At 45.0% G+C, this 72089-nt stretch overlaps 1 long non-coding RNA gene, 3 other non-coding genes and 1 pseudogene across 4 annotated transcripts; 3 read left to right on the forward strand and 2 right to left on the reverse strand.

Annotated features, from left to right (window-relative positions):
* Nucleotides 1-6034: 6034 nt before the first annotated feature.
* On the reverse strand, nucleotides 6035-6106 carry trnag-ucc (transfer RNA glycine (anticodon UCC)). Its single transcript has one exon. It is a non-coding gene; the product is annotated as a tRNA-Gly (tRNA).
* Nucleotides 6107-14765: 8659 nt separating this feature from the next.
* On the forward strand, nucleotides 14766-14837 carry trnad-guc (transfer RNA aspartic acid (anticodon GUC)). Its single transcript has one exon. It is a non-coding gene; the product is annotated as a tRNA-Asp (tRNA).
* A 7422-nt stretch (nucleotides 14838-22259) lies between these two features.
* LOC133473365 (5S ribosomal RNA) lies at nucleotides 22260-22368 on the forward strand (annotated as a pseudogene).
* A 30248-nt stretch (nucleotides 22369-52616) lies between these two features.
* On the forward strand, nucleotides 52617-52688 carry trnae-cuc (transfer RNA glutamic acid (anticodon CUC)). The gene has a single exon. It is a non-coding gene; the product is annotated as a tRNA-Glu (tRNA).
* Nucleotides 52689-69964: 17276 nt separating this feature from the next.
* Nucleotides 69965-70952, reverse strand: LOC133473262 (uncharacterized). Its single transcript, XR_009787014.1, has 3 exons — nucleotides 70537-70952; nucleotides 70300-70423; nucleotides 69965-70155 (listed from the first exon to the last, which is right to left on the reverse strand). It is a non-coding gene; the product is annotated as an uncharacterized LOC133473262 (long non-coding RNA).
* Between the last annotated feature and the right edge of the window lie 1137 nt (nucleotides 70953-72089).

The raw sequence follows: 72089 nt of genomic DNA on the forward strand, positions 1-72089 counted from the left end.
GTGATTACTCCAGATTCTTTGAACCTTTTGATGATATTATGGACCGTAGATGATGAAATTCCTAAATTCCTTGCAATTGTACATTGAGGAACATTGTCCTTAAACTGTTCGACTATTTTCTCATGCACTTGTTCACAAAGAGGTGAACCTCGCCCCATCTTTGCTTGTGAACGACTGAGCAAATCAGGGAAGCTCCTTTTATACCCAATCATCAGAATCAGTATGCCAAGTATGTCCAAAAACACACAAGGAATTTGTCTCCGGTAGTTGGAGCCGGCGGCACGGTGGCCGACTGGTTAGAGCGTCAGCCTCACAGTTCTGAGGACCCGGGTTCAATCCCCGGCCCCGACTGTGTGGAGTTTGCATGTTTTCCCCGTGCCTGCGTGGGTTTTCTCCGGGCACTCCGGTTTCCTCCCACATCCCAAAAACATGCATTAATTGGGGACTCTAAATTGCCCGTAGGCATGACTGTGAGTGCGAATGGTTGTTTGTTCCTATGTGCCCTGCGATTGGCTGGCAACCAGTTCAGGGTGTACCCCGCCTCCTGCCCGATGACAGCTGGGATAGGCTCCAGCACGCCCGCGACCCTAGTGAGGACAAGCGGCTCAGAAAATGGATGGATGGATAGTTGGAGCCGTTCTAGTACGACAAAAGACAGTCAATTTACAGAACACTTTGGAGACAGAAAGACATTGACAAAAAAAACAGTCACTGAGCAGTAAAGGGTTGCTTGTTATCTGGTAATCCCGGTAGTCTTTTTTTTTGACAATTGTGCAAAAAGATGCAGAGTCCTCTAGCACTTAGAGCAGTTCGAATGACTAATATTGCAATAGTCCGGTGTAATGACCATTGTGCAAAGGGCGCCGAGACTTCAAGGAGTGTATGCGGTTTAAAGTGACGAGTAGTGCGATAATCTGGGACAATGTTGGTTGTGCAAATGTTGCAGATACTCCTCAATCAGTGTGCAAATGGAGCAGATGCTACTCTGGCATGAGTGGCCAGTATATGCATATAGTGCAGCATGGCGAGACAACTACAGTGAGTGCACGAGTAATACATAATTGGCCCCACAGAAATGAATTCAAGTCAAAAAATTGCCAGCTTGTTGTAAAGGAATTATAGGTTAGCTGTTTAAGAAGTTGATTGCAAGAGGGAAGAAGCTGTTGGAATGGCTACTAGTTCCAGTTTGCATTGATCGGTAGCGCCTACCTGAGGGAAGGAGCTGGAAAAGATCTGGCCCGGAGGACACGATCTGGCCCGGAGGACACGGCGTCCATAGTTTCCAAAAACAATTTGAAATGTGGACTCGTCGGACCACAGAACACTTTTCCACTTTGCATCAGTCCATCTTAGATGAGCTCGGGCCCAGAGAAGCCGGCGGCGTTTCTGGGTGTTGTTGATAAATGGCTTTTCCAAAAACAATTTGAAATGTGGACTCGTCGGACCACAGAACAATTTGAAATGTGACCGGGGTGCGGAGGGTCCGAGAGGATTTTGCACGCCCTTGTCTTAGTTCTGGCAGCATGCAAGTCCTCAAGGGTGGGTAGGGGGGTACCGACAATCCTTTCAGCAGTTTTGATTGTCCGTTGCAGTCGGAGTTTGTCCTTTTTTGTAGCAGCACCAAACCAGACTGTGATGGAAGAGCACAGGACTGATTCGATGACCGCTGTGTAGAACTGTCTCAGCAGCTCCGGTGGCAGGCCATGCTTTCTCAGAAGCCGCAGGAAGTACATCCTCTGCTGGGCCTTTTTGAGGACGGAGTTGATGTTGGTCGCCCACTTCAGGTCCTGGGAGATTGTAATTCCCAGGAACTTGAAGGTCTCGACGGTTGACACAAGGCAGCTGGACAACGTGAGGGGCAGCTGTGGCGAAGGATGCCTCCTGAAGTCCACGATCATCTCTACAGTCTTGAGCGTGTTCAGCTCCAGGTTGTGTCGGTCGCACCACAGCTCCAGCCGCTCCGCTTCCTGTCGATATGCAGACTCGTCACCGTCCTTGATGAGGCCGATGACAGTGGTGTCATCTGCAGTAAAAGGTATTCTAGTCGTTTCGTGTGCCCATGAAGCATCAAGACATGGACCATGACTCGAACAGATGACCGAAGCCTTACGATGTTATGAAGCTTCATCTTGTCATTACTAACTGGTTCTACTAATCAGAGCAAACCCATGTATGCTAGAAATTACATCATACTGCAGTACCATAGCGTCATATGATGCACACTCCAGCTTTAACAATGAGCAACATTCTCATTATTTTGAAACAATGACCAGGAGAGTGCTCGAACGCAGTCCCCCACTCCCAGAAATTATGCATGAGGATGGAGCTGCCAGGCAAGAGATATAGAGGAAGACCAAAGAGAAGGATGATGGATGTCGTGAGGGAAGACGAGGGCAGTTGGTGTTCGAGAGGAGGATGCAGGAGATAGGCTTACATGGAAAAGGATGACGCGCTGTGGCAACCCCTAAAGGGACAAGCCCAAAGGAAAAGAAGAAGAAGAAAAGAAGAATTCTTCTTTTCTTCTTCTTTTCTCGTGTTTTTGGTCAAGTGATCCACATCGATACAATAGAATGCGGAAATAAACGAATATATTTTTAGCCGTGTATGAACAGTCTTAAACATCCAATGAATGATGAGTTATTTGTAATAACAATCGTTTGTTGGTAACATTTTGTGGCCACAAGGAGAATAGCTGTTTGCTCCCTTGCCTCGATCAACTACTTCCTGTTTCCTGCTTTGGTAACTAACAGTAGGACTCTAGCGCCATCGTCGTAGAGGAGGCAAATTACAACCCTTCCACTAATTTGGTGACACAACGTTCCAGTTTGTCGTGTGGTGTGTTAATAATCGAAAAAAAACATGCCATCAAAAGACATGCATCTTCTTCTTCTTTTCCTTTGGGCTTGTCCCGTTAGGGGTCGCCATAGTGTGTCATCCTTTTCCATGTAAGTCTATCTCCTGCAGCCTCCTCTCGAACACCAACTGCCGTCATGTCTTCCCTCACGACATCCATCAACCTTCTCTTTGGTCTTCCTCTAGCTCTTTTGCCTGGCAGCTCCATCCTCATCATCCTTCTACCAATATACTCACTATTTCTCCTCTGGACGTGTCCAAACCATTGAAGTTTGCTCTCTCTAACTTTGTCTCCAAAACATCGAACCTTGGCTGTCCCTCTGATGAGCTCATTTCTAATTTTATCCAACCGAGTCAAACCGAGAGCGAACCTCAAAATCTTCATTTCCGCCACCTCCAGCTCTGCTTCCTGTTGTCTCTTCAGTGCCACTGTCTCTAATCCGTACATCATGGCTGGCCTCACCACTGTTTTATAAACTTTGCCCTTCATCCTAGCAGAGACTCTTCTGTCACATAACACACCTGACACCTTCCTCCACCCGTTCCAACCTGCTTGGACCCGTTTCTTCACTTCCTGACCACACTCACCATTGCTCTGGACGGTTGACCCCAAGTATTTAAAGTCCTCCACCCTTGCTATCTCTTCTCCCTGTAGCCTCATTCTTCCCCCACCACTCCTCTCATTCATGCACATAGATTCTGTCTTACTTCGGCTAATCTTCATTCCTCTTCTTTCCAGTGCATGCCTCCATCTTTCTAACTGTTCCTCCAGCTGATCCCTGCTTTCACTGCAGATCACAATGTCATCTGCAAACATCATGGTCCACGGGGATTCCAGTCTAACCTCATCTGTCAGCCTATCCATCACCACTGCAAAAAGGAAGGGGCTCAGGGCTGATCCCTGATGCAGTCCCACGTCCACCTTAAATTCTTCTGTCACACCGACAGCACACCTCACCGCTGTTCTGCTGCCCTCGTACATGTCCTGTATTATTCTAACATACTTCTCTGCCACTCCAGACTTCCGCATGCAGTACCACAGTTCCTCTCTGGGTACTCTGTCATAGGCTTTCTCTAGATCTACAAAGACACAATGTAGCTCCTTCTGACCTTCTCTGTACTTTTCCATCAACATCCTCAAGGCAAATAATGCATCTGTGGTACTCTTTCTAGGCATGAAACCATACTGTTGCTCGCAAATACTCACTTCTGTCCTGAGTCTAGCCTCCACTACTCTTTCCCATAACTTCATTGTGTGGCTCATCAACTTTATTCCTCTATAGTTGCCACAGCTCTGCACATCACCTTTGTTCTTAAAAATGGGCACCATTACACTTTTCCTCCATTCCTCAGGCATCTTCTCACTCACTAGAATTCTATTGAACATGCTGGTCAAAAACTCCACAGCCACCTCTCCGAAATGCTTCCATACCTCCACAGGAATGTCATCAGGACCAACTGCCTTTCCATTTTTCATCCTCTTTAATGCCTTTCCAACTTCCCCCTTACTAATCATTGCCACTTCCTGGTCCACCACACTTGCCTCTTCTACTCTCCCTTCTCTCTCATTTTCCTCATTCATCAACTCCTCGAAGTATTCTTTCCATCTAGCTAGCACACTGCTGGCACCAGTTAACATATTTCCATCTCTATCCTTAATAACCTTAACCTGCTGCACATCCTTCCCATCTCTATCCCTCTGTCTGGCCAGCCTGTATAGATCCTTTTCTCCTTCTTTAGTGTCCAACCTGCCATACATGTCATCATATGCCTCTTGTTTTGCCTTTGCCACCTCTACCTTTGCCCTGTGTCGGATCTCAATGTATTCCTTTCGCCTCTCCTCGGTCCTCTCAGTGTCCCACTTCTTCTTAGCTAACCGTTTTCCTTGTATGATTTCCTGTACTGTGAGGTTCCACCACCAAGTCTCCTTCTCTCCTTTCATGTCAGAAGATACACCAAGTACTCTCCTGCCTGCCTCTCTGATCACCTTGGCTGCAGTGGTCCATTCTTCTGGAAGCTCCTCCCGTCCACTGAGAGCCTGTCTCAACTCTTCCCGAAAAGCTGCACAACACTCGTCTTGTCTCAGCTTCCACCACATGGTTCTCTTCTCTGCCTTTGTCTTCCTAATCTTCCTCCCCACCACCAGAGTCATCTTACACACCACCATCCTATGCTGTCTAGCCACACTCTCCCCTACCACAACCTTACAGTTGGTAACCTCCTTCAGATTACATCGTCTGCACAAGATGTAATCCACCTGCGTGCTTCGACCTCCGCTCTTGTAGGTCACCCGATGTTCGTGCCTCTTCTGGAAAAAAGTGTTCACTACAGCCATTTGCATCCTTGTTGCAAAGTCTACCACCATCTGTCCCTCCAAGTTCCTCTCCTGGATGCCGTAATTATCCATCACTTCTTTATCACCCCTATTTCCTTCACCGACATATCCATTACAATCTGCACCAATCACGACTCTCTCGCTGTCTGGGATGCTCAGAACTACTTCGTCTAGCTCCTTCCAGAATTTCTCTTTCACCTCTCGGTCATAGGTCATAGTGGTCTTTCACCACTTATCACATTATACATAACACCCTCAATTTCAGGTTTCAGCCTCATCACTCGATCTGATACTCTTTTCACCTCCAAGACATTCTGAGCCAACTCTTCTTTTAAAATAACCCCGACTCCATTTCTCTTCCCATCTACACCATGGTAAAATAATTTAAACCCTGCCCCTAAACGTTGAGGCTTACTGCCTTTCCACCTGGTCTCCTGGACACACAATATATCAACCTTTCTCCAAATCATCATGTCAACCAACTCCCGAGATTTTCTGTCATAGTCCCAACATTCAAAGTCCCCACATTCAGTTCTAGGTTCTGTGCTTTCCTCTTCTCTCTCTGCCGAAGAACCCGCTTTCCACCTCATCTTCTTCTTTGACTTCGACCCACAGTAGCTGAATTTTCAACGGTGCCCTGCAGGTTGACGCCGCCGGTGGCGGATGTTTTTAAACCGGGCCACGACCGATCCAGTATGGAATTCTTTGGATGAACGCTCATATTTGTTTGGCAAAGTTTTAAGCCGGATGCCCTTCCTGACGTAACCCTCTGCATTTATCCGTGCTTGGGACCGGCCTACAGTTTGCACTGACTTGTGCCCCGCATAGGGCTGCATCCAAAAATCTTGCGTTGGCTGGGAATCGAACCCAGGTCAACTGCTTGGAAGGCAGCTATGCTCACCACTATACCACCAACGCCTGCTTCTATACCACCAACACATGCATCCTATATATGTGGCTGATATAACCACTGACTTCCATCATGGAGTGAGATTTTTTGAAACTGAAACAATGTCCAAGCATAAACCCAATAAAAAGATATTACAAACAAATGAGCTTCACAAAACATGTGGAAGTATAGTCTCAATATTAGATACAGTGTCAAAACAAATTTCAAAAATTAAAATCGCAAAATATGAATATGAAAATATGAAATATAAAAATGACTAATGGCGGCACGGTGGCCGACTGGTTAGAGCGTCAACCTCACAGTTCTGAGGACCCGGGTTCAATCCCCAGTCCCGCCTGTGTGGAGTTTGCATGTTCTCCCTGTGCCTGTGTGGGTTTTCTCCGGGCACTCTGGTTTCCTCCCACATCCCAAAAAACATGCATTAATTGGAGACTCTAAATTGCTGGTTACATTTAAAAAAAATTACTGAATCTATTTCCAAATACTGGTTTTGGATCGTATCGTTCTCGATAAAACATTGTCCTTGAATCAAATCATCCACCACGAATTGTGATACAAATCGAATCACTGCCGAAATTAGTCGTTACACCCCTAGTGGTTAGTCCTCTGCGTTGTGGCCCCAGCAACCCCGGTTGAAATCTTGGTTACGGTAGGTACAAAGTCCTCCAATGACTTTTTTTATTTTATTTTTTTTATTTTATTTTTTTTTATTGTTTATTTTTTAAATATATATTTTTTAATTATCTTTAGTGCTGCTGCCGCTGCTGGTGGCATACTAACAATCCTCCATTGGGGCTTGCAGAGGAGGTGGTGTCTACATCGGGCTCGTGGGGCAATGGAAAATGTGTCTGACTTCAGATCAGAAGATTCTAGGTTCGACTTCTGGCTAGCTCGGTCGTAGTTTAGCATGTGGTGGTCAACCCGAGCCAAAATTGTTGTGTTGGACACGTTCACCTGAAACATCTGGGTTACGCTAACTCACGCAACACTGTCAACATGGTGAGTTCTTTCCATGACAATATCTAACATAATGGAAACCCCTAAAGTTAAGAACTCATTGAAGTCCTACATCATATTAGTTATTTTCAAAGTTCATAATTTGCAATATAGGAAATAAAAGGCCAACTTTACATCTAATAAGGACTACTGGGGGGGACATAGAATTTCCACATTCTAAGTTTTGCCTTCTCAGTGATTCTCACTGTCGGTGATACCCTGATTGAGATAAATAGAAGCACAAATGGAATCATGAGTGATTTTGGTGGTCTATCTCCAGAAAACAAGTGTAGCGGACATGCACACCGCAACCTTCTTTTTATTTTTGTGCTTCTGGTTTTTCTTCAACCGAACCTGCTTCTTTCCCACTTGAGGTCCGGAGGAAGACCACCCCAAGGATCAGCTGATCTGCGTTCGTGAGTTCACACTGTAATCCTTACGATGATGTACGTCAATGCGTAATAATTGTGGGGAAATTACGAGCTTCCTACAAAATCCCAAATTTGCCTTCTGTTGCTCTGACTCAACGCATTAAACCCTCACACGCTCATTTAGTTTAGTCAAGCAACTACACACGATGTCCTCTTTTCCAATTTTCGTAGGCTTTATTTTCTTTCTTTCGTTTACCCTTAGTGTTATTTTCTTGTTGTAGTTCGTAGTCGTAGTTTTGTGTTTCATTAAATATAACATAAAATTCCACTCGTGGTCGTATTTTGTGTGTCTTCTCAATTTCAGTCAACCTCTGTAACCTCGGACTCAAAATGTCGTAGTGTGGAGCAACCTTCAGATTCTGAAGGTTTGTCGTCATTTCGCCAAAAGTTAAACTTGAAAAATTTGATGGGGTCCCCTTTTCGAGACATTAGTTTGATTTTTAACAATTCAATCAAAATTACGATAAACCGGAAGTAACGCAAATGTTGCTCCCGGCTTATTACTTTCTCCTAAATTAATTACAATTCTTATTTCATACACAATCGCTACAGTATTGATGCAACCCGCGTGAGGAGATTTCAAGTTTTGAATTTAGAACACAAAGAAATACAAGCTATTTCAGTAAAATCGACACGTCGCCCGCCATTTTGTGTGTGGCATGTCAAACCTAATCTGTGTTGAGCAGCATTCCGTACCGTAGACACAGCGTTGTAATTGCTTGCAAACGTGAGAATAGTAAGATTAGCCTCTCAGTAAAACTAGAGTGTGAAGTCCTTTATGTTGGGAGACAACACTTGGCATCTGCGGCGGCCGCCATTTTGTCTCTGCTTTGTGTATTGCAACCACCAGGCTTCGCCATGTGGTCGTTCGCGTCACACTTAGAGGCCTCCGTAGTCCGCCATCTTTGGCGTCCACGTGACATCATGTGGCTCTTCTTCGGTTGGTCTTTGCGTCATGACGTAACCTGTGACCTCCCCCCTCTCGAAGTTAGCCGTTAGCCACCTAACCGCTAGCAAGCTACTGACGATCGCCAACAAAGACGCCCGACCGATCGATGATTGTTACTTTGGGGAACAATAAACTTAGCTTGTCTGTTGCACCACATTATGATTTTCTGCTGTTTTGCGAGTGCTTTTTTGACTAGTTTTAACCACGCTGCGCGCCGCGATTGCTTTTATTAATTTAAAAGCTTCAGTTTGTGATCGCTTTCAAAACGCCAAGAGCCGCGATTGGTTTCATTAAGTTAAAGGTTTATTTTTTCTTTTTCTCTTGTTTGCAAAACGGCTAAAGCCATTCAATTCAACCGCGCAACGATTGCGATTGTGATGAATTGAAACGTTTCCGTTGTCGCTCGTTTGCTTCAACACAACTGCAACAATTGTACGATTGAAGCGTTGTGCCTCTTTTATTTTGAACCAATTTTGAGACTTACAATGTGAGAGTATGACAAGCTTTAGCAACGAAGGCCCTGCATCACCCAAGCGATAAACGCCATCTTCCGTTCGCGTACATGCACTGCACATTACAGTAACCACATTTAGTGGTTTAATTAGTTGCTTGTCTATTTTTAATCACTTTGGGTGACACGTGCCAAAACTTTGAACATTTGCTGGAAAAAACTGACACCTGGTCTGGTTCGCTCGACCACGACAAGCCCAAAAGTCAGGTATCCTCCTTCGCGACCCCACAAGGGGTCGTTAACAAAGAATTGGGTACGACTGCACATGCTATCCTTGAGATCATCCGCAGCTTGGCGAATAATGTGAAGCAAGACCCACAACAGCCCCTGCTTGGAGGCCACGTCCCTGAGCTCGGCCAGCCCGCCGTGATGGTCTGTTCTGACTCTGAGGTCTCCAAATAGCGATGGCAAGCGTCCCGTCCAACTGACTGGGCAAGCACATAACTGACCACTGCGATGACCAGGGAACACCCATTACTAAAATCAAAATTCGCGGACCAAAACCCAGTTCGACAATCCGACCTCGACAGTCTCCGACCGTGCCCTGTGACTCACTGAATGACTTCAGCTACCTCCATCCATCCATCCATTTTTTGAAATGCTTCTCTTCACCTGGGTCGCGGGCGTGCTGGAGCCTATCCCAGCTATCTTCGGGCAGGAGGTGGGGTACACCCTGAACTGGTTGCCAGCCAATCGCAGGGCACACATAAACAAACAACCATTCGCACTCACATTCACACCTACGGGCAATTCAGAGTTGTCAATTAACCGACCATGCATGTTTTTTGGGAAAAAAGACAAGCAGCCATTTCGGCGTCTTCAAGGTAAACTCACTGCTAATAGCTCATCAGGGAAATTTTACTTGACGACCACACTTGAACGTACGTTCCAATATGACGGACTCGTGGATACTGCAGCTGACATCACTGTCATTTCCGAGGACGTGTTTGACCTACTGCGTGACAAAGTACAGCAAGACAGCCGTACACTTAACCTTCAACACTGTGAAATGACAATTCGCCCCCTTGCTTTGGTGAACAGCCACTTAAGCTCGCAAGTGTGGTTGCACTGGACAATAAGGCCACATTCCATAATTCATCCGGTGTTCGTGTCACCTGTCAAGTCAGCACCTTTGGTCATTGGACAAGATCTGCTAATTCGTTTCATGCCATTAATTGACTACACTTGACGCGAGATTTATGCACAGGTGCGCCGGCCCCTGAAGCGGCCAGAACACAATAGAGAATCCTCCCAGTGCTACGCTCTGAGCCTCCTGAATGCGTCGCCACAAACAAAATCGCAGCCAGATGACAGCTTGACAAAAGGGATGTGCCCACAAGAAACGCTGAAGATGTCCACCAGTGGGCGCTCTCCCGACCATTCTTCCAAGTTTCGAGACCACAAGACTCCTCGGTGAGATGGAAAACTGCGCCCTATGAGTCGCATATTACGGGCCCCGGCCCTCATCATTGGTCCATCCATTTGGCTGTCACTCTAACCTTGATTGTGTCTTTCTTGATTAGCTGGCCGTCACGCTCGGTGGCCGCTAAGTCATTGTACTTCTTTCGTGATTCTCACACACGCATGGCTTCAACAGCACAGGACATGTGGGCATCGTCTCTTATTAGAGACCTCAGACTTCCTGTGCACTTGTTCTGAACACCTTGCAAAGCGCACCTCGGTGCCATCTTTTTTCCCACCCTGCCCACCCTGTCGTTTCCAAGGCAACGCCGAGAATCCAACTCTTCTGGTGCATCTACAACGACCACTTGGGTTGTGCAATTCCTTCTATGGTGGTTACCAGCCTTCCTCTGCTGCTCTAAGTGGTTGGAGTTGTCGAAGTTGCCTGCTTTACATTGATTCTTTCGGGGCTCGCCTTGGCGGCCACCCTCTCAATACTTCAACGCAGACGTCGCTTCCAGCTCATTCTGCAGAATCACAGTCAGAATCATCTTTATTTGCCAAGTATGTCCAAAAACACACAAGGAATTTGTCTCCGGTAGTTGGAGCCGCTCTAGTACGACAACAGACAGTCAATTGACAGAGAACAATTTAGAGACACAAAGACATTGACAAAAAAAATAGTCACTGAGCAGTAAAGGGTTGCTTGTTATCTGGTAATGCCGGTACATTTTATTATTTTTTTTAAATTGTGCAAAAAGATGCAGAGTCCTCTAGCAGTTCGAATGACTAATATTGCAATAGTCCGGTGATATGACCATTGGGCAAAGGGCGCTGAGACTTCAAGGAGTGTATGCGGTTTAAAGTGACGAGTAGTGCGATAATCTGGGACAATGTTGGTTGTGCAAATGTTGCAGATACTCCTCAATCAGTGTGCAAATGGAGCAGATGCTACTCTGGCATGAGTGGCCAGTATTGGTCAACAACAGATATGCAAACAGTGCAGCGTGGCGAGACAACTACAGTGAGTGCACGAGTAAAATAAACAACGAATTCAAGTCAAAAAATTGCCAGCATGTTGTAATGGACTTGTAGGTTAGGTGTTTAAGAAGTTGATCGCAAGAGGGAAGAAGCTGTTGGAATGTTTGCTAGTTCTAGTTTGCATTGATCGGTAGCGTCTCCCTGAGGGAAGGAGCTGGAAGAGCTGGTGACCGGGGTGCGGAGGGTCTGAGAGGATTTTGCAGACTCTTGTCTTAGTTCTGGCAGCGTGCAAGTTTGTGAAACTGTCCTTTTCAAATCTGCAGTCGAAGGTATTCAAGTCGTTGGCTAGTGTACTATTGCTCTCAGCTTGGGGGGGATCGTCGCTTGTAGTTAGTCAGCTATTGGTATGCATGCCAGACTGATTTAGAGTCGTTAGCGCTAAACTGTTTTTCCAACTTTGCTGCATAGTGCCTCTTTGCAATGTTAATTTCTTTAGTCAGCTGGTTTCTAGCTCGATTATACAGCGCCCTGTCCCCGCTCTGATATGCGTCTTCCTTAGCTTGGCGACACTGCTTAAGTTTAGCAGGCTTGTTGTTGTTGAATGTGCGAAATGATTTTGTTGGATCGACAGGAACGCCAATCTGTGTCCTCTCTTGCGCCAATCTGTGTCCTCTCTTGCGCAGTTTCACTTGGACGCTTCCCTCTGTGGCGCCGTTTCCGTCTCCATGCACCGAAAACCGCGGACGCCGCCCCGGTAAGTAACTCGGGGAAAAAACTGACCGGATTTGCGAAAGTTGGTGACAGAAAGTCCGGAGTAGCCTCCTTGATGGTAAGCAAGTCTCCCCTTGTGTAAGTGAATCGTGTAAGGTCTCCAAAGATGAACAAAAAACACAAAAACAAAAACAATACTAGAGAGGGCATTACCGAGGCGACCACACTGGTAGACGCCATCTTGATCGAATGTATCATCATGTACTTTTCTCCTAAATTAATTAATTTTTTATTGAACCCGTATATGCTACACGATCTGACAGTGGAGGCGAAGAGGCCGTCTGCTTGTGATCCTCCACAGTGGTCTTCATCACCTTCTGTTGTCATGCGTTGACTTGAGATGCTGCTTGGAGGCTCCGCCCCTCTACCTTCATCTTCACTCTTCAAAGGGACACCGGTCGATGGAACCTTGATATCCTCCTCCTCTTCCTCTTCGATGTGGGGGGACACTTCTTCCTCCTCTTTTTTAATCAAAATGAGGTCCTTCCTCTTTGATGTGGTGGACCTCTTCGTCCTCCACTTCCTCTCTAATGTGAGGGGGCTCTGGCTCCTGCCGCTCAGTACGAAGATCTTCAGTGATGTCAGCAAGACAGAAGAAGACAAACACATGGTTTGGTATATCTTTTCTCATTTTGTGTTTTTATATTTAAGGTTAATGTGAATGCCAAACGAGTTTGATATATTGGAAAAAATAACATTGGGCAGGTCAACAATAAAATGTGAAAAAATGTAAATGAATAAAGTTAATAAAAACAAGTGCAACAAAACTGTGCACGAGCTCGCCTGGAGTTGAACATAGAATCTTATGATCCAAAGTCAGACACGTTATCCTTTGCACCACTAGCCCCACGAAGGGATTGGGCCCTCTGAAAGCCCCTGTGGAGCATTTTCACTGTCTCCCACAAACCAAACTGCAGCACGAAAATAGCCAATTACAGCCCTTCATTCCTGCGTTGACCCAGAATTGAAAAACGGTTGCTGCGGCCACAACACAGAGCACTAACCACTATACAATCATGGCTTAGTTTGGTGGAACCTGGAACGGAAGTTGTTTGTCTGAAGCTGTTGGCAGCAAGGCTGAGGACAAAACCTGCAAGATCCATAGGCAGCACTTCAGTGAAAGAATGTGAAAGGCATAGGCATTAAACTGTCGATCAAATGAATAATCGCAACATTTTACTGTAATCAACATTTAATACAAATTACCATTTCAACCACTTTTATGCTCACATCTTGTGTGGTGATGAAATGCGACCCTCACGTTACTCTGCAGTTTATCATATTTTTTTTATTTTAGGAAATAAATATTGAAGCCATAATTTATTAACAATTAGACAGAATAGAGTAGTGATTATGTTTTGCAATTTAACATTATGTAGAATCATTTTCATCCCATTAGATAATACAGGTAAACTGCAACAACTGTCCCTTCTAATGTTCTTGACATAATTTTAAATATATAGAAATTCAGACAAAATTGGACAAATTGTTCTGGAAGTGAATTTTTACAAGTTGGCATCTTCCGAGACCCGATTGGTTTGTATGCGATCCATCCAGGGACGTACTCGGCCCAGAATTTAGATGGAGAGGCCCAGGGTGAACACAACCGAAGAACACATTTTTTGTTCTTCCTGTTTCATTCTCTTCCTTCTCGCCCAATAAGACCACCACATCTTCCTCCTCCTTGTTCTCCAAGACCAGCACCACCTCTTCACTGCCACTATGGGGTCACCTTGTCCCTCAATAACCCCTCTGCTTGTGACCTCAACCCCTGATGCTGCTGCTTGTCATAACAAAAAAATAACAACCATAACAAGAGTTATGTTCATAATACACAAAGGCAATCCATGTAAGAAAATGCAATATATTACACACACACACACGGGGAGAGTTTACACTTTCTTTTGTCAAAGTAATTCCGCTCATTTGGTCACATATCAAATAATATGTATCCCTGAATTGCTTAAAGTGTAAATAACAGTCAGGCCACAGACGTCGCTAGCTGGCATTGCTGATACATTCCGGTGAAATGAAGTGGTCAAAAGACTCCTCATTAGTATAGTGGAGAGTATCTTCGCCTGTCATGCGGAAAAATGGGGTTTGATTCCCCGACGGGGAGTTGGTTTCATGTGGTCTTTAGCTTTTGGTGGGGCTCTTCTTTGCAGGAAAACAAAAAAGCTCATCAGCCTTGTTTCCAAAGAGGGACCTTGCGCGTGTTCGGTGAACATAACAACCACTGCACGACTGAAACTGATATGCTCATGCTATCTGTTAGCAGGACCAGCAAACCGCATTGCTCGCTGGCATTGGCGTTCAGGTGCATTGTGATGTGCTTGACACGAGGTGAAGGTAAGGTAAAAGACTCCTCGTTAGTATGGTGGACAGTATCTCTACCTGTCATGTGGAAGACCGGGGGTCGATTACCCGAGAGTTGGTTTCATATCGTGTGGGGCTCTTCTTTGCGGGGAAAACAAAAAATCCCATCAGCCTCGCTTCCAAAGAGGGACCATTCGCGTGTTCGGCGAACATAACAACCACTGCACGACTGAAACTGTTACACTCATGCTGTTAGGACAGCAAACCGCATTGAGGTGTGCTTGACACTCAAAGACCATTGGGCAACAGACTCCTCGTTAGTATAGTGGACAGTATCTCTGCCTGTCACGCGGAAGACCGGGGTTCGATTCCCCGACGGGGAGTTGGTTTCATATGGTCTTTAGCTTTTGGTGGAGCTCTTCTTTGCGGGAAAACAAAAAAGCCCATCAGCCTCGTTTCCAAAGAGGGACCTCACGCGTGTTCGGCGAACATAACAACCACTGCACGACTGAAACTATTACACTCATGCTATCTGTTAGCAGGACAGCAAACTGCATTGCTTGCTGGCATTGGCGTTCAGGTGCATTGAGGTGTGCTTGACACTCAGTGACCACTGGGCAACAGACTCCTCGTTAGTATAGTGGACAGTATCTCTACCTGTCACGCGGAAGACCGGGGTTCGATTCCCCGACGGGGAGTTGGTTTCATATGGTCTTTAGCTTTTGGTGGGGCTCTTCTTTGCGGGAAAACAAAAAAACCCATCAGCCTCGTTTCCAAAGAGGGACCTTTCGCGTGTTCAGCAAACATAACAACCACTGCACGACTGAAACTGTTACGCTCATGCTATATGTCAGCAGAACCAGCCAACTACCTCGCGAGCTGGCATTACCAATGCGTTCAGGTGCATTGACGTCTGCTTGACACAAGGTGAAGGAAAGGTAAAAGACTCATCGTTAGTATAGTGGACAGTATCTCCGCCTGTCAGTGCACAACTGAAACTGTTGCTAACGTGCTATCTGTTAGCAGGACCAGCAAACTGCATTGCTTGCTGGCATTGGCGTTCAGGTGCATTGAGGTGTGCTTGACACTCAGTGACCATTGGGCAACAGACTCCTCGTTAGTATAGTGGACAGTATCTCTGCCTGTCACGCGGAAGACCAGGGTTCGATTCCGCGAAGGGGAGTTGGTTTCATATGGTCTTTAGCTTTTGGTGGGGCTCTTCTTTGCGGGAAAACAAAAAAAACCATCAGCCTCGTTTCCAAAGAGGGACCTTTCGCATGTTCAGCGAGCATAACAACTAATAGTGATTGCACGACTGAAACTGTTACGCTCATGCTATCTGTCAGCAGAACAAGCCAACTGCCTCGCGAGCTGGCATTACCGATGCGTTCAGGTGCATTGATGTGTGCTTGACACTCGGTGAAGGTAAGGTTAAAGACTTCTCGTTAGTATAGTGGACAGTATCTCCTCCTGTCAAGCGGTAGACAGGGGTTCGATTCCCCGACGTGTGTTGAGTTCATTTCGTCTATGGCTTTTCGTGGGGCTCTTCTTTGTGGGAAAACAAAAAATCCCATCATCCTCGTTTCCAAACAGGGACCTTGCACGTGTTCGGCGAACATAACAACTAATAGTGATTAGACACTACCAAAGCATCCCACCGCACCCCTCATCAGTAACTGTTAAATATATTCTAGAAGTTATCATTTATTTGCTTAGCTTGCATTAGTATTATGGACGATTTTAGATGTCTCGCCTTCAAAAAGATGACTCAGCATCATCCGATGGAAGGGCACCTGGACCAAGGACGTGATCGGATGTGGTCGGGGACGTGACAGGTGTTGGTCCAATGTTTTGTGTTGTGTCTTATTGTTTAGAACATTATGTCTGGGAAAAACCCTCCTATTTTCAAATAAATGCAGGAGCGACGGGACAGATTGGTTAGAGCGTGTTGAGAGGCTGTGATCTGAACAATCTCCCATACGCCCTCCTCATGAGAAAAATAAACCAGTGTCTTCATTCCTTTTGTGTCTATTTTTTATAATGTTGGGTAAGATAAATCCAACAGTTATGTTCTTGTTGTAGTTCGTAGTCGTAGTTGTGTGTTTCATGAAATATAACATAAAATTCCACTCGAGGTCGTATTTTGTGTGTGTTCTCAATTTAAGTCAACCTCTGTAACCTCGGACTCAAAATGTCGTAGTGTGAAGCAACCTTCAGATTCTGAAGGTTTGTCGTCATTTCGCCAAAAGTTAAATTGAAAAATTTGATGGGGTCCCCTTTTCGAGACATTAGTTTGATTTTTAACAATTAAATCAAAATTACGATAAACCGGAAGTAACGCAAACATCGCTCCCGGCTTATTACTTTATCCTAAATTAATTACAATTCTTATTTCATCCACAATCGCTACAGTATTGATGCAACCCGCGTGAGGAGATTTCAAGTTTTGAATTTAGAACACACAGAAATACAAGCTATTTCAGTAAAATCGACACGTCGCCCGCCATTTTGTGTGTGGCATGTCAAACCTAATCTGTGTTGAGCAGCATTCCGTACCGTAGACACAGCGTTGTAAATGCTTGCAAACGTGAGAATAGTAAGATTAGCCTCTCAGAAAAAGGTGTGAAATCCTTTGTGTTGGGAGACAACACTTGGCATCTGCGGCGGCCGCCATTTTGTCTCTCTGCTTTGTGTATTGCAACCACCAGGCTTCGCCATGTGGTCGGACGCGTCACTCTTAGAGGCCTCCGTAGTCCGCCATCTTTGGCGTCCACGTGACATCATGTGGCTCTTCTTCGGTTGGTCTTTGCGGTCGACTGCCACCTCATGGACGTTTGCGTCATGACGTAACCTGTGACCTCCCCCCTCTCGAAGTTAGCCGTTAGCCACCTACCCGCTAGCAAGCTACTGACGATCGCCTACAAAGACGCCCGACCGATCGATGATTGTTACTTTGGGAACAATAAACTTAGCTTGTCTGTTGCCCCACATTATGATTTTCTGCTGTTTTGCGAGTGCTTTTTCGACGAGTTTTAACCACGCTGCGCGCCGCAATCCACCGCACTGTCCCAGAGCCTAGCGTTCCTCGTAACCTAGCAACCGCTAGCCCGCTAACTAGCCGCTAAGCTACCGCATACGCCGAACGCGGCGATTGCTTTTATTAATTTAAAAGCTTCTGTTTGTGATCGCTTTCAAAACGCTGAGAGACGCGATTGGTTTCATTAAGTTAAAGGTTTATTTTTTCTTTTTCTCTCGTTTGCAAAACGGCTAAAGCCATTCAATCCAACCGCGCAACGATGGCGATTGTGATGAATTGAAACGTTCCCGTTGTCGCTCGTTTGCTTCAACACAACCGCAACAATTGTACGATTGAAGCGTTGTGCCTTATTTATTTTTAACCAATTTTGAGACTTACAACGTGAGGGTATGACAAGCTTTAGCAACGAAGGCCCTGCATCACCCAAGCGATATGCCATCTTCCATTCGCGTATGTGCACTGCACATTACAGTAACCACATTTAGTGGTTTAATTAGGTGCTTGTCTATTTTTAATCACTTTGGGTGACACGTGCCAAAACTTTGAACATTTGCTGGAAAAAACTGACACCTGGTCCGGTTCCCTCGAACGCGACAAGCCCAAAAGTCAGGTATCCTCCTTCGCAACCCCACAAGGGGTCGCTAACAAAGAATTGGGTACGACTGCACATGCTATCCTTGAGATCATCCGCAGCTTGGCGAATAATGTGAAGCAAGACCCACAACAGCCCCTGCTTGGAGGCCACGTCCCTGAGCTCGGCCAGCCCGCCGTGATGGTCTGTTCTGACTCCGAGGTCTCCAAATAGCGATGACAAGCGTCCCGTCCAACTGACTGGGCAAGCACATAACTGACCACTGCGATGACCAGGGAACACCCGTTACTAAAATCAAAATTCGCGGATCAAAACCCAGTTCGACAATCCGACCTCGACAGTCTCCGACCGTGCCCTGTGACTCACTGAATGACTTCAGCTACCTGTCGAACAAAAAAGACAAGCACCAATTTCGGCGTCTTCTAGGTAAACTCACCGCTAATGACTCATCAGGGAAATTTTACTTGATTACTACACTTGAACGTACGTTCCAACATAACGGACTCGTGGATACTGCAGCAGAAATCACTGTCATTTGCTCATTGGACAAGATCTGCTAAGTCGTTTCATGCCATTAATTGACGACGCTGGACGCGAGATTTATGCACAGGTGCACCGGCCCCTGAAGCGGCCAGAAGACAATAGAGAATCCTCCCATTGCTACGCTCTGAGCCACCTGGATGCGTCGCCGCTACCAAAATCGCAGCCAGATGACAGTTTGACGAAAGGGATGTGCACACCGGAAATGCAGAAGATGTCCACCAGTGGGCGCTCTCGCGACCATTCTTCCAAGCTTTCTTGACCACAAGACCCCTCGGTGAGATGGAAAACTGCGCCCTATGATATATACGCATATTACGGGCCCCGGACCTCATTGGTCCATCCATTCAGCTGTCACTCTAACCTTGATTGTGTCTTTCTTGATTAGCTGGCCGTCACTCTCGGTGCCATCTGTTTTCCCGCCCGGCCCACCCTTTTGTTTCCAAGGCAACGCCTGGAACCCAACTCTTCTGGTGCACCTGCAACGACCACTTGGGTTGTGCAATTCCACAGTGGTCTCCATCACCTTCTGTTGTCATGCGTCGACTTGAGCTGCTTGAAGGCTCCACCCCTCTGCTCTCCTCACTGACCTTCATCTTCACTCTTCAAAGGGACACCGGTCGATGGAACCTTGGTGATATCCTCCTCCTCTTCCTCTTCGATGTGGGGGCACACTTCTTCCTCTTCTTTTTTATCAAAATGGGCTCCTTCCTCTTTGATGTGGTGGACCTCTTTGTCCTCCACTTCTTCTCTAATGTGAGGGGGCTCTGGCTCCTGCCGCTCAGTACGAAGATCTTCAGTGATGGCAGCAAGACAGAAGAAGACAACCCACGTGAGGAGATTTCAAGTTTTGAATTCAGAACACGCGGCCCGGTGGCCGACAGGTTAGAGCGTCAGCCTCACAGTTCTGAGGAACAGGGTTCAATCGCCGGCCCCGCCTGTGTGGAGTTTGCATGTTCTCCCCGTGCCTGCGTGGGTTTTCTCCGGGCACTCTGGTTTCCTCCCACATCCCAAAAACATGCATTAATTGGAGACTCTAACTTGCCCGTAGGTGTGACTGTGAGTCCGAATGGTTGTTTGTTTGTATGTGCCCTGCGATTGGCTGGCAACCAGTTCAGGGTGTACCCCGCCTCCTGCCCGATGACAGCTGGGATAGGCTCCAGCACCCGAGTGAGGAGAAGCGACTCAGAAAATGGATGGATGGATAGATAATACAGGTAGACTGCAACAACCGTCACTTGTAATCTCAATCCATTTGGTCACATATCAAATAATATGTATCCCTGAATTGCTTAAATAACAAATAACAAAGTCAGGCCACAGAGACAACAAGTTGCTAGCTGGCATTGCTGATGCATTCCGGTGAAATGAAGTGGGCAAAAGACTCCTCATTGGTATAGTGGAGAGTATCTCCGCCTGTCATGTGGGTTTGATTACACGAAGGGGAGTTGACTTCATGTGGCCCGCAGCTTTTTGTGGGGGTCTTCTTTGTGGGGAAACAAAAAAGTCCATCAGCCTGGATTCCAGACAGGGACCTTATGCGTGTTTGGCGAACATAACAACCACTGCACGACTGAAACTGTTCCTCTCGTGATATCTGTTAGCAGGACCAGCAAACTGCATCGCGAGCAATGTAGTCTTTAGCTTTTGGTGGGGCTCTTCTTTTCGGGGGAAAAAAAAAGCCCATCATCATCGTTTCCAAACAGGGACCTTACGCGTTTGGTGAACATAACAAAAACTACATGACTCAAACTGTTGCTAACCTGCTATCTGTTAGCATAACCAGCATACTGCCTCGCTTCCTGGAATTGCCAGTGTTCAGGTGCATTGACGTGTGCTTGACACGAGGTGAACATAACAACCACTGCACGACTGAAACTGCTATCTGTTAGCAGGACCAGCAAACCGCATCGCGAGGCGGCATTCGTGTTCAGGTGCATTGAGTTGTGATCGACACTCAGTGATTGTTGGGCAAAAGACTCCTCGTTAAAATAGTGGACAGTATCTCTGCCTGTCACGCGGAAGAACGGGGTTTGATTCCCCGATCGGGAGTTCATATAATGTGGTCTTTAGCTTTTGGTGGGTTTCATCTTTTCGGAAAAACAAAAAAGCCCATCATCCTCGTTTCCAAAGAGGGACCTTATGCGTGTTCGGCGAACATAACAACCACTGCACGACTGAAACTGTTACGCTCATGCTATCTGTCAGCAGAACCAGCCAACTGCCTCGCGAGCTGGCATTACCGATGCGTTCAGGTGCATTGACGTGTGCTTGACACTTGGTGAAGGTAAGGTAAAAGACTCATCGTTAGTATCGTGGACAGTATCTACGCCTGTAACGCGGAAGACCCGATTCCGTGACGGGGAGGTAAGTTCATGTGGTCTTCAGGATTTTGTGGGGCTCTTCTTTGCGGGAAAACAAAAAAGCCCATCATCCTCGTTTCCAAACACGGACATGACGCGTTTGGCAAACAAAATAACGACTGAAACTGTTGCACTCGTGCTATCTGTTAGCAGGACCAGCAAACCGGATCGCTTGCTGGCATTGGCGTTCAGTTACATTGAGGTGTGCTCGACAGTCAGTGACTTGGGCAAAAGACTCCTCATTAGCATAGTGGACAGTATCTTCGCCAGTCAAGCGGAAAACCGGGGTTTGATTCCCCAACGAGGACTTGAGTTCATGTGGTATTGAGCTTTTGGTGGGGCTCTTCTTTGCGGGAAAACAAAAAAGCCCATCAGCCACGTTTCCAAACAGGGACTTTACGCGTTTGGCGAACATAACAACCACGACATGACTCAAACTGTTACTAAAGTGCTATCTGTTAGCAGGCCCAGCAAACCGCCTCGCTTCCTGGAATTGCCGATGCGTTCACAAGGATCGCGGGATTACTGGAGCCTATCCCAGCTATCATCGGGCAGGAGGCGGGGTAAACCCTGAACTGGTTGCCAGCCAATCGCAGGGCACATACAAACATTCACACCTCCAGGCAATTTAGAGTAGTCATTTAACCAACCATGCATGTTTTGGAGATGTGGGAGGAAACCAGAGTGCCCAGAGAAAACCCACGCAGGTACGGGAGAACATGCAAACTCCACACAGGCGGGGCCAGGGATTGAACCCGGGTCCTCAGAACTGTGAGGCTGAAGCTCTAACCAGTCGGCCACCGTGCTGCACTACCAGATAACTAGCAACCCTTAATTGCTCAGTGACTGTTTTTTGTCAACATCTTTATGTCTCAAAAATGTTCTCTGTCAATTGACTGTCTGTTGTCGTACTAGAGCGGCTCCAACTACCAAATTCCTTGTGTTTTTTGGACATACATGGCAAATAATAAAGATGATTGTTTCTGAAGAGTTGGTGACCAGGATGTGAAGGGTCCAAGAGGATTTTGTATTCTCTTGTCTGAGTTTTGGCAGCGTGCAAGTTCTCAAATTCTCTCGTGTGTTAACTTTTCAAAATCTATGATCTGATCACACATTTGTAGTGTTGCGAATGAGTTCACATCATCCACACAAAAAAATCCAAAATAGACCAGCCAACAATTGGAGAATAAAAAATGACGCGATCCGCTCGGGAATTTTAAGCGAAATATAATATTTTTTAAATATAAAATGTTGCTTTTCAGGTAGCCATGTGGCTTATGGCCATACTACCCTGAGATTCCCTGATCTTGGAAGCTAAGCAGGGGTGGTCCTGTTTAGTACTTGGATGGGAGACCGCCTGGGAATACCAGGTGTTGTAAGCTTTTTCACTTGAGATTCTCGTGGAATCGTTTTCTTATCGGTGGTTGACTTAAATTATAATGCAGTCATATATATATATATATATATATATATATATATGTATATTAGTATCACGTGATACGTCACAATTTTATCACATCAGTGCTTTTAATTAGCTCGAGGCTAAGGATACGAAGGTATGGATCTTTAAATGTGTTAGATTTATCTTACCCAACATTATAAAAAATAGACACAAAAGGAATGAAGACGCTTGTTTCTCTTTCTCATGAGGAGGGCGTATGGGAGATTGTTCAGATCACAGCCTCTCAACACGCTCTAAACAATCTCCCCCGTCGCTCCTGCATTTATTTGAAATAGGAGGGATTTACAAGTCATAATGTTCTAAGCAATAAGACACAACACAAAATATTTGAAAATAGGAGGGTTTTTCCCAGGCATCGTGTTCTAAGCAATAAGACACAACACAAAACATTGGACCAACACCTGTCACGACCCGACCACATCCGATCACGTCCTTGCCATGGCACTTTCCTTCAACGCCTTCAAGACAGTTATGGAGATCGACACCATGGGAACGTTCAACACCAGCAAAGTTGTGTATGAGAAGTGGTTCAAGGATCATGGCGGCAACACAAAACATTGGACCAACACCTGTCACATCCGATCACGTCCTTGGTCCAGGCGCCCTTCCATCGGATGATGCTGAGTCTTCTTTTTGAAGGCGAGACATCTAAAATCGTCCATAATACTAATGCAAGCTAAGCAAATAAATGATAACTTCTCTAATATATTTAACATTTCCCTCCTGTTTATCATGTATTTGCACAAATTCTCATATCATCTTACAGTCACTTCATTTCGATTTTTAACTGTAGAATCATTTTTTGAAACAAATACATTTACACTCAGAGTAAACTTGTCATATATGAATGTTGTAGTTTAAACATCGTAATCACCTTGATCAGGAAACAAATCAGTTAAAGCAAAATCATCATTATCATCATTATCATTATCATCATACAGTAATGGATACATCAGCTCCATACGGTTCTCCATGGGGGTTATGGCTGTGGTGATTAATTTACTGATTAATGCCCGAATGCATGGGATACAACAACATCCACACAATGTCAGAATGGCTGCAAAAACAGCAATTGATATCAATATTGGTGAAATTAGGGTTTTATATTTACCAAAAACGTCCATCCAGCTGTCCGACAAGGAGGTGTCCACCCCAGAGTGGTTCTTCATCTTGTGATTGAGGGTCCGTAGACCATCGATGGCTCTGGTCAAGCTGCCATCCGAAGCAGTATTGTTTGGAATGTATGTACATTGTTCTCCAAACATACCGCAAACACCTCCCTCTCTTGCGAGGAGCATGTCGACAGCTATGCGGTTCTGGAACGTCATTAAAGAGGTAGCCTTGAGCTGCTCATGCACAGCTTCCAACCCACTCTGAGTCCAATTTCCTAATCTCTGTACATTGAAGTTGATATAGTTTATCCTATCAACATTTTTATTCATCGTACATCACCAGGATATGAAAGACTCAAATCCTCCTGCAACTTGGTCAGCCAATTTGTATTGATTTGGCACCCCACGAGGAACACCTATGGCGTCGATGTATGTTGGATTATTTTGCCCCTGCCAGGACAAATCTCTTTTTTGTCTATGTTCTAGATTGGACAAAAACATTGGTGCCCTTTCCATTAAATCTTGAACAGGCAAAGGGTATACTGACACATGCAATATCAAAGTGATAATAGCGCACAATCCAGGTATCTTTAGGTAATCTATCAAACAGTCTATCATCTCCGCACCACCACCAGATGTCGCTCCGTGATACTGGCATAAAATTTGGTCCGACTTTTAAGGTTACTTTACACTGTGTGTCGTTCAGTGGTCCTAATTTTTTCCCTTTACTAATCATGTTTATACAAGTGAAATTATTTGGTGCTACTAAATTAGAAAACATCGTTTGTGTTTATCTGCTTCTGTTACGGGATATATAGGATCCCATGATTTACACCTTAGTTGGTACAGTTGCGTTCATTAATGGAATAATACAATCTTGTGATAATTGTGCCGGAACTATGCGCAACAAAGGCCTGGGACCCATGCAAACTACACAATCTTTTCTCTCTACATTTGCTGCTTGTTCCACCAATAGTAACCAATTATTATTTTGTCCTGAAACTCCTGTGACAACAAGGAACCAATCATCAGTAGTTATGTTGTTCACCATTGTATCCACCTTTATTTGAAGTTTTTAATGGCATTTTTGGTTTAATATGGTTCCCATAACACAATGCTTCTTGGAAGTGGGGATCTTTTCCGCCAGTATATGCCCACAAGCTCACCATCAAACACATTGGGTGACTTGATTCGTATTTCAATATTAAACTATGGGCCGTTTTGCTTAGGTTAAATTTCTTTTTATGTTCTTTTGCTGTTCTTTTTGACCAACTGGACCAATCATAACCTGTTTCACCAATGAGGTGTTCCCATCCAAAGCCTATAGTTGCATACCAGTCATATCCAAATCCCCAACTCTGCCCATTCTCTTGAGCATCATTGGTGAGAGCCGCATATGGGATTATGATTAAAGCAGCTTGATTTTGGGGGGCACAAAATATTAAACCGTTTTGCCGCGTTTGGAGGCCATGCCCACAATTTTGATCATCAGCTGTACTCCCTTTGATACGAGTTAATGATTCAAAAATTTTTATTATTGGGTTTGTCATATTGGTCCAGTTGGTAGGTGATTTTCTATCAAAAAAATGGGTTGTATCATTTAGGGTGGGACTTCCATGTACCACAAAAACAAAACCAACACCATAGTAGCCAAAGTTGCTACGTAACCACTTATCGAATCTCGTAACCAACGTGGGTGTGCTATTCTGCTGAGTTCTCACTAAACGGGTTGGTGTCTTTTTTCTTCACTGACCAGCAAGCGTTTTCAGAATCTACACATCTGCTCCCGCTCCGTTATCAGACTTTTGCTCACCTTCCCTATTTGAGTTCTCAGCTGAAATGATTCTTTTACAGTGTGTTAAATTAACCCACGTATTTCTTTCTGCTATTTTTAGGGCTGTTGGAGTTGTCAATAACACTTGATACGGTCCTTCCCACTTTGGTGAATGCCAGTGCTTCTTTTTGATGCTTCGAATTAGGACCCAGTCTCCTGGTCCAACCAACTTGGTTTCCTGCTGGGAAACATGTTTACTTTTAGCAGATTATTTTAAATCATTTTGTTTCTCTAACAACTTTCTCATGTAATCAGCTAAGTTTGTTTCGTCATCAAGTTCCCATTTTTGTTTAAACAACGGAAGTCTCTAAGGTCTTCCAAACAATGTTTTGTAAGGTGTTAAACCTGTGGTGCTTGTAATGTTGATGTACATTTTAACGAGGTCAAGACACTGTGTCCATGACCTTCCTGTCTCTTCCATACATTTTTATCAGTCTATTTTTTATTCTCCCATTCATTCTTTCCACTAGACCTGCACTCTGAGGGTGGTAAGCACAATGGTTTTTTAAATTGATGTGGAACATGGTTCCTATTTTATTGATTATTTGGTTTACAAAATGAGTCCCATTATCGCTGTAAATGGTTTCAGGTATGCCATATCTTGGAATGATGTCTTTACATAGTGCTTTTGCCACCGTCAGAGCATCAGGTGATTTTTTTGGGAATAATTCGATCCATTTAGAAAATATATCTATGATAACCAAACAGTACTTCTTTCCCTCACTTTGACTTAATTCTATGTAATCCATGTGAATGCGTTGGAAGGGGTATGTAGGCACTGGTAATTTACCTCTAGTAGGTCGCAATTGCCCTTACGGATTATGTCGTGCACAGATCATGCATGCTCTACAATAATTCTTTGAATATAAATTGAAACCATAGGTTGTAAAGTGTCGATGTATCTGTGCCACCATCCCTCTGTTTGAGACATGTGACACACCATGGCTCAATATAGCAGCCCATTTGAATAGGTTCTTTGGAAGTATTTGTTTCCCTTCTGTGCTAATGTAAATTTCATTTTGTAGTTTTGCGTTCTTGTTGTGGACTTTGTTGTTGCATGTCTTTTAGTGTTTGGTCATCTAAGGTTTGTTGTTCAATTTGTTTTTTTAAACCTAAAAATGGTTTATTGGCTGCTTCTTTCGAGGCTTTGTCAGCAAATGCGTTTCCTTTAGAAACCTTGTCAGTGCCAGATGTATGTGCAACACATTTACAAATTGCCACTTTTCGTGGATGTTGCACTGCGTGTAATAATTGTTTAAGTAATTCAGCATGTGTTACTGGCTTCCCTGTTGACGTAATCATTCCTCTGTTATCCCAATATTGCGCAAACACATGAACTATGGAATACGCATATTGGCTATCAGTATAGATTGTAACATCTTGTTTTATCATTAGTTTGCATGCCTCGGTTAATGCTACTAATTCAGCAGCTAGGGCAGAATAATGTGACGGTAGTGACTCAGCTTTTAGCACAATAGTATCAGTTACCACCGCGTATCCTGTTTTTATCAGAATCAGAATCAGAATCAGAATCATCTTTATTTGCCAAGTATGTCCAAAACACACAAGGAATTTGTCTCCGGTAGTTGGAGCCGCTCTAGTACAACAGACAGTCAATTTACAGAACACTTTGGAGACATAAAGACATTGACAAAAAACAACAACAAACAACAATTGTGCAAAAAGATGCAGAGTCCTCAGTTGGAATGGCTAATAACGCAATAGTCCGGTGCAATGACCATTGTGCAAAGGGCACTGAGACTTCAAGGAGTGTATGCGGTTTAAAGTGACGAGTACTGCGATAATCTGGGACAATGGTTGTGCAAATGTTACAGATACTCCTCAATCAGTGTGCAAATGGAGCAGATGCTACTCTGGCATGAGTGGCCACTATATGCAAATAGTGCAGCACGGCGAGACAACTACAGTGAGTGCACGAGTAATACATAATACAGAAATGTGACAACGAACTCAAGTCAAAAAATTGCCAGCTTGTTGTAATGGAATTGTAAGTTAGCTGTTCAAGAAGTTGATTGCAAGAGGGAAGAAGCTGTTGGAATGTCTACTAGTTCTAGTTTGCATTGATCGGTAGCGCCTACCTGAGGGAAGGAGCTGGAAGAGCTGGTGACCAGCGTGGGGAGGGTCCGAGAGGATTTTGCAGGATCTTCCCTAGTTCATCTTTTTTCGAAGAACCATCTACATATAGAACCTGTCCGTCACTTAACGGTTGATCTTTCAAATCACCTCTACATTTAGCAGTTTGTTCAGCCAATTCCTGACAATCATGCTGCGTGCCTTCATCAGGTAAGGGTATTAGTGTGGCTGGATTTAAGGTTGTGCATCACTCAACAGTCAAATGTGGTTGTGACAGCAAGATGGCCATGCAAGATAAATGTCTTGCAGGTGATAAATACGCCATATTGGTTTGCAATAGGAGAGCAGACACTGTATGTGGGACTTTAAGAGTTAATGGATGAAATAACACAATCGTGGAACTGCTCTCTACTGCCATCGAAGCTGGCACAACTGCTCTGACACAATGCGGAAATGCACACGTCACGCTGTCCAATTTAATTGAAAAATAAGCCCATGGTCTTAGCTTATCACGGTATTGTTGTGTAAGTACGGAGGTCATGTAATAGCTTTTATAATCTACCATTTGAATGAATGTTTTATCATTAAATTTGGAAGGCCTAGCGCAGCACTGGACACCAAATGTTGTTTAATGTCACAGAAGGCCTTTTCTGCCTCTGTATTCCATTAAACAGGTGATGTCATTTTAAGGTTGTCTTCATACATTAATTTTGACAATGGTGCAACAATTTCTGCATAGTTTGGAATCCATGCTCTACAATAATTTGTCAGACCTAAAAATGATTATTATATGTTTCTTCGTCTGTGGTTTAGGATTTTTTAAGACTATAGCTTTCCTGTCTTCTAATATAGTCCTTCCTCCTACACTTAAATTATGGCCGAGATATTTGACTTGCCTTTTACACCATTGCAATTTATTTTTGTTAACTTTATGTCCCTCTTCTGCTAGATGATGCAGTAATGCCAATGAATCTTTGCATGTCTCTCCATCTGGAGATGCCAGGAGAACATCATCTACATATACTAAAATTTGGCTCCCTCCTGAGGGAGTGAATTTAGACATGCGTGTTGTCATAACTTGTGAATAAATGGTTGGACTTTCACAGTAATCTAGTAAATGTATATTTTTTGTCCTCAAATGTAAATGCAAACAAAAATTGACTGTTCTTTTCTATTGGTACAGAAAAGACTGCATTACTTATGTCCACTACTGTAAACACAGTCGCGTCTGGTCTTAATGAATTTTACAATGTGTGTGGATCTGGTACGCATGCTGCTCTCTGTACTGCAGAATTTACTGCCTGTAAATCTTGCACCATTTGCCAACCGACTGAAAGTGGGGCCTTTTTTACGGGAAAAATTGATGTGTTACATGGTGATTCTGGACACTCCACTATAACTCCTGCCTTAATTAGTGCTTCAATTTCCGGTTTGATTCCTTCATGTGCATCTGGTTTTAATGGATATTGACGAATCCCTGGTCTATATTCTGTTTTGGGTCTAATTTGTACTGGTAAAGCCCCTTTAATAAGGCCTACATCAAATGGTCCTGTGGACCATAATTTTTTTGGAACTTGTTTTAATATTTCTTCATCAATTTCAGTGAGGATCATTTGGTCGAATCAAACAGGATGCATGTGTTTCCCTTCATCACCCTGTATTGTCCAAAACATCGCCTTCCTAATTAGACCAGTTGATGCACTGTATTCCAGTTTGTTTTCTATTTGCTGCAAATCATCTGTCTCCTGTCCTTGTTTTACAAATGTTCCCATATGTTTCCACTGTGACTCAGAATCTTTGCACAATGAAATATGTGGGACACTTGTATTATTATACAGTTCCTTTAATTTGTCTGGTAAAATAATTCCTGCCGCGACTTTTGCTTCATTGTCTGAGAACAGATAATCTACAGTAATTTTATCAGGTTTCGCATGTCGTAACTTTTTTTCATATCCTGGGTCTGGCCCTGGTGCGTTTTTGTACCACAGAGTTATATGCAGCTCATCACCTTTTTTATTATCTTTTACTTCCGTGATAAGCTGCAAGGCTGCCGACAACAGGGCTTTTCCCATGTTTAACGGTGGTTTGTCTGGGATATCGATTGTGTAATAGAATGTAATTTCTCTGCTTTCCAGTGTCACATAGAGGTCCTCTCTTTTTAATTCATGTTTTCGTTTCACTACAATATTTCCATTTGATGATGGAATGAGTACAAGTCCTCGTTGGAATAAGCCATCTCTTCCCAACAAAGTGTCCAAACTCAGAATGTCCTGTAAATTGAAATCCACTTCCTCATTCTCTTTCATGATTACACAAGAGGATTTGTCTAGTTGGGAAGCAGGCTGGCTTAGTCATGCGGTAGTTTGTCCATATTCTCTTTTATTTTTTTTAGGGCAGTCACGTGCAATGTGGCCTTTCTCTCCACAGCACCAACAGCCTGTATTATCATAACTACTTCGACCTCTACCATATCTTCCTCTCCCACGGCCTCTGCCGCGTCCTCTAAAATTTGCTCCCCCTCTGGCTTGATAGTATATTTCTGCTCCTTCGTTGAGGAAGACATCTATCTTCTTTTTTTTTTTGTCCTAACACTCTTTCTGCGTGGAGGGCATGATTAACATATTCCTCCAGAGGGCCAGTTGCTAGGTTTATCCAATGTTTATCTACCCATCTGTTAATGTGTTCTTTCGAATTCGCATGTAAAGCATTTTTTAACTGTTGTTGATAAGGGCCCTGAGGATTGGCATCCTCATTCAAGCCGCTGTTTGCTTTAAAACAAGCGGTCATTCTAACCCTATTTTCTTCAAAAAGTTCATCATCTTTTTGTTTCACCCTACTAATTTCCGTGTAATTTGCCCTTTTGTGGAACCTGGCTATGGTTCTTTCTATTAAAGCCCTAACTCAATGTTGTAATTCTCTGTCATTATGTGGCATTACAACACCATGGTGTTTTGGGTCCCAATCTCCTCGACAAAGGTGCCAATCAGGCCCCATTGCAGTCATCCAAATTTGTTGAGTTTCTGTTCCATTTAAATGATAGGATTGTCTAAGATTTTCCATTTCCTCAACAAACTGGACAATGTCTACTTTGTAGGGTGTGATGCCGACTACGGCCTTTTTCACATCCTCATTAGTCCAGGTCCTATAGACCAAAATAGTTTCTTTGTGGCCCTCTTGTACATTTGGATTTGCCACCTCAATCATTGGATATAAATCCATGTCTCCCTCGTCTGAGGTTATATTTGTTATTTTGGGAATGGGAGACAATGTTCCTCCCATAGTTTTAGACCAATTCATTTGTACCCCTCCTGATCGTAAAACTTGTTGAGGTTCTGACTCATGAGTTGGAGGAAGTTCATGAGGTGGCAAAACCGGGTACAAGGGTGCTGATGCTTTTGTTCCCTCATTCTTTTCACACCTTTTTTCAACCATCTTTCTTACCATTGGTCCTGTCTCGTCATCTTCCTGTCTTTGAAACAACATATTTTTATCCCAACCTGCCTGCTCTTTTTGTTCATTTGTTAAGTCCTTCTTTTTCTCACTTCCTTTTTCTCTTTTAGACACCATGTTTAGCCAGAAGAGTAAGTCGTCATATCCCTCTTTTTCTATTTGTGATATATTATTTTTGTGTCGACACTTTATTTCGTTTCGAAGTTGAACTAATTTTTGCGAATTTAACTGGCCAGCAAACCGTAGTTGGTTATCCACGTGTTTAAATGTTTTATTTTGGAACGGTTTTGGAGTTGAACATATTTCCAATCGTTACACGTTAGGCGTTCTTTTGAATCCGTTTTACTGTTATTTTTTCCCATTTTGTGAATTTGGAAGTCAGTTTATTTGCACCTAGAGTGACCTAAATACTGACTTTATTCAAAAATGACAGGGTGACAATGAATCTCTGAGTTTTGGTAACCCTCAAGCTTCTACCCACACGGGGCGGAGGATTCTTGCATCTGCTTCCAAACCCAGTTGTCACTTACAATCCTGTCTATAGATTCATACTTTTACACATTCACACGATATTAGTAAAAATTTTACAAACACACGAAAACACGGAATTCAAGTACGTACAGGACTCTGCCGTCCTCACGGAATTTGTCGGACTCCGCCGTCCCTCTTTTACTTTGCCAGTGACTAGTATAACACAAGGTTTATTAAACACGGAATTTAAGTACGTACAGGACTCCGCCGTCCTCGCGGAATTTGTCGGACTCCGCCGTCCCTCTTTTACTTTGCCAGTGACTCGTATTACACAAGGTTTATTCTGCCGCAGACTTCTTCATTGCGCAATTCACTCACTCTTTAATCCTTTTTCCTCAAAAAACTTTAAATTAAACTCACCAAAGTCGTCTTCAATCCTGTGGATTGTCGTCAACCTTCAGATCCCAGTTGAGAAGAACGAAGACCAGTCCCGGAAAGGGTCTCAATTGCCGTGGCAATCTTAACTGGATGTCTGCTCCACAACTGGAATCCTCGGGTGTATTGACATCCGGCTCGAAGGACCAATTTAAATGTTGGATTTATCTCACCAGACACCAATAAAAATGCACAAAAGGAAAGAAGACGCTGGTTTCTCTTTCTCATGAGGAGGGCGTATGGGAGATTGTTCAGATTACAGACTCTCAACACACTCTAAACAATCTCTCCCGTCGCTCCTGCATTTATTTGAAAATAGGAAGGTTTTACAAGACATAACGTTCTAAGCAACAAGACACAACACACTAAGGGTAGGGTTTCAAGGTGAAAACATGGGACCAACACCTGTCACGTCCCCGACCACGTCCGACCACGTCCTTGGTCAAGGTGCGCTTCCATCGGATGATTCCTGCTGAGTCATCTTCTTGAAGGCGAGACATCTTCCTTTCTCAAAATCGTCCATAATACTAATGCAAGCTAAGCAAATAAATGATAACTTCTAAAATATATTTAACAGGTGCTCCTACAAAAAAGGACAAACTCCGACTGCAACGGACAATCAAAACTGCTGAAAGGATTGTCGGTACCCCCCTACCCACCATTGAGGACTTGCACGCTGCCAGAACTAAGACAAGAGCGTGCAAAATACTCTCGGACCCTCCACATCCCGGTCATACAGCTCTTCCAGCTCCTTCCCTCAGGGAGGCGCAGCCATTCCAACAGCTTCTTCGCTCTTGCAATCAATTTCTTAAACACCTAACCTACAATTCCATTGCAACATGCTGGCAATTTTTTGACTTGAGTTCGTTGTCACATTTCTGTGGGGCCAATTATATATTACTCGTGCACTCACTGTAGTAGTCTCGCCACGCTGCACTATTTGCATATCTGTTGTGGACCAATACTGGCCAATCATTCCCTTTATTGGTCAGTGACTGTTTTTTTAGTCAATGTCTTTATGTCTCAAAAGTGTTCTCTGTCAATTGACTGTCTGTTGTCGTACTAGAGCGACTCCAACTTCTTCTTTTCCTTTCGGCTTGTCCCGTTAGGGGTCGCCACAGCGCGTCATCCTTTTCCATGAGAGTCTATCTCCTGCATCCTCCTCTCGAACACCAACTGCCATCATGTCTTCCCTCACGACATCCATCAACCTTCTCTTTGGTCTTCCTCTAGCTCTCTTGCCTGGCAGCTCCATCCTCATCATCCTTCTACCAATATACTCACTCTCTCTCCTCTGGACGTGTCCAAACCATTGAAGTCTGCTCTCTCTAACTTTGTCTCCAAAACATCGAACCTTGGCTGTCCCTCTGATGAGCTCATTTCTAATTTTATCCAACCTGGTCACTCCGAGAGCGAACCTCAACATCTTCATTTCCGCCACCTCCAGCTCTGCTTCCTGTTTTCTCTTCAGTGCCACTGTCTCTAATCCATACATCATGGCTGGCCTCACCACTGTTTTATAAACTTTGCCCTTCATCCTAGCAGAGACTCTTCTGTCACATAACACACCTGACACCTTCCTCCACCCGTTCCAACCTGCTTGGACCCGTTTCTTCACTTCCTGACCACACTCACCATTGCTCTGGACGGTTGACCCCAAGTATTTAAAGTCCTCTACCTTTGCCATCTCTTCTCCCTGTAGCCTCACTCTTCCCCCACCACCCCTCTCATTCATGCACATATATTCTGTTTTACTTCGGCTAATCTTCATTCCTCTTCTTTCCAGTGCATGCCTCCATCTTTCTAACTGTTCCTCCAGCTGCTCCCTGCTTTCACTGCAGATCACAATGTCATCTGCAAACATCATGGTCCACGGGGATTCCAGTCTAACCTCATCTGTCAGCCTATCCATCACCACTGCAAAAAGGAAGGGGCTCAGGGCTGATCCCTGATGCAGTCCCACGTCCACCTTAAATTCTTCTGTCACACCGACAGCACACCTCACCGCTGTTCTGCTGCCCTCGTACATGTCCTGTATTATTCTAACATACTTCTCTGCCACTCCAGACTTCCGCATGCAGTACCACAGTTCCTCTCTGGGTACTCTGTCATAGGCTTTCTCTAGATCTACAGACACATCCTTCCCATCTCTATCCCTCTGTCTGGCCAGCCTGTATAGATCCTTTTCTCCTTCTTTAGTGTCCAACCTGCCATACATGTCATCATATGCCTCTTGTTTTGCCTTTGCCACCTCTACCTTTGCCCTGTGTCGCATCTCAATGTATTCCTTTCGCCTCTCCTCGGTCCTCTCAGTGTCCCACTTCTTCTTAGCTAACCGTTTTCCTTGTATGATTTCCTGTACTGTGAGGTTCCACCACCAAGTCTCCTTCTTTCCTTTCCTGCCAGAAGATACACCAAGTACTCTCCTGCCTGCTTCTCTGATCACTTTGGCTCCAGTGGTCCAGTCTTCTGGAAGCTCTTCCCGTCCACCGAGAGCCTGTATCACCTCTTCCCGAAAAGCTGCACAACACTCGTCCTGTCTCAGCTTCCACCACATGGTTCTCTTCTCTGCCTTTGTCTTCCTAATTTTCCTCCCCACCACCAGAGTCATCTTACACACCACCATCCTATGCTGTCTAGCCACACTCTCCCCTACCACTACCTTACAGTTGGTAACCTCCTTCAGATTACATCGTCTGCACAAGATGTAATCCACCTGTGTGCTTCTACCTCCGCTCTTGTAGGTCACCCTATGTTCGTGCCTCTTCTGGAAAAAAGTGTTCACTACAGCCATTTGCATCCTTGTTGCAAAGTCTACCACCATCTGTCCCTCCAAGTTCCTTTCCTGGATACCGTACTTACCCATCACTTCTTCATCACCCTTATTACCTTCACCAACATGTCCATTACAATCTGCACCAATTACGACTCTCTCTCTGTCTGGGATGCTCAGAACTACATCATCTAGCTCCTTCCAGAATTTCTCTTTCACCTCTAGGTCACATCCTACCTGTGGGGCATAGCCACTAATCACATTACACATAACACCCTCAATTTCAAATTTCAGCCTCATCACTCGATCTGATACTCTTTTCACCTCCAAGACATTCTTAGCCAACTCTTCTTTTAAAATAACCCCGACTCCATTTCTCTTCCCATCTACACCATGGTAAAATAATTTAAACCCTCCCCCTAAACTTCTAGCCTTACTGCCTTTCCACCTGGTCTCCTGGACACACAATATATCAACCTTTCTCCTAATCATCATGTCAACCAACTCCCGAGATTTTCCTGTCATAGTCCCAACATTCAAAGTCCCCACATTCAGTTCTAGGCTCTGTGTTTTCCTCTTCTCTTTCTGCCGAAGAACCCGCTTTCCACCTCTTCTTCTTCTTCTTCTTTGACTTCGACTTCGACCCACAGTAGCTGAATTTCCAACAGCGCCCTGCAGGTTGACGGCGCCGGTGGCGGACGTTGTTAACCTGGGCCACGACCGATCCGGTATGGAATTCTTTGGATGAACGCTCATATTTGTTTGGCAAGGTTTTAAGCCGGATGCCCTTCCTGACGCAACCCTCTGCATTTATCCAGGCTTGGGACCGGCCTACAGTTTGCACTGACTTGTGCCCCCCATAGGGCTGCATTATTAAGCTAGCATAAACAAATGTTTTAAAGACACAAAGTGTAATCCTCTTCGTTTAATGTTTAGTATGACAATAAACATCAACTGAGAGTGGCATTAATAGCTTGAAGCCTCTTTTTTGGATGACTTGTTTGCTATTTGCCAACCTGCTTCTTATTGTGGAGTGAATTGATTTAAGTTCACCGCCACCATACAGACCTCATATCTCAAGTCTGCACTTGCAAGTCAAAGCCAAATAATTGGCTTAATGATGACTTTCATCTTGAAAAGCTTTCACAAAGAGCACCAACAACTGGAAAAAAAATCCTCTGAAATGGGTTAGGGATGGTTTCTGGGTGCTTTTTTTTTTTTTTTTACTGCGCACTCACCTGTAACCGAAGGCCCTGAGTTGCGGGAAGGCGTTTCTCAGGGAGGCGGCCTGGCGCCACAAGCTTCTGACCCTGCTCCCGACTCAGGCGGGAAGACGACGTCTGCGAAGGGGTGAGCGTATGCGTGTGTGCGTGAATTGGGGTTGTATTTTTTGGGTTGTCACCCTTGGTTTTCACCCAGACAGCCCGGGTTTGACTCCTGGTATGGGAACATCCCCTGAATGCTTTCATTTTGGCCTGATTTGATGAAAAATTCAAAATTTGAAAATACAGAATTTCAAAAAGACTAAGTTGAAGCAAGACCAGTTTGTCCATGTGTTCCCTATGGTCTCGCGGGAAGGTTTGTGGTTTTCACTGGTTTACTACTCCTTGTATGTATCCTGAATTACTTTGTTTTGGCCTGATCGTCTTGTGAAAAAAAATCCTGCTTGAAAGAAAGTACAGAATTTTTTTTAAAAGTTGAGGAAACAGTAACATGAATCCCATATAGTCTAACAGTTTGGATTTGTGTTTCTCACGCCGGTGGCCCTGGTTTGACTACCGGTATGGGAATGTCCCCTAAATTCCACCATTTGGGCTTTGATCTTCATGCAAAAAATTTCCAATACTTTGCACTTGAAAAAAATAATTAGAATTTTGGAATGAATAAGTGGTAGAGACACCAACAGGATTGGATGGTTTTCACTGGTGTCCTACTCGCGGTATGGGAATGTAACCTGAATTCTTTTGTTTTGGCCTCATGGTCTTACAAAAAATTGGGCTTGAAAAAAAAGTGAAGACCACTATATGGTCTTGTGGTCAGGATTCCTGGTTTTCACCCTGGCAGCCCAGGTTTGACTACCATTTTGGGAATGTTCCTTGAATCGGCTCTGCTCTCCACCATTTAGACTTTGTCACCTCGTATGGTAACTACCTCAGTTCCAGTATTATGGCATGGATCACCAAGGTATGAGGTATTCCAGTATGAGAGTATTTTTTACCCAGTGTTCCACCAAGTCACTGATGTTCTAGTGGTACGCTCGCCTGACTTTGGTGTGGGCAGCGTGGGTTCAGCTCACACTGTGATGGTGTGAATGTGCGTGCGAATGGTTGTCCGTGTCTATATGTGCCCTGCGACTGACTGGTGACCAGTTCAGGGTGTAGTCCGCCTTTCGCTTGAAGTCAGCAGGGATAGGCTCCAGCACCCTGTGACCCTAACCAGGATTCCACCAATTTTTGCTATTCATGCAGAAAACCTGCGATTGACCTTGGGGGAAAAAAACACAGCAAAGGCATGTCCCAGAAGGCCAAGTGGTCAGGATTCCTGGATTTCACCCATGAGGCCTGGGTTTGACTCCGGGTATGGGAACGTTCCCTGTATTCCACCATTTGGGCTTTAATCTTCATGCAGAAAATTTCCAACATATTGCGCATGGAAAAAAAAACTTCTAATGAGCGGTCACTGTGATTTCATCATTTTTGCTGTATACACTGCGTAATACAATTGCCTACCCAGTACAGCAGCCTTACACACGGCATCTCTCCCGGTCGGGTTATTGCTGCTTCCTGTTCCATTCTCTTCCTTCTCCCCCAATAAGAGCACCACATCTTCCTCCACCTCCATGTTCTCCAAGACCAGCACCACCTCTTCACTGCCACCATGGGGTCACCCAGTCCCTCAATAACCCCTCTGCTAGTGACCTCAACCCCTGATGCTGCTCCTAGTCATAACAAAACAATAACAACCATAACAAGAGTTATGTTCTTAATACACAAAGGCAATCCATGTAAGAAAATGCCATAAATTACACACACAGAGACTTGGAGGGTTTACACTTTCTTTTATCAAAGTAATCCCGCTCATTTGTTCACGTCAAATAATATGTAAGTATCCCTGAATTGCTCTCGTGCTATATGTTAGCAGGACCAGCAAACCGCCTCGCTGGCATTGCCGATGCGTTCAGGTGCAGTGACGTGCTCGACAATCAGTGAATATAAGGTAATAGACTCCTTGTTAGTATAGTGGACCAGACAGGGAGTTGAGTTCATGTGCTCTTTAGCTTTTGGTGGGGCTCTTTGCGGGAAAACAAAAAAGCCCATCATTATGTTTCCAAACAGGGACCTTATGCGTGTTTGGCGAACATAACAACCACTACACGACTGAAACTGTTGCTCTCATGCTATCCGTTAGCAGAACCAGCAAACCCCCTCGCTAGCTGGCATCGCCGATGCGTTCAGGTTCATTGACGTATGCTTGACACTAGGTGAAGGAAGGGCAATGGACCCCTCATTAGTATAGTGGACAGTATCTCCGCCTGTCACGTAGAAGTCTGGGGTTTCGATTCCCTGACGGGATGTTGAGTTCACGTTCTCTTTAGCGTTTGGTGGGGCTCTTCTACGTGGGATTTAGTTTCTTTCAGTAAGAAGTGAATTGAGGAAAGGGTCACTTTCCGTGGGCCTCAACCAATGAGTTGACAAGTCTTAATTGCACAATATTTCTCACGAAGAGTAAGATGTTAAATTATAGAAGTTCCACAACATCCTATGAGAATACATACGATAACAGAGAACGAGCTCCATATAGCAGAGGATGGTTTCGACCCATTGACCTCTGGGTTATGGGACCAGCACGCTTCCGCTGCGCTACTCTGCTCTCTACTCATTGTAGTTGGTATGTACTCTTTTACCGTCTCACAAATATAAGGCATCGCCAGCAACAGGGGTTGTCTCCTGGCTGACACAAGACACATTTGGTCTTTACCGATGACACTATGTCAGACTACTACCATCAAATCTTGGTCATTTGGTCTTTCCCGATTCATGATGCCGCCTACCAGTGTGGTCGCCTCGGTTAAGCGCTCTCTAGTATTGTTTTTGTTTTTGTGTTTTTCGTTCGTCTTCGGAGACATTACAGACTCACTTCCACAAGGGAAGACTTGCTAACCATCAAGGAGGCTTTCTTTCATCAACTTTCGCAAATCCGCTCAGTTTTTTCCCCGAGTTACTCACCGGAGCGGCGTCCGTGGTCTTCGGCGCATGGAGGCGGAGGCGACGCCACAGAGGGAAGCGAGCCGGCATCCAGGTGAAACTCCGCATGAGAGGATACAGATTGGCGTTCCCGTCGATCCACCTCGCGAATGTACGCTCCCTACCCAACAAAATGGACGAGCTTCATCTCCTGATAAAGACCAGAAAAAGACTTCAGACGTTCCGCCGCCATGTGCTTTACGGAAACCTGACTTTGCGACGCTGTACCCGATGGCGCCGTCATGCTTCCCGGCTTCCATATTCACCGAGCAGACCGCGACATGGAATCATCGGGGAAAACAAAAGGCGGCGGGATATGCTTCTATATCAACCAAAAATGATGAAGGGACGTCACGGAGCTCAACGCACACTGCAGCCCGCATTTGGAGACGCTGTTTTTGAACTGTACGCCATTCTACTCGTCGCGTGAGTTCGCATTATTTATTCTGGCTGGCGCCTATATTCCGCATCAAGCTAACACGAACGCCGCACTGCTAACGCTCGCCGAACAAGTCAACGAAATTGAAAAAAAACACCCGGACTCACCCCTCATTATTCTCAGGGACTTTAACAAAGCTAAACTCAACCACGAACTCCTTAAATACAAGCAGCACATCGACTGTCCTACCAGGGAAAATAACATTTTAGACCACTGCTATACTATGCTAAAAAACGCATACCGTGCTATACCTCGTGCCGCTCTGGGTTCGTCTGATCACTGCTTAATTCACTTAATACCGACGTACAGGCAAGAACTTAAATGCGCGAAGAATGTACCATCAAAGTCATTTCGCACTTTCAACAACAACAAGCCATGGTTCACTGCCAAACTTAAGCAGCTCGCCAAGCTAAGGAGGACGCATATCAGAGTGGAGACAGAGCCCTGTATAATCGAGCTAGAAACCAGCTGACTAAAGAAATTAACATTGTAAAGAGCAACTATGCAGCAAAGTTGGAAAAAAAATTTCGCGCTAAGGACTCTAAATCAGTGTGGCATGCATTCCAATCACTGACTAATTACAAGCGATGATCCCCCCAAGCTGAGAACAATAGCACACTAGCCAACGACTTGAATACCTTCTACTGCAGATTTGAAAAGGAAACTTTCACAGCCCACACCCACCCAGCCGCACCACCGACCCCTATCACACCACCGATTTCTGCGTTAACTATCCGCGAACAGGATGTGAGGCGCATCTTCAAACAACAAAAGATTAACAAAGCGGCAGGCCCAGACCATGTGTCCCCATCTTGCCTCAAAGTCTGCGCGGACCAGATCGCGCCAGTCTTCACTCAGTCTTCAATAGATCTCTGGAACTGTGCAAAGTACCATCCTGTTTCAAACGCTCCACCATCATTCCACTCCCCAAGAAATCTGCAATCTCGGGTCTAAATGACTACAGGCCTGTCGCTTGACATCTGTGGTTATGAAGTCCTTTGAACGTCTTGTGCTGGACCACCTGAAGAGTCTCACAGGTCCCCTGCTGGATCCCCTGCAGTTTGCCTACCGAGCGAACAGGTCTGCGGATGATGCAGACAACATGGGACTGCACTTCATCCGAGAACACCTCGACAGTGCAGGGACCTACGCGAGGATCCTGTTCGTGGACTTCAGCTCAGCGTTCAACACCATCATCCCTGAACTCCTTTCATCCAAGCTTCTCCAGCTCAGCGTCTCACCTGCCATCTGCCAGTGGATTTACAGCTTTCTGACGGGCAGGACACAGCAGGTGAGGCTGGGAGAGGGCACCTCATCCACACGCAGCATCAGCACTGAGGCGCCCCAAGGTTGTGTCCTCTCTCCGCTGCTCTTCTCTCTCTACACGAACGACTGCACCTCAGCACACCCGACTGTCAAACTCCTGAAGTTTGCAGATGACACCACTGTCATCTGCCTCATCAAGGTGACGAGTCTGCATATCGACAGGAAGCGGAGCGGCTGGAGCTGTGGTGCGGCTGACACAACCTGGAACTGAACACGCTCAAGACTGTTGAGATGATCGTGGACTTCAGGAGGCATCCTTCGCCACACCTGCCCCTCACGTTGTCCAGCTGCCTTGTGGTAACCGTCGAGACCTTCAAGTTCCTGGGAATTAGAATCTCTCAGGACCTGAAGTGGGCGACCAACATCAACTCCGTCCTCAAAAAGGCCCAGCAGAGGATATACTTCCTCTGTGGCACGGCCTGCCACAGGAACTGCTGAGGCAGTTCTACACAGCGGTCATCGAATCAGTCCTGTGTTCTTCCTCAGTGTTAGCTCCCCTGAAATTGTCTGCCTTTATGTCATTACCTTTTGTCTTTCACACTGCCACCTTTATGGGTACTTACACAGTGATTTTAAATTGACAGAACAGTGAATAAATGACGATTTTCTTTTTTCTAGTAAGAAGTGAATTGAGGAAAGGATCAATAACCGTGGGCCTCGGCCAATGAGTTGACATGTCTTAATTGCACAATATTTCTCACAAAGAGTAAGATGTTAAATGATAGCAGTTCCACAACATCCTATGAGCATACATACGATAACAGAGAACGAGCTCCATATAGCAGAGGATGGTTTCGACCCATCAACCTCTGCGTTATTGGCCCAGCACGCTTCCGCTGCCTACTGCTCTCTTGCCATTGTAATTGGTATGTACTCTTTTACCATCTGACAAATATCAGGCAGCCGCCAGCAACAGGGCTGTTCGGGTTGTCTCATGGCTCGATTAGGCTACAAGACACATTTGGTTTTTCTCGGTGACACTATATCAGACTACTGCCATCAAATCTTGCCATTTCTCGGACAGGCACTACTAGACATTTATTTCGATAGCCCCCATCCCGTCTTTTACCATCACTGGGCTTTTTCTTGTCAAATCAAACACTGTCCGAGAGGTGGAAGCAGAAAACGTGTCACTGGTCAATGCGACGGGACACACTCGTTACAATGGTGACGACAACAGCAATGCGCCGCGTCAATGTCTTGTTTCTGTGTGTGCCTGTGCATGTGAGTGACTGTGGGGGGACAAAATGTGGAAAAACCTGTTCGTCACTGGTGCTCCAGAGAGAACGTTCATTGAAGGATTGCTAGAGGTATGTTCACATACTTTTCATGCGATACGGCTCGCAAGCAGGCAACAAAACGTTATGTACCCGAGCAAGCGCAAGCACATACGTTTGCACGTAAACATACCGGCGTCCCGTCGAATCATGCCCTGAAGCTTCGGTAAACATTGGTTTGTGCGTGAGAATAAATGTTCACAACAGCGCGCAAGTATGTTGACAATGGCAAGCACGGGAGGTGATGTGCGGGTCAGAATACGCAATTCTACTGGTCTCTGTCAAGTTTTGCTGTCGGAGAGTTGTCGTTGGTATGTCACACTACACGGAAGATATAAAAAAATAATCCAATTTAACAGACTTCATTTTGGCGTCGCAGGGCCAAATCATTTGCCGTGGCTTATGTCACACGACAAGTTTTGTCTACTTCCCATTCGGACGGGCTTACATTTATGAAAAAAATCCCCATACAAAAATGGGGTTTGCAGGTAGTGTGGCTGAGCGGTCCAAGGCACTGGATTTAAGCTCCAGTCTTTCAGGAGGCGTTGGTTCAAATCTTGCCACTTCCTTTTCAATATCATGAACATCCTACCATTTTGTCAAGGCATTTGGGATGTATTTTTGGCCACAAAAAGGTCGAGCTGTTTGCCGTTCTGTTTGGACTGTTTGCTTGTCGCCGTAAAATATTAGCTCCCCTGAAAGTGTTTGCCTTAATGTCATTACCTTTGTCTTTCACGCTGAACTGTCGTGCCACCTTTATGGGTACTGACACAGCGATTTTAAATTGACAGAACAGTGAATAAAGGACAAATTTTTTTTGTCAGTATGAAGTGAATTGAGGAAAGGGTCACTACCCGTGGGCTTCAGCCAATGAGATGACAAGTCTTAATTGCACAATATTTCTCACGAAGAGTAAGACGTTAAATGATAGCAGTTCCACAACATCCTATGAGCAGCCATACGATAACAGAGACCAAGCTCCAGATAGCAGAGGATGGTTTCGATCCATCAACCTCTGGGTTATGGGCCCGCACGCTTCCGCTGTTCCACTCTGCTCTCTAGTCAGTGCAGTTGGTATGTGCAACAGGGCTGTTCGGGTTGTCTCGGCTGGATCAGGCTACAAGACACATTTGGTCTTTCCCGATGACACGATGTCAGACTACTGCCATCAAACCTAGCCGTTTCTGGGGCAGACAGTGACAACAGTACTCGACATTTATTCCGATAGCACCCTATCCCGTCCGATAGCACCCTATCCTTTGTCTTTCACACTGAACTGTCGTGCCACCTTCATGGGTACTTACAAAGTGATTTTAAATTGACAAAACAGTGAATAAATGACAATTGTTTTTTTTTTTTTAGTAAGAAGTGAATTGATGAAAGGGTCAATACCCGTGGGCCTCAGCCAATGAGTTGACAAGTCTTAATTGCACAATATTTCTCATTAAGAGTAAGACGTTAAATGACAGCAGTTCCACAACATCCTATGAACAGATAACAGCGAACGAGCTCCAGATAGCAGAGGATGTTTTCGACCCATCGACCTCAGGGTTATAGGGCAAGCACGCTTCCACTGCGCCACTCTGCTCTCTCGTCATTGTCGTTGGTATGTACTCTTTTACCATCTGACAAATATCAGGCAGCCGCCAGTAACAGGGCTGTTCGGGTTGTTTCATGGCTGGATCAGGCTACAAGACACATTTGGTCTTTCCCGATGACACTATGTAAGACCACTGCCATCAAATCTTGCCGTTTCTGGGGCAGAGAGTGACAACAGTACTCGACATTTATTCCGATAGCACCCTATCCTGTCTTTTACCATCAGTGGGCTTTATCGTGTCAAATCAAATCCTGCCCGAGAGGTGGACGCAGAAAACGTGTCACTGGTCAACGCAACGGGACACACTCGTTACAATGGTGACGACAACAACAATGCGCCACGCCAATGTCTTGTTTCTGTGTGTGTATGTGAGTGACTGTGGGGGGACAAAATGAGGAAAAACCTGTTCGTGACTGGTGCTTGGGAGAGAACGTTCATTGAAGGATTGGTTGAGGTATGTTCACGTACTTTTCATACGACACGGCTCGCAAGCAGGCAACAAAATGTTATGTACCCTAGCAAGTGCAAGCACATACGGTTGTACGTAAACATGCCGGTGTTCCGTGGAATAATGCCCTAAAGCTTCGTTAAACATTGGTTTTGCGTGAGAATAAATGTTAACAACGGTGCGCAAGTATGTTGACAACGGCAAGTACGGGAGGCGATGCGCCGGTCACAATACGCAATCCTACTGGTCTGTCGGAGAGTTGTTGTTGATATGCCACACTGCACGGAAGATATAAAAAAAAATAATCCAATTTGCCAGACTTCATTGGCGTCGTAGGGCCAAATCGTTTGTCGTGGCTTATGTCACACTTGTTAAATAAATTGTAGAAGTTATCATTTATTTGCTTAGCTTGCATTAGTATTATGGACGATTTTGATGGTTGCTTGCTGACCGTGGGTGAAAGGAAGATGTCTCGCCTTCGGGAAGATGACTCAGCGGGAATCGTCAGAGAAGGGCGCCTTGACCAAGGACGTGGCCGGGTGTTGGTCTCATGTCTTCACCTTGAAACCCTCCCCTTAGTGTGTTGTGTCTTGTAGCTTAGTATGTTATGTCTTGTAACTTAGATACCTCCCTATTTCAAATAAATACGGGAGCAAGGGGGGAGATTGTTTAGAGCTGTAATCTGAACAATCTCCCATACGTCCTCCTCATGAGCAAAAGAAACCAGCGTCTTCATTCCTGTGTGTCTATTTTTTATAGGTGTTGGGTGAGATAGCTCCAACACACTACAAGAAGTTTTGTCGTTCCCGACATATGTCGGGACCCGATCTGGGAAATCGGCTGCGATAGGTAATCGGTGCGTGAATGTGTGTGCATGTGCATGTTTGTGGGGTGTCAGAGTTCAGGTGGGCAAAGGACACTAGAGGTAGAGGGGGCAGAGCCAGCAGAGAGTTCAGATTCCTGAGAGGCCTTATGAATAAAACTGAGTCGGCTAGTCTCCGCAGTCTCCTGCCTGATGGCAGCAGATTGAAGAGGCTGTGTGATGGATGGGTGGCATCCCCCGCTATGCGGAGGACTTTGCAGGTGAGGAACGGGTCCAAGGAATGGGGGGGGGGTGGAGGACAAGATGTGGTGCATGATTAGCCGCTCGAAGCACTTCATCAGGATGGGAGTGAGCGCCACCGGACGGTAGTCATTGAGGCAGGAGGGAGATGACTTATTCGGGACTGGGATGATGATGGGGGCTTTGAAGCACATGGGGACAACAGCCTGATTCAAGGAGGTGTTAAAAATGTCTGTGAAGACATCTGTGAGTTCAGCTTCACAGTCCCTCAGAACACAACCATGTATGTTATCTGGGCCCGGGGGTTTTCGTGTGTTGATCCTGTCGAGAGATCTTTTCACGCTGTCCCAGGTCAGTGTCAGCACTCGGTCACCAGGAGGGGGTGGAGTGTTATGTGCAGGAGTGCTGTTGTGTGCCTCAAAGTGAGCAAAGAAGTCATTTAGCTCATTTGGCTGGAGTACTCCCTCTTGGCCTCCTTGATGCCACGGGACAAATTGACCCTGACTGTCCTCAGGCCCTCCTCATTCCCAGATCTAAAAGCCATGTTGCGGACCTTCAGTAATCTGTAGACCTCCCCCAACAGCCATGGCTTCTGATTAGCACGGACAGTGATGGACTTAGTGGTGGTGACATCATCCATGCACTTGCTGATGTGGGCAGTAAAAGTCTCTGTTTACCCCGAACTGCAAAGATTTTCTACTTAATTTGTCTCTTGTTTTCATTTCACTTTTTATAACAAACAGTTATATGCAAAGGTTAGCTAACTATGCGTCCGTCCGTCTATTTATCTATTCATTAGCAAGCAAATCTATCCATCTCTCTGCCCATCTATCTTTAAAGTAACAGTTACCCTCCAAACCCTGTTTGTAGTGTAGACATATAAAGATATGTGCAAAAGACTCCTTCAGAGAGGATTGTATAGGAAAACAAACTATTATGAAAATGAAGTGTAGTAATGGGGTGAGTAATGATTTATCCATGCTCTGTTTGGGACTATCATTTTAAATAGGTAAATTGGTTTGTTTTGCTAGCAAACACATTGTAGAATAGTGTGCATAATCATAAACGATACTTTTATATAGTGGTAATACACTTATGCAATCGTTTAAAATGTGTGTCAATAATATGGTTGTGGTAATGCTAAAATTAGGTGGTTTTCCCTGGGACATCCCTACTTTTCGGCCATACTACATAGAGAATGCCCGATCTCGGCTGATCATGTAAGGGGCCTTAACACATGGGGACCCGAAATAGGCCGCTGCCTTTTGAGTGGCCCCAATGTAGTCATTTATGAACTCACATTTATTTCAGTATGCTCGGTGCTGTTCATTGTCATCCCAAATGCATTCAAACGGGCACTCAGGTGAGTGAACTCAGAAAGCGCCGATTTGTAGATGGACTACTACTCGGCTTCTCTCCAGATTGCGAATTTTACTGACTTCATCCTGAAGTAGTTAAAAAAATACATATTAGTTCAGAATGCAAGCTGGACAATGAGTACAGTTGCGGAAAACACCCGTACATACCTTTAATAAAAACAGTTTGCATGGGCACAGGCTGTGTCCCATGCAGCCGCACCATCCTAACTGCATGCATCTTATTTGGACCAAATAGAGATGAAAATAATACCTGTAATTGTACAGAATGTGTGTGTGTGTGTGTGTGTGTGTGTGTGTGTGTGTGTGTGTGTGTGTGTGTGTGTGTGCGCTTAACAGAAGTACTAAACTGTGTTTAAGAAAAGTTGAAACCGCTGTGACAATACGCAGTTTGAATATTTAATTGGGATTTTTTTCAGGTACCACTAGAGGGAACCCGCACCATTCAACAATTTGAGAACCACTGCTCTCTGCTGTTCATTTATACTTAATTGTTGTCCATGTGACCCTCAAGGTACACTTATTGATGCATTTAAAATTGGGGGAGGGGTGGGGTGGAGAATCATCTCCACCCCCCCACCTCCCACAAAGCAACATTTGTCATTCCCCCACCTTTCACACCAAATTTACATCACTGTCTCCAGATCAATCACTTTTTCAAACCACTACATCAAAATTGTTCAACTGTACAAGTGTCCAAGTTTTCAATTGTGTAACCATGTCTTTATGTCTGTTACAGAGGAATTGCTTCTACTGCTGTTTCAATGTCCGATCACGATGTTTTGAGCAAATGCCGTACTGAACCAAGGGACTTCAAATGATAAAGGACCAAGGATCAATCCACTGTGATTATATAGTGATTTTGACAGAGCAATAAACACACATTCATTTCCACATTTCTGCATTGTACCTGTGTTGAGTCATGCATGTGAAATTGGCGACTCCATGTGGACCATAATAATACTGCAACACACTTCATATACACACACTGGCAACAGTATTCATTCAGAATCAGAATCATGTTTATTTGCCAAGTATGTCCAAAACACACAAGGAATTTATCTCCGGTAGTTGGAACCGCTCTAGTACAACAGACAGTCAATTTACAGAACACTTTGGAGACATAAAGACATTGACAAATAACAATTGTGCAAAAAGATGCAGCGTCCTCTAGCACTTAGAGCAGTTCGAATGACTAATATTGCAGTAGTCCGGTGCAATGACCATTGTGCAAAGGGCGCTGAGACTTCAAGGAGTGTTTGCGGTTTAAAGTGACGAGTTGTGCGATAATCTGGGACAATGTTGGTTGTGCAAAAGTTACAGATACTCCTCAATCAGTGTGCAAATGGAGCAGATGCTACTCTGGCATGAGTGGCCAGTATATGCAAACAGTGCAGCATGGCGAGACAACTACAGTGAGTGCACGAGTAATACATAATTGGCCCCACAGAAATGTGACATTGCCAGCTTGTTGTAATGGAATTATAGGTTAGGTGTTTAAGAAGTTGATCGCAAGAGGGAAAAAGCTGTTGGAATGTCTACTAGTTCTAGTTTGCATTGATCGGTAGCGCCTACCTGAGGGAAGGAGCTGGTGACCGGGGTGCGGAGGGTCAGAGAGTATTTTGCATGCCCTTGTCTTAGTTCGGGCAGCGTGCAAGTCCTCAATGGTGGGTAGGGGGCTACCGACAATCCTTTCAGCAGTTTGATTGTCCGTTGCAGTCGGAGTTTGTCCTTTTTTGTAGCAGCACCAAACCAGACTGTGATGGAATAACACAGGACTGATTCGATGACCGCTGTGTAGAACTATCTCAGCAGCTCCGGTGGCAGGCCGTGCTTTCTCAGAAGCCGCAGGAAGTACATCCTCTGCTGGGCCTTTTTGAGGACGGAGTTGATGTTGGTCGCCCACTTCAGGTCCTGAGAGATTGTAATTCCCAGGAACTTGAAGGTCTCGATGGTTGACACAAGGCAGCTGGAAAACGTGAGGGGCAGCTGTGGCGAAGGATGCCTCCTGAAGTCCATGATCATCTCTACAGTCTTGAGCGTGTTCAGCTCCAGGTTGTGTCGGCCGCACCACAGCTCCAGCCGCTCCGCTTCCTGTCGATATGCAGACTCGTCACGATCCTTGATGAGGCCGATGACAGTGGTGTCATCTGCAAACTTCAGGAGTTTGACAGTCAGGTTCGCTGAGGTGCAGTCGTTCGTGTAGAGAGAGAAGAGCAGCGGAGAGAGGACACAACCTTGGGGCGCCCCAGTGCTGATGCTGCGTGTGGATGAGGGGGACTCCCCTAGCCTGACCTGCTGTGTCCTGCCCGTCAGAAAGCTGTAAATCCACTGGCAGATGGCAGGTGAGACGCTGAGCTGGAGAAGCTTGGATGAAAGGAGTTCAGGGATGATGGTGTTGAACGCTGAGCTGAAGTCCACGAACAGGAGCTTCGCATAGGTCCCTGCACTGTCGAGGTGTTCTCGGATGAAGTGCAGTCCCATGTTGACTGCATCATCCGCAGACCTGTTCGCTTGGTAGGCAAACTGCAGGGGGTCAAGCAGGGGACCTGTGACACTCTTGAGGTGGTCCACCACGAGACGTTCAAAGGACTTCATGACCACAGATGTCAAAGTGACAGGCCTGTAGTCATTCAGACCCGAGATTGCAGGTTTCTTGGGGACTGGAATGATGGTGGATCCAGAGATCTATTGAAGATCTGAGTGAAGACTGGAGCGAGCTGGTCCGCGCAGACCTTGAGGCAGGATGGGGACACATGGTCCGGGCCTGCCGCTTTGTTAATCTTCTGTTGTTTGAAGATGCGTCTCACATCCTGTTCATGGATGGGTAACGCAGAAGTCAGAGGTGTGATTGTGGTCGCGGGTGCGGCCGGGTGGGTGTGTGGTGTGAAACTGTCCTTTTCAAATCTGCAGTAGAAGGTATTCAAGTCGTTGGCTAGTGTGCTATTGTTCTCAGCTTGGGGGGATCGTCGCTTGTAATTAGTCAGCGATTGGAATGCATGCCAGACTGATTTAGAGTCGTTTGCGCAAAACTGTTTTTCCAACTTTGCTGCATGGTTCCTCTTTGCAATGTTAATTTCTTTAGTCAGCTGGTTTCTAGCTCGATTATACAGGGCTCTGTCTCCACTCTGATATGCGTCCTCCTTAGCTTGGCGAGCTGCTTAAGTTTGGCAGTGAACCACGGCTTGTTGTTGTTGAATGTGGGAAATGACTTTGATGGTACATTCTTCGCGCATTTAAGTTCTTGCCTGTACGTCGGTATTAAGTGAATGAAGCAGTGATCAGACGAGCGAAATGATTTTGTTGGTACACAAACCTCTTCAGAGAAACTGATATTGGATGTGACAGTGTCCGTATATTCATCCAGGCTGCCAGCTGAATTTTCAAAGACACTCCAATCTGTGCAGTCTAAACAGCTTTGAAGTTCCATCTTGGCTTCATTGGTCCACTTTTTGACTGTTTTCACTGTAGGCTTCGCACATTTAAGTTTATGCCTGTACGTCGGTATTAAGTGAATGAAGCAGTGATTCGTTACGTTATTTGAAAGCATATTTATCTAACTTAACAATCATGTGACTTGTACACACACAAAAAAAAAAAAATCACTGGTTGAACCGGCGACCTATCACAGCGGTGTGCGGATGGCAACGTACGACGGCCACAGCTCGAATCACTCAGTAGTTGGTCCGTGACACTGATGCAAACTAAGTACAGTAGCGCTGCTTGCGACTGGGACTGCCAGGACACAGAACATTTTCTGACAAAAAGTGTGACCAAAAAAGAAATTAAAGGAGTGTGACCTGAGTTGGGTGTGAGTATTTTTAAACAGAAAAGACAAGTGTCTTCATTTTTACATATTTTGTTATTTAATTTCCAGTATTCGTATTCGTATTCTTTGACCACCAACGATCGAATCAATTCGATCTCTTACTCTATGTACGAATTCCAAAATAGTCCAATCGTCTAATCAGCTGAGATATCCGCGACCCTCGACAAGTGGGTCAGAAAATGGATGGATGGTTATTTATAATATATATGTATATATATCTATATATATCCATACTCCATCCATCTATTTTCTGAGCCGCTTCTCCTCGCTCGGGTCGCGGGCGTGCTCGAGCCTAACCCAGCTGTCATCGGGCAGGAGGCGGGCGGGGTACACCCTGAACTGGTTGCCAGCCAATCGCAGGGTACATACAAACAAACAACCATTCACACTCACATTCACACCTACGGGCAATTTAGTTGTCAATTAACCTCTCATGCATGTTTTTGGGATGTAGGAGGAGTGCCCGGAGAAAACCCACGCAGGCACGAGTCTCTGCGAGGATGAAGGGCAAAGTTTATAAGATCGTGGTGAGGCCAGCCATGATGTACGGATGAGAGACAGTGGCACTGAAGAGACAACAGGAAGCAGAGCTGGAGGTGGCGGAAATTAAGATGTTGAGGTTCGCTCGAGAAGTGACCAAGTTTGATAAAATTAGAAATTAGCTCATCAGAGGGACAGCCAAGGTTAGATGTTTTGGAGACAACGTTAGAGAGAGCAGACTTCGATGGTTTGGACACGTCCAGAGAAGAAATAGTGATTATATTGGTAGAAGGATGATGAAGATGGAGCGGCCAGGCAAGAGAGCGAGAGGAAGACCACAGAGAAGGTTGATCAAGGACTCCAAAAAGGGTGGGTACTCTGAACTGCTGTTTGGCCCATAGGCACAAACAACAGTCAGGACCCGTCCCCCCACCCGAAGGCGGAGGGAGGCTACCCTCTTGTCCACCAGGGTGAACTCCAAGGTACAGGCGCCGAGCCGGGGAGCAATAAGTATAGCCACACCTGCTCTGCGCCTCTCACCGTGGGCAAGAGAGTCCAGAGACTGGTACCAGAGCCCAAGCTTTGCGTGGAGGCGAGTTGACTATATCTAGTCAGAACTTCTCAATCTCACACACCAGCTCGGGCTCCTTCCCTGCTAGAGAGGTGACACTCCACGTCCCTAGAGCCAGCTTCTGTAGCCGGGGATCGGATCGCAAAGGTCCCCGCCTTCGGCCACAGCCCAGCTCGCACTGCACCCGACCCCTATGGCCCCTCCCACAGGTGGTGAGCCCAGGGAAAGGGGGACCCACGTTACCCTTTCTGGCTGTGCCCGGCCGGGCCCCATGGGTGCAGGCCCAGCCACCAGGTGCTCGCCTTCGAGCCCCACCTCCAGGCCTGGCTCCAGAAGGGGGCCCCGGTGACCCGCGTCCGGGCAAGGGAAACCTGAATCCATTTATTTTACTTGTCATTGGGGTTTTTGGAGCCGTGCTTTGTCTGGTCCCTCACCTAGGACCTGTTTGCCATGGGTGACCCTGCCAGGGGCATAAAGCCCCAGACAACTCCTAGGATCATTGGGACACATAAACCCCTCCACCACGATAAGGTGATGGCTCAAGGAGGGGATGAACATAGAAGCCATAATTTATTAACAATTAGACAGAATCATGATTATGTTTGCAATTTAACATTTTGCAGAATAATTTTGATTGCATTACATAATAGACCAACACCACCTCTTCACTGCCACCATGGGGTCACCCAGTCCCTCAATAACCCCTCTGCTCGTGACCTCAACCCCTGATGCTGTTGCTTATCATAACAAAACAATAATAATTTTAGCAAGAGTTATGTTCTTAATACACAAAGACATTCCATGTCAGAAAATGCCATAAATTACACACCAACACACACCCACTTTGAAGGTTTACGCTTTCTTATATCAAAGTAAACCCGCTCATTTGTTCACATATCAAATAATATGTAAGTAGCCCTGAATTGCTTAAAGTGTCATTCACAAAGTCAGGTCACAGAGACAACAAGAATCAACGATGCTTGCAATACATCCATCCATCCATCCATTTTGCCCTGGAGCCTATCCCAGCTATCTTCGGGCGGGGGGCAGGGTACACCCTGAACTGGTCGCCAGCCAATTGCAGTGCTTGCAATACATAAGGACGAAAGTAATGAACAATTTTGTGTCCCAAATAATTTGGATAACAAATGCATTGTCTGCTCGGTGTAATATTTTGCCATTTTCCCACTGTGCCCACCTGAAGTCGTGCTGCTGTAAAGTCGTGCTCCACTGAAAAGATCTGTCAATCTTTGCACATTTCGGTTCACATCCGTTGTGGGGGCAGGGGGGCCGACACGACCCGCTTAGGGATTGTCTAAATTAACAATTGTTGACTACAACAGCAGTCCCTGGTGGTCTAGTGGTTAGGATTCCGTGCTCTCACTGCCGTGGCCTGGGTTCGATTCCCGGTCAGGGAACGTTAATCCTTAAACCTATTTGGTCATGTGTTGCTGTGATTTCTGTTGACCTGGGTTTGGTCCTCTCTAACTGCTCCCCGATGGGAGGCACAAGCCAGTGCAAAACTGTAGGCTGGTCCCAACCCCGGAAAAATGCAGAGGGTTGTGTTATGAAGGGCATCCGTCTTAAAACTTTGCCAAACAAATGTGAGTGTTCATCCAAAAAATTCCATACTGGATCGGTCGTGGCCAGGGTGAGCAACGTCCAAAATTCAGCTACTGTGGGTCGAAGATGGGTTTAAATTTTATTACCATGGTGTAGATGGGAAGAGGAATGGAGTAGGGGTTATTTTAAAGGAAGAGTTAGCTGAGAATTTCTTGGAGGTGAAAAGAATATCAGATGGAGTGATGAGGCTGAAACTTGAAATTGAGGGTGTTATGTATAATGTGATTAGTGTCTATGCCCCACAGGTAGGATGTAACCTAGAGGTGAAGGAGAAATTCTGGACAGAGCTAAACAAAGTAGTTCTGAGCATCCCAGACAGAGAGAGTCGTGATTGGTGCAGATTGTAATGGACATGTTGGTGAGGGAAACAGGGCTGATGAAGAAGTCATGGGTAAGTACTGCATCCAGGAAAGGAACTTGGAGGGGCAGATGGTGGTAGACTTTGCAAAAAGGATGGAAATGGCTGTCGTGATCACTTTTTTCAAAAGAGGCTAGAAGATAGGGTGACCTACAAGAGCGGAGGTCGAAGGACGCAGGTGGATTACATCTTGTGCAGATGATGTAATCTGAAGGAGTTTACCGACTGTAAGGTAGTGGTTGGGGAGAGTGTGGCTTGACAGCATAGGATGGTGGTGTGTAAGATGACTCTGGTGGTGGGGAGGAAAATTAGGAAGAAAAAGGCAGAACAGAGAACGATGTGGTGGAAGCTGAGACAGGACGAGTGTTGTGCAGCTTTTCGGGAAGAGGTGAGACAGGCTCTCGGTGGACAGGAGGAGCTTCCAGAAGACTGGACCACTGCAGCCAAGGTGATCAGAGAGGCAGGCAGGAGAGTACTTGGTGTATGTTCTGGCAGGAAAGAAGAGAAGGAGACTTGGTGGTGGAACCTCACAGTACAGGAAATCATACAAGGAAAGAGATTAGCTAAGAAGAAGTGGGACATTTAGAGGACCGAGGAGAGGCAAAAGGAATACATTGAGATGTGATGTTGTCATATGTGTGTGTGTTCCGGGTTTTGTCTTCCCCCCGTTTCACACACACCTGCTCCTGTGAGCATCTTCATCACCTGTGCCTCGTTCACCCTAATTACCCCTTGTATATAACCTCGTGTCTCATTTCCTCTCGTTGCCAGTTCGTTGTACCTTGTCGTCGCGTTCCAGCATTCCTTGTTTCCACGTCATAGATTCACAGTAAGACTTGACCCTGTTCCGATTATCGACCTTGTCTCTTTGCCTCATGTTTTTGGATACTGTTGCCTCTCTTGGATTGCCTGCCTGTGTACCGACCTATGCCCGTCTATTAAACCTCTCTTTTTGGAAACTGTCCATTTGTTTTGGAGTCGTGCATTTTTGGGTCCTATCCTCTGTTCCGTTCATGACGGAACGAACTGGCCAGAACATGGACCCAGCAGACTCAGACCCGGTGCGCAAAGCCCTTCAAGCGCAGGGTCAACGCCTCGCGAAGCAGGATGAGCAGATTGCCGCCCTCCACCTTCATCTAGAGGGACTGTCAAGGAATCAGGACAATATGATGAGGCAGGTGGCCTCGCAGTTTGAACTTCTTTTGAAATTTTTTCAAGAGAAGGAACCAGTTGGCACCACACCCAGTACTGCCACGGTATTTCCGTGTGAAGTAGTCACCATGCAGCCACCTGCCACCTCCGCTGCTGCTGTCTCCCCACAGCTCTCTCGACCGGAGAGGTTCTCTGGAGAATCTGGGAACATTAAGCCGTTCATCACGCAGTGCGAACTCCACTTTGAACTGCAGGCAGCCGCCTTCCCCACCGAGCGGGCAAAGATCGCATTCGTCATTTCCCACCTGACTGGTCGTGCGGAGGCGTGGGCTACTGCTGAATGGAGCCGCAATTCCGCCGCGTGTCATTCATGGGCTTTTTTCGTCAAGACTATGGAGCAAATTTTTCAATTTTCCACTCCTGATCGTGAGGCAGCTCGCTCCCTTGTCACCTTACAACAAGGCAAGCGCAGGGTGTCAGATTACGCGATTGAGTTTCGCATTCTAGCAGCTGAGACTCATTGGAATAATCGGGCGCTACTCGATGCCTTTTTTCAAGGACTATCCCCCGCCGTCAAGGATCATTTAGTCCCGCTAGACCTGCCAACCGACTTGGACACTCTCATCGCTCTCGCCCTCAAGATCGACAGAAGGCTTTTGGATCGCGAGCTGGATGGAGATCGGCGGAGGGATGCATCACCGCGCACTTGGAGGACGAGCCTCGGTGACAAGCCAAACCAAGGCAGATTCCCTGCTGCCAGTCTCAATCCACTGGCTAGCGTCACCACGGATGAGCCCATGCAACGGGGCAGGTTCCGTCTCTCCCCTGAGGAACGTCAACGCCGGCTGAGGGAAGGGCGGTGCTTCTACTGCGGTCAGTTGGGTCATTCCGTGAGCAACTGTCACGTCAAAGTTGCCGGTGCCGGTAGCCAGGGCACGGGAGAGGTGAGTTTGAATTTCATTAAGGAAGACCCTACACAGGTTCTTCCTAAAGTGACACTATGCTCTCCTGATCAAGAAATTCATACACCTGTTTTAATTGACTCTGGTTCTGATGCAAACTTACTCAACTCCATCCTTGTTAGACGTATGCACCTTAGAACCTTTGGAATAAAACGCCACCGCAACACCTATGCTGCAGACGGCAGTTTTATGGGCAAGATCACTCACCGCACCCAAACACTCACATTGACATTCCCTGATTCTCACTCGGAACGTATTAGTTTTCATGTTTTTGACGCCATAAATCATGACGTTATCTTAGGGAACCCATGGTTGAAATTACATAACCCCCACATTGACTGGTCCTCTGGGCAGGTTATGTCATGGGGCAGCAATTGCGCCCGGAACTGTTTCAAGCCGCCACGTGATGTTCAGGGTCATGTTTCTAAGGACACTCCACAGACCCCATCTGCGGATCCTGATTTATCTCAAGTGCCCACCTGTTATCAGGATATTAAAGATGTTTTTTCCAAGTCCAAGGCCAAATCCCTTCCACCCCACAGACCTTATGACTGTGCTATTGACTTGCTGCCTGGAACCACACCCCCACGAGGGAGGTTGTTCTCTCTTTCAGGGCCGGAACACAAGGCCATGAAGGAATACGTAGAAGAATCACTGGCAGCCGGGATCATTTGCCCGTCTTCATCCCCTGCGGGAGCAGGATTTTTCTTCGTGGACAAGAAAGACAAGACCGTGCGACCCTGTATCGATTACCGGGGTCTCAATGAGATCACGGTAAAAAACAGGTACCCTCTTCCTCTCATCTCCACCGCCTTTGAGTTCCTGGAGGGAGCCAAGATTTTCACAAAACTGGACTTAAGAAATGCATATCATCTAGTCAGGATAAGGGAGGGGGATGAATGGAAAACAGCATTTAACACACCAACGGGACATTATGAATATTTGGTAATGCCTTTTGGGCTTACTAACGCTCCAGCTGTTTTCCAGAACCTTGTCAACGATGTCCTGCGCGACATGTTGAATGTTTATGTTTTTGTTTATTTAGATGATATTCTGATATTCTCCCCGGATGAGGAGACTCACATTATTCATGTCCGCTCTGTTTTGCAGCAGTTACTGCAGAATCAACTCTATGTCAAGGCTGAGAAATGTGAGTTCCACCAGGCGTCCGTTTCTTTTCTGGGTTTCGTCCTGGCTCAAGGTGAAGTCAAGATGGACCCTTGCAAAGTCGATGCCGTTATTAATTGGCCTACTCCCACATCACGCAAAGATGTACAAAGGTTCTTAGGGTTCGCAAACTTCTACAGGAAATTCATCAGGAATTTCAGTTCTATAGCCTCTCCTTTGCATGATCTTCCCTCGCCACACAAACCTTTTGTATGGAACCCGCTTTGTCATGCAGCTTTTCAAAAACTTAAGTCGAGCTTTACCTCCGCTCCCATCCTTACTTTGCCAGATCTCAAACAGCAGTTTGTGGTAGAAGTCGATGCGTCTGATGCCGGAATAGGAGCAGTGCTCTCCCAGAAGTCTCTCAAGGATGAGAAGTTACATCCTTGTGCGTTTCTCTCCAAAAAATTGACCCCAGCTGAAAAAAATTATGACATTGGCGACCGTGAACTGTTGGCAGTCAAGGTGGCTTTGATGGAGTGGAGGCACTGGCTAGAGGGGGACATACTCCGTTTTTAGTATGGACAGATCACAAGAACCTTGAATATATTAAAACTGCCAAAAGATTAAATGCGAGGCAGGCTAGATGGGCTCTTTTCTTCTCTAGATTTAATTTTACGTTATCATACCGACCGGGTTCTAAAAATGGTAAGCCAGATGCTTTGTCACGCATTTTCTCCGAGGAGAGTTCTTTGTCCGACCCTAAGACTATTTTGCCTAAGTCATGCTTCATTTCCGCTTTTGTTTGGGACATTGAGACTGCGGTTGAAGGGGCTCTGAAAGACACTCCTAGCCCTGAAGATTGCCCCGAGAACAGGCTTTATGTGGTTCCGACCTTAAGGGGAAAAGTCATCCACTGGGCTCACACGAACTGAACGGTATGTCACCCATGCATTGCCAAGACGCTATCAGTGGTCGAACAGCGCTTTTGGTGGCCTAATGTTAGGAGGGATGTTAGCGATTACGTCAATGCTTGCCAGGTATGTGCTGCTAACAAGCCCTCTCATCAACGTCCTTCTGGGGAGTTGCGACCCCTGCCAATACCACAACGTCCTTGGTCAGACATTTCCGTAGACTTTGTTACAGGATTACCGGCCTCTAAAGGCAATACCACCATTCTTACAGTTGTTGACAGGTTCTCTAAGATGCCGCACTTCATTGCGCTTCCAAAACTCCCCTCAGCTAAAGCTCACTGCCGAGCTAATGATTAATCAGGTTTTTAAGTTCCATGGTTTCCCCAAGAATGTGGTGTCTGATAGGGGTCCCCAATTCATTTCGCAATTTTGGAAGGAGTTTTGTAAACTCATAGGTGCTACAGTCAGTCTGTCATCCGGGTTTCATCCTGAAACCAACGGCCAAACCGAGAGGCTGAACCAGGACCTGGAGACGGGGCTCCGATGTCTCGCTTCACAGGAGCCGCGATCCTGGTCTCAGAAACTGGTTTGGGTCGAATTCTCCCACAATTCCCTCCCCTCTGCATCCACTGGTCTATCGCCTTTTCACGTTGTGCATGGTTACCAACCATCTCTGTTTCCTGCCATAGCCCCAGAATCCACAGTTCCAGCGGCATTAACCTTGGTGAGACGCTGCAGGAGGACCTGGGAGCGAGCCCGCCAGATGCTGCTGCGCCAGGGACGGTCCTACAAAGCCGCTGCTGACCGTCGGAGGACACCGGCCCCGAACTACAAAGTGGGTCAGCGAGTTTGGCTTTCGACCAAACATATTCCACTCCGGGTGGAGTCCAAGAAGCTCGCTCCCAGGTTCGTTGGGCCCTTCCCCATCACAAAAATCATCAACCCTGTCACCGTGAAGCTGAGGCTCCCAAGGTCTATGCGGGTCCACCCTACTTTTCACGTCAGCCTACTCAAGCCAGCCCGGGAGTCCCCTCTGGTCCCGCCTTCCAGGCCCCCTCCTCCCCCCCGGTTTGTGGATGGGGGCCCTGTCTTCTCTGTGAAGCGGCTGTTGTCATCTCGTCGGAGGGGCAGGGGGTTTCAATATCTGGTGGATTGGGAGGGCTATGGGCCTGAGGAGCGTTCCTGGGTACCGTCTGCGTTTATCGTGGATGATTCGCTCATTCGGGACTTCCACGTTGCGCATCCAGGGGCCCCAGGGCCGTCTGGGGCCGGCCGTTAAGGGGGGGGGGGGGGGGGGGGGGGGTACTGTCATATGTGTGTGTGTTCCGGGTTTTGTTTTCCCCCCCTGTTTCACACACACCTGCTCCTGTGAGCATCTTCATCACCTGTGCCTCGTTCACCCTAATTAACCCTTGTTTATAACCTCGTGTCTCATTTCCTCTCGTTGCCAGTTCGTTGTACCTTGTCGTCGCGTTCCAGCATTCCTTGTTTCCACGTCATAGATTCACAGTAAGACCTGACCCTGTTCCGATTATCGACCTTGTCTCTTTGCCTCATGTTTTTGGATACTGTTGCCTCTCTTGGATTGCCTGCCTGTGTACCGACCTATGCCCGTCTATTAAACCTCTCTTTTTGGAAACTGTCAATTTGTTTTGGAGTCGTGCATTTTTGGGTCCTAGCCTCTGTTCCGTTCATGACAGACCGACTGATTAGCACATCTGCCTTACAGTTCTGACCGGGGTTCAAATCCCGGCCTCCCTTGTGTGGAATTTGCATGTTCTCCCTGTGCCTGCGTGGGTTTTTTCCGGGTACCCAGGTTTCCTTCCACATCCCAAAAACATGCGTGGTAGGTTGATTGAAGACTCTTAATTGCCTGTAGGTGTGAATGTGAGTGCGAATGGTTGCTTGTTTATATGTGCCCTGCCATTGAGTGGCAACCAGTTCAGGGTGTACTCCTGCCCGCAGTTAGCTGGGATAGGTTCCAGCACGGCCGCGACCCTAGTGAGGAAAAGCGATATAGAAAATGGATGGATGGATGGCTGGATAACATCTCAACTTCATTGGAATTGGGGTTTGTAATGTGGTTCCTTCATGCCAATCTTCTTCTTCTTTTCCTTTCGGCTTGTCCCGTTAGGGGTCGCCACAGCGCGTCATCCTTTTCCATGAGAGCCTAGCTCCTGCATCCTCCTCTCGAACACCAACTGCCATCATGTCTTCCCTCACGACATCCATCAACCTTCTCTTTGGTCTTCCTCTACCTCTCTTGCCTGGCAGCTCCATCCTCATGATCCTTCTACCAATATACTCACTATTTCTCCTCTGGACGTGTCCAAACCATTGAAGTCTGCTCTCTCTAACTTCGTCTCCAAAACATCGAACCTTGGCTGTCCTCTGATGAGCTCATTTCTAATTTTATCCAACCTGGTCACTCCAAGAGCGAACCTCAACATCTTCATTTCCGCCACCTCCAGCTCTGCTTCCTGTTGTCTCTTCAGTGCCACTGTCTCTAATCCATACATCATGGCTGGCCTCACCACTGTTTTATAAACTTTGCCCATCATCCTAGCGAAGACTCTTCTGTCACATAACACACCTGACACCTTCCTCCACCCGTTCCAACCTGCTTGGACCCGTTTCTTCACTTCCTGACCACACTCACCATTGCTCTGGACGGTTGACCCCAAGTATTTAAAGTCCTCTACCCTTGCTATCTCTTCTCCCTGTAGCCTCATTCTTCCCCCACCACCCCTCTCATTCATGCACATATATTCTGTTTTACTTCGGCTAATCTTCATTCCTCTTCTTTCCAGTGCATGCCTCCATCTTTCTAACTGCTGCTCCCTGCTTTCACTGCAGATCACAATGTCATCTGCAAACATCATAGTCCACAGGGATTCCAGTCTAACCTCATCTGTCAGCCTATCCATCACCACTGCAAAAAGGAAGGGGCTCAGGGCTGATCCCTGATGCAGTCCCACGTCCACCTTAAATTCTTCTGTCACACCTACAGCACACCTCACCGCTGTTCTGCTGCCCTCGTACATGTCCTGTATTATTCTAACATACTTCTCTGCCACTCCAGACTTCCGCATGCAGTACCACAGTTCCTCTCTGGGTACTCTGTCATAGGCTTTCTCTAGATCTACAAAGACACAATGTAGCTCCTTCTGACCTTCTCTGTACTTTTCCATCAACATCCTCAAGGCAAATAATGCATCTGTGGTACTCTTTCTAGGCATGAAACCATACTGTTGCTCGGAAATACTCACTTCTTTCCTGAGTCTAGACTCCACTACTCTTTCCCATAACTTCATTGTGTGGCTCATCAACTTTATTCCTCTATAGTTGCCACAGCTCTGCACATCACCTTTGTTCTTAAAAATGGGCACCAGTACACTTTTCCTCCATTCCTCAGGCATCTTCTCACGCACTAGAATTCTATTGAACAAGCTGGTCAAAAACTCCACAGCCACCTCTCCTCTCCAAGGTTTTAAGCCGGATGCCCTTCCTGACGCAACCCTCTGCATTTATCCGGGCTTGGGACTGGCCTACAGTTTGCACTGACTTGTCCCCTTCATGCCAATAAAGGGTTAGTAAAATGATGTCAAAGAATCAACAATTGGTTTCTACGGTTTGATGTACAAAAAGTGTAAGCCAACAAATTGTTATTCTTTTTATGATGGTCACAGGCTTCATTTATATAGAGCACATTTCTAACAATGTCACCTCTTTCACTAATTTTTGTGATTATTTATGAGTTTCAAAGTAGAGGATAAAAAAACTAGAATTTGTATTTGGACGTGCAACCCCAATTCCAATGAAGTTGGGACGTTGTGTTAAACATAAATAAAAGCAGAATACAATGATTTGCAAATCATGTTCAATCTATATTTAATTGAATACACTACAAAGACATTTAATGATCAAACTGATCAACTTTATTGTTTTTAGCAAATAATCATTAACTTGGAATTTTATGGCTGCAACACTTTCCAAAAAAGCTGGGACAGGTGGCAAAAAAAGTTGAGGAATGCTCATCAAACGCCTGTTTGAATTACAGGGTAATTGGGAACAGGTGGGTGCCATGATTGGGTATAAAACAATTGAGAAAACAATCGAACAGTTTAAGGACAATGATCCTCAATGTACAATTGCAAGGAAATTATGGATTTCATCATCTACGGTCCGTAATATCATCAAAAGGTTCAGAGAATCTGGAGAAATCACTGCACGTAAGCGGCAAGGCCGGAAACCAACATTGAATGCCCGAGACCTTCTATCCCTCTGGCGGCACTGCATAGAAAACCGACATCAATGTGTGAAGGATATCACCACATGGGCTCAGAAACACTTCAGAAAACCAATGTCAGTCAATACAGTTTGGCACTACATCCGTGCAACTTAAAACTCTACAATGTAAAGCAAAAGCCATTTATCAACAACACCCAGAAACGCCTCCGGCTTCTCTGGGCCCGAGCTCATCGAAGATGGACTGATGCAAAGTGGAAAAGCGTTCTGTGGTCCGACGAGTCCACATTTCAAATTGTTTTTGGAAATTGTGGACGTTGTGTCCTCCGGGCCAAAGAGGAAAAGAACCATCCGGACTGTTATGGACGCAAAGTTCAAAAGCCAGCATCTGTGATGGTATGGGGCTGTGTTAGTGCCAATGGCATGGGTAACTTACACATCTGTGAAGGCAGCATTAATGCTGAAAGGTACATACAGGTTTTGGAGAAACATATGCTGCCATCCAAGCAACGTCTTTTTCAAGGACGCCCCTGCTTATTTTAGCAAGACAATGCCAAACCACATTTTGTATATGTTACAATAGTGAGGCTTCGTAGTAAATGAGTGCGTGTACTAGACTGGCCTGCCTGCAGTCCAGACCTGTCTCCCATTGAAAATGTGTGCCGCATTATGAAAAGTAAAATACGACAACAGAGACCAGACTGTTGAACAGCTGAACCTGTACATCAAGCAAGAATGGGAAAGAATTACACCTAGAAAGCTTCAACAATTAGTGTCCTCAGTTCCCAAATGTTTATTGAATGTTGTTAAAAGAAAAGGAGATGTAACCAGCTTTTTTTGTTTTTTCAGCCATAAAATTCTAAGTTAATGATTATTTGCTCAAAACAATAACGTTTATCAATTGGAACACTAAATATATTGTCTTTGTAGAGTATTCAATTAAATTTAGGTCCAACATGACTTGCAAATCATTGTATTCTGTTTTTATTTATGTTCAACACAACTTCCCAACTTCATTGGAATTGGGGTTGTAATATAATAATGAATATCTTGTTTACGTCAAAAATATAATCCATAAACCCATCAATGATAAACAATACTTGTGTTTAGCAATATCATTTGATCACTCAATAAAAGTGTTTTGTACTGTAATCTCTAAAGATGACGAATTTGTCAACATTCACAGCTCTCAACTCAAATTGATTTCATTTTTTTTTATTTTTGCCTCCAAAAGAGCTGAGTTTTTTTCCCCAAAATACTCTGTAAATGAATGTTTGCTTTATATTGTCCAAGTGAACTTGGGGTCTGCAAGATGAGTTCATTCATATAACATTTCCAATGATTTCCAACATAAGACAAGAGAGACAAGAGAACCATAACCCCCCAATTTACTGTATATCCAATGCCAAGCTTCTTAGTTGGAAGGACCAATGGGAAGACTTGGTGATGGCGAGCGAACCTGAGTGCTTCCTTGGTGAACTTAGAGAACCGGCTCCACCTCAGTATGTCACAAGCCCTTTGAACTCCAGCAATATTTAGACAGCTTATCAGAACCATGCAACAGTTTTATGCCATAACCTTGAACTCTCATCGAGAGCCTTGCAGACATAACAGGAGAGAGTTGGAGGTGTGTTACCAGTACTTAAAACTGCAGGAATGCCAGTTCTGTCTCATTGTCTCACATAAGGAGATAAAAAATGGGACTCTCTCTAGAACTTCATATGTAATTAGTTTTATTATTCTCAATTAATGTTCAAGACAACTCATCCAGTGCTGTTTTTTTTTTGTTTGGTTTTTTTTAACTCCAAATTCCGTTGTATGTTTACACATTGTAAACGGACATTGACCTTCTTTGGCTGTCGTTCATTAGGTTTTTACAACTTTGTTTGGTTGTTTTGACTCCTCACAGTCATTGAAATGGTTCTGGTTCATTCTGTCTGGTCAGACAGATTAACATTGTGGAAGGCTGAATTCTTTGGAAGTGTGCATTAAATCTGAAAAACAGAGTAATCCAACTTCCAAACACTGAACTGTGGACATCATACAGTATCGTAAATCTATAGCGACATTAGAAAGCTCAGCAGGTCTGAATTTTATTGTTTTTACCCCATAGCTATAGACAAGATGTTTACTCAATTTTAAGAATATAGGAGGGTTATTTACTGAAACAATTTTTTCAAAATCCTAACTAAAGGTAGGTTTAAAAAATAATAATAATTTTTAAATGTTTCTCAAAATAATATTGTCGATACTTCAGGATGTGGATAAGCTTCTTTTCAATATTGTGATGGGCTAAAAACAATTCTAAGAAATTAGTCATTACTGTATGACCGTTCATTTTTAAACCAGCAATTTACTGTATGCACAATATCATCAACAGAAATAAAAATACTGTACTGCCAGACATTACCATGATTTTTTTTTTGTGTGTGAGGCAGACGTGCTAACCGCTAGACCACAGTGCTGCCCTGAAATACGCTTGAATAATAATAATAACACTTATCCTGTTCAGGGACACTGGTCGCAGGGCACATATAGACACGTACAACCATTCACACTGTCACCGAGTGGGAGTCCTGCAAATGTACCTCTACACCATCAATGACTTCACAAGAATCAATACAAGATAAAAGTAGTTAAAACCAAACCAATTCCAAGGATACCCGTTGAAAGAGATAGTTTAAATTGATCAAATAAATATTAAATTGATTAAATATGTTTCAAATTTTGAAGTCCTTCCAGTAAGCCATCTCAGTCATGTTATCTTGAATTCTTATAAAAATGATTTTGACAGTTACACAGTGGCGTGTTTCAGCTGTGTTCCTGTCCATGCTTGTTGAAAGATATTCCACATACTTTCCTGATAATTGTTCAACACACTTCACATTTACTCTGTGTTTGCTGAGAGACAGTAACAGTCGGACGCATGTTTACAGTTATCATCGCATTCGTACACGTGGGTGGTATCTTTTTCATTATGTGAATTTGGCAGCAGTGTGCTGCTCTGTAATTGGAGGCAACAGAGCCCAAGAAGGGTCTTCAGTGTTCCAACAAGATGATGGACTTACTCAACCCCCACACTCCTGTCAGCTTTTAACTGAGCTGGCATTCTGCCAGTATGACTGCATAGTCTTGACAGTTGGACCAGGTTTCACACACTGATAAAATACAGCCGGTGTGAAGAGTAATATCCTTTACCCACAGCCGTGCTTCTACTTACTGGATGTGTGATGAAGTTTTTGTCTGGAATTACAAAATGAAATCCAATTAGTTTTTAAAGAATCTGTGTTATCTATTACTATTGGTTGTTGTTGTTGATGTCTTTTCAGACAGTCTAGTGTTCTTGTGCAGTGTGTTCGAATAACACTGTCTAAACAGCAAGTAAAACCGCAGTCAATGAAGACAAAGTTGATGTAAGTTCGATCATTTACTTTCACATTTATCAAAGACACCCATCCATCCATTTTCTTCACCGCTCATCCTCACTAGAGTCGCGGGCATGATGGTGAAAATTGAAAAATAACAGAACACAAAATAGTAAGTCTCTTCACATACTTTTCATGCATAAATGTACATTATTCTATGCACAGCAAAGGTAATAAATAATCAGCCTGCTTTTTAGCATTTAATCAATACCGCAAATATCCAACAGAGGGTGATATTCGACGGTACCTCAAATATATATAGTACGTATATATGTGTATGTCCATCCAGCCATCCATTTTCTGAGCTACTTCTCCTCACAAGGGTCGCGAGCGTGCTGGAGCCTATCCCAGCTATCATCGGGCAGGAGGCGGGCTACATCCTGAACTGGTCGCCAGCCAATCGCAGGGCACATATAAACAAACAACTATTCGCATTCACACCTGCGGGCAATTTAGAATCTTCAATTAACCTACCATGCATGTTTTTGGGATGCGGGGAGGAACCCAGTATCGTAAATGTCAAACTGAGCAGTATATGAACAGTTGACGAATCAATAAGTCAATAAAAAACAAACAACAAAGAAAAGCTCAAAATTACGTTGGGAGAAATATGTGAATATCCATTCTAAATATTTCTGGAAGTGAACATTTTCTATTTTGAAAAGTAACATTGTAAACCGTTGTTGTCGATAAAGTTTTGAAAAGCGCCCTTCCCACCACCAGCGTCTCCGCTCCACCTGAGCTGACTAGATTGAGGAAGTACGCACAATATTGCAACGTTCAACTATTAAGAGTTTTCTCAAAGAGCTTTGATTCTTGACCCTTACCAGAGGAAGGGTGTCAACTTTGAAGGATTAAAAACGTTAACTCGACGAGTTTTGGCCAGGTTTTTCCCCCTTGGAGAAACCCTTTAGATTCAGACACGAATCTCGGTGATTCCTCGGACCGCTACCAGGACTACTTGCGATTCCATCTTCACTGTAAACTTGTTGCTACACCGAGGTCGCGGTAGGAATTGGAATTTTTCTCTATTTGGATTTGTGGAACTTTGAAAGTGCAACTCAACACACATTGCTTGGGGACTTTTACGATTTTTGTCAAAGAAATGACAGCATTTGAAAGCATTGTTCTTTGAATGCTTTGTAATTCCTATTGTCTTTGAATTGAATTTTGATATTGTTGTTAACTTTAAAGGGACATTTTGTATGGTCGACTCGAAGTGTCACGACAGATTTCGCAGTGTGATTTTGGTTGATTTCATAAACCTACAATTGTGCTTGAACCAGAAAATTAAGCAAATAATAGGTTTATCATTATATATATTTACATTTATTTATATATATATATATATATATATATATATAAAATTAGACTAAATGACCGGTCAATAAAATAAAACAGAAATAAAATAGGAAAAAGTGATTGAACTTAAAAACTTTTGTCTCACGCCTTAAGTCAACAACAAGGTGTAATATAACAGGAAAGGTTTTTTAAGGTGCATATGCCAAATGATGTACCCAAAATTATGTTAACTGTCATTTTATCTTGTTTGTTGTTATAAGTAAACTGCCGGCTCAATGTTCAATCTGCTTCGACTCTGGTACTTTCTTTGCTAGTCTTACCATTTATCGAATCTAGAACTAGTCCAGTAGCTTATCTCCCTCTGCCTAACAGCACAGGTGCTACACTAGCGTATGTTTTACCATGCCTGCACCCAATAATACGGTGCGCTTTATGTATTTTTTAAATACAGAAATAGACCCCGTAACTGAGACTGCGCCTTTTAATACGGTGCGCCCTGTGGTCGTGAAAATGCGGTAATCTGCTGGTCTGTGAGCAGACCCAGATCTTCAACTTGAAGGTTTCTGCGTGAAACAGTCCACTTCTGTCTGTGTTGCAGGGAAGGTAAGTACTCATGACTCCAACAACTCCAAAACCAGTCCGCAAAGGGCTGGACTTGTCTCTGTTTAAATAAAGGTCCTTATACGTGAAATCTCCGGGTGCTGGGGAAGCCCCTGAATTTTGTGTGAGCAGCATTGACGGTGACAGAATGAAGGGTTGTTGTGGATCAGCAGATACAGAAAGGAGTGATTGTGCATTTATTATAGCAGTGACCTCAGTCAACAATGTGCAAAGAACCTCATGGGTTATGTGAGTTTTTTGCTGTATCAACACTGAGTCCAGGATTTTTCTGGGAATTCGAATCATGCATTCCCAAAAGCCTCCCATGTGAGAATTGTAGGATTGTCACTATCGAATCTTTTAGAATCAATCATCCTATAGATATTTGGTTGACTAACCGAGTAATCGCCCACCCTCCTCCACTAATAATGGGGGAATTGGATGTATCCAACACCCTCACCCCACCCCACCCCATGGCGAGATGCAAAAACTAGAGGGAATTAAAAAAAAATAAAATAAAATCTGTGAATCCTCGGGCTGTTTGTATCGCATGCCCACCAAGATTGCACCACAGGTGGGTATAAGTGAGCCGACAGCCCACTATAAAAACAATACATCCATCACTCTGTAGTCCACAAAGAGCGCATCTCTGATGGTGATGTTATTCTTGCATTTGAACACAAATCAGTTTCTGTTTACACCTTCTCCCATCAAAAAGTATGTTCCAACTAATGCTAGGGTAACAGTACGTTGCTTTTTACGGTGATAGTTATGAATAACTTAAGTCTGCTTTTTTTTTTTTTTTTTTTTTCCCCCAGCCCTGGAAGCATGAGGTGTATTGAATATCCAGGTGCATTGCTATGATATGAAGATATGTTGCACTGTTTTGTCCATACCAAGCTCCTTGCGTGCTCCAGTAAAAGTAGTACCACAGTTTGAGTGGAGCTGTTTTGCAGTACCCTGATTGCGAAAAGACGTCTGAGGGCATTTATGCAGCTATTAGTGTCCATAGAGTCAATAACTTCGATGTGGACTGCTCTTGAACTGAGAGACATGAACATTACTGCCCACCGCTTACTTTCTGCCTGCCGTCCTCTAATACGTCTGGTTACGACAGGCCAAGGCCCAAAATCATAAAAGCCAATGTACGTAAAAGGAGGACTCGTTTTGAGACGTTCGGGTGGTAGGTTAGCCGTGCACTGCTCTTGAAACTTCCCTTGAAGCTTGCGACAGATTACGCGTTTGTGTAGGACTGAGTTGATCAGCGACCTGCCTTCTATGATCCAAAATCGTAAAAGGATGACCCTGGTGTTTCACTTGCTCATGGTGATGTTGAGTGAGCAGCAGAGAAACATGGCTGTCCTTTGGAAGGCTTACAGTGTTTGTGTATAGATGTGAGTTCAGAATGTCTTAGTCTGCCACCCACACAGATTACTTGGGGCAAAGGGCTGTCTCTTGGGACTGGCTTGTTAGCTCGCAAGGCTGACATCTCGCTTGCAAATGCTGCCTTTTGTGCTGCTTTTAGGGTAACATCCTTTGCTTGGACCATCTCATCTGCAGTGTGCAGTAAGTGACACCTATACCATTCTGTGCATTTACTTCTGTGCTTGGACACTTTATGGGATTTTGTCATGTGAATGAGGAAACCTTACTCCCCTCACTAAGGATATGAAGGTGGAAAAGCATTGAAATCGATCAGGGTTAAGTACTGAACCATCCAGATGAGTAGCACAAGTCTGTACGTGAAGTCTGATTTCATAATCATTATCAGGATCAGTGAGCTCAACCAGCTCACTGGACTGTATTGTCTTGGGCGATGTCTTGTACATGAATGATGGGCCAGTGAACCAAGATGTCTGTGTAAGGTGTTTTGGCAAATGTCTCTAATGTCAGCATGTAAGCTTTTCCATCTTATTTTCATTTTGTTTACCTGCAATGATTTTAGAACTAGTGCAGGGGTCACTATTGAGTGACCAACACAGTGTCAATACAGTGCCGACACAGTTTATGTCGTGTGTCTATACACTCCTTGAGGTATCATCATCCCATCACTAGTTCGTACCCTCACTTATGATCACGAGCTGTGGGTCGTGACCAAAAGAACAAGATCCCGGATACAAGTGGCCGAAATGAGTTTCCTCCGCAGGGTGTCCGGGCTCTCCCTTAGAGATAGCGTGAGAAGCTCGGTCATCCGGGAGGGGCTCAGAGTAGAACCGCTGCTCCTCCACATTGAGAGGAGCCAGATGAGGTAGCTGGGGCATCAGATCCGGATGCCTCCCTGGTGAGGGGTACCGGGCATGTCCCACCGGGAGGAGACCCCGGGGACGACCCAGGACACGCTGGAGAGACTGTGTCTCGCAGCTGGCCTCGGAACACCTCGGGATCCCCCCGGAAGAGCTGGATGAAGTGGCTGGGGAGAGGGAAGTCTGGGCGTCCCTGCTAAAGCTACTGCCCCCGCGACCCGACCTCTGATAAGCAGAAGAAAAGGGATGGATGAATGGTCTATAAATCACGGTTTAGGTCCTGAATAAATGAAAGAAACTCTAATGGAATATAAACTCAGTAGGGCTCTGAGATCTACAGACTAGTGATGGGATGATGATACCGCAAGGAGTGTATTGACACAACTAACTGTGTCGGCACTGTTTTGACACTGTGTTGGTCACTCAATAGTGACCCCTGCAGTAGTTCTAAAATCATTGCAGGTAAACAAATGAAAATAAGATGGAAAAGCTTACATGCTGCAAACCCAACATCAGCCTGTGAAATAATATTTAATCGCTAGTCCTTTACTTAAATTATGATCTCATCATTGTATAACTTAATTTACTCAATTTACACAGAATAGTTAACAATTAGCTTAAAACCTTGTTTGTGGAAATGCTAAAATTAGTTATGTAAAATATAGCAAATTTGTCTAATAAAATTCAGTTAAAATTTGTAACTTATGTCTGGAATTTTTTTAACTTAAGTGTTCAATCATACGAAATAAAAGACTAAAAATTGATTCATTTATGCATTTTTATTGAGTGTCTTTGCTCCAAGATGTTTTCTCCTGCCTTAGAAAAAACTCTTTCACAGGGTACAGATGAAGATGGTGAGCATAAAAATTTAAGTCTGAGTTGATAAGCTTCAGGAACTCCCTGAATCGATCATGTTGACCACAGCCTCATCCACTGCTTGCTTGTTAGGAACTGCAAGCCAAATGGAAATCTTTTGTTAAAACCTTATTAAAGGACTGTAATTTTTACAAACAATATTACAGAGTCACACAAAGCCTTTTGTGTGTAATAAACTATTTTTTAAAATAATTTTTTTTAATGAGAATTTCAACATACCTCGGGTACTCACACGAGTCACTGCCAATTCTTCGTTGCCATGCCGAGCTCTATAATGCCTCAGCATTGATGAAGTGCTCTTATTGACATAAGATAGCTCTGTGGAGCAGAGCAGAAACTTCACCTACAATAAAATAAAAAGTTAATGTATCTGAAAACAATTCAAACCTCTTACCAGAAAAGAGTACAAACATATTTAATTAAAAAACTAACAGTAAACAATGCCCAAAGATTTACCTTATTTGGCATCAGAAGATCAAAATTATTCCAGACTGGGGAAAACCTCTTGGAACAAGGTGAGGGCCAGCAAAAATCCAAAATCCAACAGCAAAACTCCATCCAACAAATCCGCAACATGTCGTTTGTCCAACAGTTTGTTTCCTTATAAACACAATTTTGCACGGAGCATCCAAACGACACACTTCCTGTATCGGTCACATGATTTCTTTCTTAAAGCGATACACGAACCAATATGGGGTTTCACTCTTGTGTGCTCGGCACAGTGCTGACGCACCAGTGTTGTTCATCCCATCACTACTACAGACTCAGGTCAAATAGTGGTGCACAGAGTCCAGAGCAAATGTGGTGAAGCAGCATTTAGCTGTATGCTGCACACAAATGAAATAAGTTGCCAACAGAAGTGACGTCAGCCTCAAGTGTGAATGTCTTTAAGTCCAGGCTAAAAACTCTTCTCTTTTCTTAGTCTTTTTAGAGCATTTCTATATGCTGTTTTAATGGTACTTTTTTTTCTTTGTTTTAAATGTTTATAAGGTGTTTTCTTATGTTTTAATCATGTAAAGCACATTACCTTGTGTATGAAATGTGGTATATACATTTAATTGCTTTAAAGCTGTATACTGGTTGAAGCATGGTCTGCTGGATTTTCCTCTGCACATAATTCCACTGTTCTGTCTTTGAGGATTGCCGTTTACGTTGAACTCTTAAGGACGTACGTGTAAAATCGTTTCCTGTCATTAAAAATGTATCCAAGCACCACTTTGCTGTCTGTATAAAACTGAATTAATCCAATTTGAGATCCAGCTCATTTTGGATGAGATCTGCCATCTCCACGGCAAGTACAGCAACGCAAACCTCAAACCTAGGGATTGTGGGCTCCGACTGGGGTGATAACTGGACCTTGCCCATTATAAATCCAACTTCGGTCTTCTAGTCTTCCTGGACTGCTTTAAGGTAAGCCACAGCACCACTAACCCTGTTTGAAGTATCTGAGAACACACAATTCTGTGTAAGCTGCCTTGGAGAGTGATGTGTTGGTGTACATGCGGGGGATGTGAAGATTTCTTGGAGATAATCCTTCCACAGCTCCCATTTCCTAAATTTGTCTTTTTGGAGGGGTGTGTCCCAGTCTGATGAGTCAGAAGTAAGCTCTCTGAGAAGGGCTCTCCCCTGTATTGGGACAGATGCCAGCATTCCCAGGGGATCAAAAACACAGTTGATGCAAGAGAGAACTCCACCTTTTGTGAATGGTTTGCTTGTGATTGATGCAAAGTAGGTGAGTGTGTCTGACATAATCTCCCAGAGCAAACCTAAACTCTGTTGTGTGGGTGCAGTGTCCCCATTTAGGTCTTAGCCCTTGATTACTGGGGGGGGGGGGGGGGGGGGGGAGACGAGAAGGCCTCAGTGACTTCCTTGGAATTTGACACAAACTTGTGCAAGCGAAGGTTTGACTCAGTGAGTGAAGACTGTGTCCGTTGGAGCAGGTTGATGGCTTCTGCTTCAGATGGTAAAGAGATCAAGCCATCATTCATGTAGAAGTGCCTTTCTACAAA

Source organism: Phyllopteryx taeniolatus, unplaced genomic scaffold, assembly GCF_024500385.1.
Source record: "Phyllopteryx taeniolatus isolate TA_2022b unplaced genomic scaffold, UOR_Ptae_1.2 contig_24, whole genome shotgun sequence".
In the NCBI taxonomy this organism is placed as follows: domain Eukaryota; kingdom Metazoa; phylum Chordata; class Actinopteri; order Syngnathiformes; family Syngnathidae; genus Phyllopteryx; species Phyllopteryx taeniolatus.